At 33.7% G+C, this 69913-nt stretch overlaps 2 protein-coding genes across 15 annotated transcripts; one reads left to right on the top strand and one right to left on the bottom strand.

Annotated features, from left to right (window-relative positions):
• Positions 1 to 10429: 10429 nt before the first annotated feature.
• LOC119635668 (DNA-binding protein Ikaros) lies at positions 10430 to 40667 on the bottom strand. 9 transcript variants are annotated; one of them, XM_038030597.1, is made up of 7 exons: positions 37734 to 38078; positions 37392 to 37588; positions 12873 to 13550; positions 12569 to 12787; positions 11739 to 12495; positions 11210 to 11353; positions 10430 to 11156 (listed from the first exon to the last, which is right to left on the bottom strand). In XM_038030597.1, exons 3-7 carry the CDS (start codon positions 13544 to 13546, stop codon positions 10749 to 10751), a joined length of 2202 nt encoding a protein of 733 aa, XP_037886525.1. In that variant the 5' UTR covers positions 13547 to 13550; positions 37392 to 37588; positions 37734 to 38078; the 3' UTR covers positions 10430 to 10748. The 9 variants fall into 9 exon arrangements, with proteins under 9 accessions (XP_037886525.1, XP_037886526.1, XP_037886532.1 ...); XM_038030598.1 differs by having other exon boundaries at positions 37826 to 38078; XM_038030604.1 differs by having other exon boundaries at positions 11210 to 11350; positions 11739 to 12032; positions 12165 to 12495; positions 37392 to 38076.
• Positions 40668 to 41366: 699 nt separating this feature from the next.
• LOC119635660 (zinc finger protein 135) lies at positions 41367 to 52869 on the top strand. Of its 6 annotated transcripts, XM_038030581.1 has the most exons (13): positions 41414 to 42225; positions 45075 to 45205; positions 45309 to 45385; positions 45469 to 45558; positions 45950 to 46110; positions 46198 to 46300; positions 46392 to 46716; positions 47334 to 47498; positions 47577 to 47760; positions 47835 to 48001; positions 48081 to 48693; positions 48755 to 48801; positions 52544 to 52683. In XM_038030581.1, exons 1-12 carry the CDS (start codon positions 42097 to 42099, stop codon positions 48755 to 48757), a joined length of 2148 nt encoding a protein of 715 aa, XP_037886509.1. In that variant the 5' UTR covers positions 41414 to 42096; the 3' UTR covers positions 48758 to 48801; positions 52544 to 52683. The 6 variants fall into 6 exon arrangements, 4 of the variants coding, with proteins under 4 accessions (XP_037886506.1, XP_037886505.1, XP_037886509.1 ...); XM_038030578.1 differs by lacking the exon at positions 48755 to 48801 and having other exon boundaries at positions 41367 to 42225; positions 45481 to 45558; positions 52599 to 52869; XM_038030577.1 differs by lacking the exon at positions 48755 to 48801 and having other exon boundaries at positions 41384 to 42225; positions 52599 to 52869.
• Positions 52870 to 69913: the final 17044 nt, after the last annotated feature.

Here is a 69913-nt window from a genome sequence, read left to right as displayed (position 1 = left end):
CTATTCGAAAATACGAGACATATTTATTATTATGTCTTTTCTTGTTTTTGATAAAATCATCAATATCTCCATGTTTAGATCTGTGTTATTGTTTTCGAGACTACGATACACATGAAACTAATTGAAAAAGTTCGATTAATTCTTAAAATTAAAAAGAAAAACGTCTTCGCATCGAAATACGAAATTATGATACAACTTTGCGATGAATAAAAATATGTGCGTTTTTAAATTTGATTTACATTTTAATGTCTTTCTTCTCCGAAAATATGATATACATATGTATTCAATGAGAAATGAAAATAAAAAGGAAAGCAATATGTTTTATTAAAAAAAAAAATCAAAATATCAATTCATTTTGTAATATCCTACTAAAATAAGTATAAAATTTCTATTTAAAAAAAAAAAAAAAAAATTAAAAGCAAACATTTACATAATAATAAAAATAACAAATCTTGGTAAACAAACAACTGATAACTTTATACTTAATTCCTTAAATATTCCTATATTTATAGATTCATTTATTTATATATATGATAAAAAGAAACGCATTTAAATAAATGAATTTAAGAAAAAAAAACCTAAATAAAAAATTATTTAAAGAAATTATAAAGAATGAAAAACAATTATTAAAACAAATAATTAAAAGGAAACAAATTGTACAAATGTTATTTAAAGAAAAAAGTTATCATAAGTTTTAATATATAAAATTAACACATATTACAACAAAGCAAAAAGCAAATAATAATAAAAAAGAACTACAGATGCTTATATAAAAAAAGAGCAACAGCAACAACGGATTTTTTTTTTTTTTTTGTATTAATAATAAGTATTGTAACGTAAACGTAAGTAAAATAACAAATGATTTAAGATAACCATAAGAACACGTTACCCCGGCGACGGGCTGTGCTTGCTTTATCGTTAAATGTTGCAATGAAATAATATATAATGACATATCTATATTTTAATTTCTATAGCATATTTTTAAAAATTATTTTCTTTTTATTTTTAATATAATTTTTTTTTTTTTTTTACGTTTTTGGACGGATATTATCGAATATATTTTTTTTTAATTATTATTATTTTTTTTTTTTTGTTACTTTCTTGTTCGCATACGTTTTCTGTATCAGTGTTTAATATGTAAAGTGCCGTTCTATTTATTTATTTGTTTTTTTTTTTTTTTTGAATTTCACTTTCATTAATTTAATAATATTTTTATTATTGTATTGTTTTCACTACTTAATAATTATTTGGATATAAACATATTGCTTGGCTTTTATTGAAAAGACTGTGGTTAACAATAAATCTTTCAGTTTTCACTTTTTATACCCGACACCTAAGAATGGGACTTTTTTTTTCATTACCCAACAAAAAGTATTTGAGACTTCATATGTTAGGCCTGGTCCTGAGTGGAGATACTCACGCCCATCTACCGGGCGATTCCTTTCACGGCAATTTTGCCACTATTTGTCATATATTTATGTTAATTATTGACTACGCAATTTAATTTTTAAAAGGTTTAGAAGGAAAAGAGAACCAAAGAGAAAAAGAATTTTTAGTTTATTATGAAGTTTGCTTCAGTTTTCCCTTTGTAATAGTACATCTTTGGTCAGCTTATATCCATTTTTCGACTATAACCGCAACATTAGTTCAAAGACTTTTATGCCGTTGACCCTCTTTTCACGCCAATGACGGCTACTTTGATAACCTCAGCATGAAATGAGACACTAATTGAATCTGGCTTTATAATATGATGTTAGCATATACGATATGTAATATCAAATATGCTATGCGGTACACTACCTCGTATGCCATATATCATCATCATATATTATATATGATAGATCACATCAAACACATATGATATCATATATGACAGATAACAACGTACATCATATATGTAAATTGTAAGTTGCTTAGGCGAAAAGTAAACAGTGGAAAGCTGATTGCGTAAGGTAATACGGAAGAAGTAACGTTGCAGAGAAACACAGGGAAACAAATTGATCAGTCGGTAAATGGTACTCAGCGAGTCAAGTTCTAAGGTGCCACAACCCGATGGGCGAAGCTTTAAAATCGTACAGTCGTCAAACCTTTTTAAATACTTTTATTACATATTTATACTCAGTTAATCGTGAATTTGAATCACTTCAGATTAAGCATTAGCTTCGTATCTTTAATTCTGATCATAAAGATATCGTCATTCTTTGCATATGTGATATCATAAATATTATCTATCATTATCGATGACCTTGCACATACACATCATATTGGATGTCATGTGGATGTGGCAACTTATTTTTTAACCTCATCTGCACACATAAACTAAGGTCACATCTATTTGGAAGGTGGATATGACCATCTCCACTGGAAGTATTTCGCTAATCCATATATAGTTTATGGCATTTTTCATATAGTTCTTTAGCTGATACAAAACTCCGTGGCTGGTGAAAGATACCAAAATATTTTGTACCGGTTTTTAAATCGAATTTTCTGCAATAATTTCGATATTACTTTAATCACATCTTAGTCCTTATAGATCACTAACGTAAAAAAAGAAGCCTCGAACTAGCTAAAACTGCAGCAAAGCAAAGGTTGAAGAGATTAACCCTAGCTGCAGAAATATTCCATACTTATTGCGGATAGCTATAATATCATATCAAGGAAGCAATTGGAACAGAATTTTTGGATAACCTTTTCAGGACAAAGCTCTAAGAAAATCCGTTTTATGCGCACCGTTCAGGATGCTAGAAATGTGTAATTGGATAGATTTCTCGTATGTTTGATATAAAAGTAAGCGAAAAGCGCTATTCGCCTTTAAAGAAGTCTTCGACGCACATCACAATTAATCAAGCATTTAACGCATTTAGCACAATCCAGCATACCCAGGCTCAGAATGGTAAACCATGGTAAACAATGAGTGTTCGGATAGTTGCACTGATTGGTCTTACGCCTCCCAGATGGCGACCACTCCCTACCTCTCTCATTCTGCCCAATTTATTCTGACCATCGCCGTATTAGACATAGAGGGCGCGGCCCCGGGATGATTAATCGTATAAAAAACAAATATTGGGAATTATAAGTATACTAGTTAACCGATTACAACTTTTTTTTTTTTTAATGGCTAATCAAAAACATATATAACTGATTATGGTTTACAAAGTTGTCAGTTTTTATGAACGCAAGCTTTCAAACAGCAAAAGCTCATTTGGACAGAGGGACAAACAAGTCTAAATAAATTTTAACTCTTATGCTAATCAATATGTAAGCCGTCGTTAATGTATATTTCTTTTGGATGCGATAAGCGGGAAGACAGATCTGACAAATTTCACCTTCATCGATAATAGGTACAATACACTGCCCTTCGAAGCCCTCTATAAGGACGAAACGAGCCGCATGCTATCAATGTATATGTTGTCTCTAATGCAAATTTCGTTTGGGTGCGTTATACGAAAAAAAGACAGATCAAATATATCATATCCCCATTGGTACAATGTCCTTCGAAGCCGCCTTTAATAATGAAACGAGTCCGAGCATTTGCACAGTACTCTTAAATGAAATATGAACAAGAAATTCATCGGGACTACTTTAGCAAGCGTTAATTTAGACCTGATTTGGACCAGGTTGAAGAGAAAAAAATAATAACATATTACGGGGACATTTTATGCATAAGATATTTGCAAGAAGTTTTGTGTTTCTCCAAAACAAATTTGATTAGGGGACTTTTTCCATTTTCACGATTAGTGAGCGACGCAATACTTGAACCAATAAAATGTTTAAGTGCACTAATCGAAAGTAATGATATTTCCCGACGAATATTCTTATCCACATCTGCCGTCCTTTTTTCTCTTAAAAAAGTTCAGTGACTTTGTGCCGACAATGTTTAAATTAAATTTAAAAAAAAATAAAATAAAATAAAATAAAAAAAACACTTTGCCCCACACAGCCTTAGCTTACTTAATATTTGCTATTGTTACTTATAACGGTTTTGTTGGCATTTTCGTTAGATTTTTTAGGTTTTTTTTTTTTTGTTTTTCTTCTTCTTCTTCCTCTCTTTTATATAATAAATGTTTAAAATTATTATTGCATTTTTTTGTTGTTTTTTTTTTCTTGTCTTCGTAACTGCATAAACTTTTCACTTATATATGTATATATATGTACTCTATATGTATATATTTTAATTAATTTTTATTATTGTTGATTGCATTATTAAACTCTGAAAAACATAACAATTGTTTTAAAGCCACATTTTTAACGGCTATTTACGATGTGTAATGATGTACTAAACTTTTTATTGCTATTGTTGTTAGTTTTTCGTTTCTTTTTTTTTTTCTTTTTTGTTTTTTTTTTGTGTTACTCTTTCATAACCTAAATATCTAAAAACGTAATTTAATATTTTTTTATAATTTTATAAACTTTACGTTTTTTCTTTTTTTCTTCATTGCCTTTTTTTAAATATTATTTTAAATATACGTATAATAATTATACTAAGACTCAACAGCAGCTTTAATTATTTTAAACGCGTTTATATATTAAATGAAAATATTTTTAATAGCTTGTTATTATTTTTATTAAAACAAAAACAAAAAAAATATTTCGTTTTCTAATAAATTACCATAAACAAGATTCTTTAAAACATATTTACAAAACAAAAGAAAGTCAATTACAAACATTTGTTTTTCATAAAAGTAAAAGCAGATAAGAAAGCAAAACGGACGGTTTCTCAAGAAAATTGGTAAGAAGAAATAAAAATAAAATGACAAAGAAAAACTCTTACTCGGCTGAGGCCGAAGTATCTAATACCCACCATTTACTTTTTATGCACTTATAGTGCAAGGTATGTTAAGTTTGTGCGGCCGTATGTAACACAGGCGCACCCCTTTTCTTCTAGCAGTCCATTCAGAAAATAATTCTGAATCTATCCATCCGTCCGATAACTGTCCATGCAAATTTGCCAGAGAGATATTTTCATAACATTTGGTAAGACTACATATTTTGACCCACGGACGAATGCTATTAAAAATGTTTTAGGTCGGTCGACTCTTTCGCATCCTTTTTTGCCAGACACTTTTGGAGATATTTTCATAAAATTTAGTATAAGTACATTTTTTGACCCAAGGACGAATGCTATTGAAAATATTTTAGATCGGTCGACTTTTTTGACCAGTCGCCATATAACGCCCTATTTTAAAAACTCGTTGTACGGAAAATAAATTGTAATTATAAAAATTTTTTGACAAATCGCGCGCTATAATAGTATTTCGCCATCCTAAATTAGTATGAAAAATTTAGTTCGACTGGGGTAATTTTTTGAATCCCAACGCTTATAACTGTTCCTACGAAAAGGGTTTTTTTATGTGGTAAAAAGGTGTGATTTTCAATATTTCATGGTGAAAAATGCTTCATAAAAGCAATAAATTGACGAAACAATCAATCTTACCGAATGTGGACCACGTAGATCTATTCTTTTAATTCCAGCGTATATAATGATTCGAGGAGGAAATCCAAACACTTATATGCCAAAGAGGTCGTAAATGTTAATCTTTTATGATGAAAATTTTGTTCATGACAGCAATTTGACATAAAAACTAAGTGGACTAAATATGAACCACATGGGCCTATTTCTTGGGTCTTCATGAATAGTAAGAACTGCTTTATGATTTAAGTTGGTCCTTAATGACAAAATAACCAAAAAAATTAACGATAGGAAATTTGGATCACATACGTTTATTCTTAAGACCGTATCATATAACGGGTTATCATGAAAAGCACGCCCTTTTATGGATAGAAAATATAGTTTCTACTTTTCTCCGGCGGAAACTGAAAAACAAAAAAAATCTTTGCAAAGTCGCTGAATTTGGATCACGTCACATAAAGTTTTTGGCATCCTTCAATGTGTGGGCCTTCGTGAAAACTGTAAAATTTCGAGAAAATAATCGTTTGATCGTTTTACAAAAACAACCGAATAATTGTACTATGGAAATTGGTGTAGAGTATTTAATAGCCGGCATTGTCCGAATGGTTTTCATTTTAATTTTCATCTACCTTCCGAAAAGAAATAAATGGGAAAAATACAATCGCCGCTTTGCTACAAGTTCATGGGAACTCGTTTTTTTTGCTTAAGATTCTTATCATACACAACAAACTAAATCAAAGTTTAAAAGGTTTTCTTTTTTTTTTTGCACGGTCTTCTTTCTTGTACTTTTCCGCCCCGCACATTAAAATGCCTTACAAAACGAGCATTTTTCGCGTTGTCGTGCTAATAAAGTGCTTTTAAAGCCCATCTTAGAGCAATTAGTTTTTCTTTTTCTGTTTTTTACGGTCCTTTCAAAGGCGCTTTTTTTACGCGAAATTTGTTTACCTATTTTGAGGAAGGCACTAAACTTTTTCTTATAGATATATATTCTTTACTCAAAAACTTTGACATAAGTCTATTTTCCTGTTTCCATTTTTTGCTCTTCTTCTAAGCGATGTTCTCCTACATAAGTTATCTTTTGCGCAGTAGATGACGTCGTTTTGTCGTCGTGGAATAAATTAAATGGGATTGGGTATTTTTTCTTCACTTTTCGTATACTATGTCACTTGTAATACTTGTGTGTTGGTGCGAATGTATGCAACACCCAAAAGGACTTCAAACAGATCCATCTTTCATTATCGATCAAAAACCGCTGTTTGAATCGTTATAAGCTCGTCGGTCCCGTCCGTTTCATTTTTTGTCTACAAGTTGCAATATATGAGGTATCTCGATTAAATTTAGTACCCTGACATGTTTTGGCCCAAGGACGAAAGCTGTCGAAATTGTTTCGGGTCGGACCTCTTTTTCGACTGCTTTGCATATAACATTTTATTTTGATAAGTCGTTATACGAATAACTGAATTAAGGGAAGACGTGCAGGGTACTTAATGTTGGGCTGTGGCCTACTATAGTGTTTTTCTTTGTTCTTATGTAAGTTTCATTTTGTGCCGTAAATTAAATTACGTCGTTAAATAGATTTCGTCTATTCAATGCTTTCAGGATCCTGCTCGTGCTAATAAAAGAATATTTTTTCAAAATTCATCTTGAAAAGTTTTAAACTATTTTTTAAAGCCAAATCTTTTTCAGCTCAATTTTCTCTTTGCGCGGCTTTTTGCTTAAGCAGCAAGGAGGAAGCTCGTGAAAAGAAAGGGGTCCTCGGAAATGTTAATTCCAATGTTAAATTAATGATAGCGATGTACTGAGATTATTTGTAGTTTCTTCAGTTTTTATCTTTTTAGGTCATATTTTTTCATTTTCTTCTTAAGCAGCTAACCAGCAGTCTTTTTAGCGATATATTCGTCAAACACAGAGTATGTGTAATATCAAGTTAGGTTATAATGGAACGACTTGGCAAAATGACAAAAGTATTTTCTAAAATACGTTATTATAGCAAACATACATTATGAGGAAATCTGACAAGGACGGGTGGACGGATTGTAACTTGTATACGTACACAATTAACTGGTTAAGTTGAATCGGACTTAAGAGTATTAAATTTAAAACTTTCATTTCGATTTGGTTTTTTCGAGAATTTCAACGATAAACGGTCGAAAAAAGGATCGCCTTAGGAATTCATAATAATTAAAAATACTATTGTTTAGAATATTTACATAATATAGTATTTAGTTCAATATGGATTCCTTAATATCTACTTCTGGATATGATAAACTAGTTTATGATCGCAGCTATACATGGTGAGTATAACAGTTAGGTTAGGAAACCCCCACAGAAGATATTTTAATATAATTTTTTTTTTTTTTTTTTTAATTATTTGCTACAGAACCATAATGTCAGCTCACTTTTAGTTTTAGGCTTTTAACCTCTAAAGCTAAATAGAATATTAAAAAAAATAAAAAATAAAAAAAATTATAATAATAATAATAAAAGTAAAAAAGAAAAAAAAAAATATACATATATGTTTTCATCGCTAACAATTTACCTTATGAAACAATGTGCAAAATATATGAATTTTTGTTTTATTCATTTTAAAACATTTCATTATTCATTGTTCGTGTGTAATGCTTCTAAGGAAGTTTATAGGTATCTACGTAGCTCTTGGTTTACAAAAATATTTTGTTTTACTCTTACACAAATTTTTTTTTCCTTTTTTTCTTTTTTTTACTTTTCATAAAATTTGATCTACCTGTCTATCGTATATGTTAATTATTAGTGATTTTGCTAAAAGAAAAATTTAAAATAATAAGGAAAAATGATTTGAAGAAAGTTTTTTTCCTACTATTATCTAATTAATTAATTATTATTGCTTTTCATGTTCTTAAAAAACTTATTATAAGTTGTCTGTTGATTTAATTTTCTTCTCATTGAACCAAAGGCATAACAGCGTAAGTTGAAGTGATTCCAAAAGTTTTTTGCGATTTTTTTCAATACGAAATCTTTTTTATTAAACTCTATAATGTAACGAATCTGAAACTGTAACTTGGAGTTGGAAATTCTTTAAATATATTTTAAAAAGAATTTACTTGAGAACTTGTATAATTTTATTGGTTAAAGCAGGGCGATAGCAGGCGATTGGCTGGTTGACTCTACAACTTTTTGTATTTTTTTTCATTTCTTATTTGCTACGATTAACTCGAAGAGGATTATAAAACCAAAAAGAGTTAGAGTAGTAATTTTCACCCTTTAAGACTTATACTGTTATGCCTTTTGTTTGCAAATATTAATATTTTTAAGTTATCTATAACACGTTTGATTTAGAGATTTTTCTCTGCATTTCTTTAAGGTACATGGTTGTGATATTCTTACTAACGCGTTACTATAATTATTATTGCGCTTTGATGATGATGACATATGACCAGCTCTAGTTGTAAAATCTTTAAAGTATCAGGTTGTATAGCATATAATAGATCTGTGTGTGCCTAAACCCTTTATTATAATTCTAGTTTATAAGTATCAGCCATGGAGAGAAATGTTAACCGTAAACAAATGTGAAAGCCTTTGCCATAAATCTTCATCTTAAACTTTAAAACTTCGTTTCAAATGTCTACTGCGATAAGAAAGAACATAAGAACATTTTACCAGGAAAGGTGTATAGAAAGGGGACGTAATCAGCCTCAAAACAATAATTATTAATATTTCTATTTTTTTTTTTTTTTTTTTTTTTTTTGGAAACGAAGTCACAAGGAATGCTTTAAGAAATTTTTGCTAGATTTGAATTTAATTTTTTAAGCTCTACATCACTTGTAGTACAAGGGTGTATTAAATTTGTGCCGATTTATGCAGCACCCAGAAGGACCTGAGATAAACCCATATTTTATTATACCGATCAATTTAGGAAATGATTTTAAGTTTGGCTGTCCGCCCATGCCTCTTGTTGTCAACCTACATATTGGCGGCCCAGTAATTATGAGCAACTTTTCTCTCATATGTAGAAGTCTATTAAAGGCATTTGACTGTAATGCCATTGACCTTCAAAAGCAAGTACATAAACTTGATCCTGTGTTACTATGTCAATAATTAGGTATTTTATCTTAAGGGCAAAAGACCAACACCTGAATTATTCCAAAAGAAGGACCTCACAAGCTAAAAACACGAAGTGATAAAAAGAATGCAGAGAATTAGATTTGAAAATAAATAAAATTAATAATTAGCGACAAACAATCTTTATAGCAGGGCAAAAATAGTGCCTATAAAGGATAATAAGATAATTTTATCCATTAAAAGGTATATTCTTAATTTTGAATTCAAGAGAATCAGCAGATTTTAAACAGTCCCGAGCTATTTTTGATTTGAATTCTAACTAACGAAGAATTACTAAAAGTAATCCAATAAAAAATAGTGTTCAAAATATCGAAACAACAATTAGATCAAAAGGTTTAGAAAGTTATATTCAAATCAAGTCGTGTTTGGCAAAAGATTTGGTAAAGTATTTTTCAGGGACTGTGTTACACTGGGACGTAATTGGCAGGATATTAATACAAGAATGTAAAATTACATCAAATTTATGATTACTACAGCAAGGCAAGGATAACAAATTGGTTATCTTTTTAAGTTTCTCTCCTTAGCTTTTTTCAATTAAAACTAACCTGAATTTATCGTAAGTTTGCTTATCATTATTCTATCTTAATGATTAGTTTCTTTAATAATAATCAACACATTCGTTTATACGTATATAATTTTTGCTAACAATACCTAACCTCAATTTTCTTCCTTTTTTTTTTCTCTCTCACTTTTTATATTTTTTCCCACCAGCATTTCGTAATGCTCTTTACTCCTTTCCTTAGTAATTTATATTATTGTACTTTTTTTTGTTAATAACTGCAAAAAAAAGACGAATTTTCCTAAGGGTTAAAAAGTGCATTAGTCAATAAATTTGTTGTTAACAAATGAAATGTTAACTTATGTTTTTTTTTTTTTTTTATATATATTTCTTCTCGAGCTAAAACAAATAAAAAAAAAACACTTAATAATCTTAAATTTCATTTAAAAATGTTCATTGTTGTTGTTATTATTATTATTATTATTATTGTTTTACAAACTAAACGACTAACTATCACACTCCAATTTTGTTGTTGTTGTTAAAAAGTATTTGCTTTTTAATTTTATGCTTTGTTCGCTATGCTTAAGTATTGCTTTTATCCCCTTTTTCCATTATGCTTTTCTTATTCTTTCTATTTTTTCTTTCCCCCTAATGCTTACCCTTATTTCATTTCTGTACATATTTACCGTTGACGATATTAACGACATTATCCAAATTTTCATTTGTTATTACTATTGGTTGCTATTGATGACTTTTACTTAGCAGATGCGAATTGAATTCATAAACATTATTGCACTGCTCACCGCATATATTGCATTTCCAGGGATTGCTTTCGCAATGGCAACCCTTATGCAAAAAATATAAAGTTTCATCGGGAAATTCAATGCCGCAAAAGAGGCATGTCAGTATTTGTTTACGATTTAGAGAGCCCGTCTCTCCTTCTTGGCCGGTTGAAGTAATAGTGCCATTACAAATCGGTGTCGATGTCGAAGTGGCACTCATCGCTGCTCCATTCGCTGGTGTTAACGAACTCTGTATGACATTATTATTCTCTAAAGCTGCATTCGCGTTGCGGGTTATCCGATTATTAGCTTTAGCGCAAATACGCCGTTTAAGGTCTTCTCTTAGCAAAGATTTCAAAGGTGAAACCTAAGATGAAAGGGTTTTCTTAGACTTCTCATCTAAATTTTAAAGATCTTTACCTTAATTAGCGATGTTAACCGAGAATTTGGCGTCGAGAATTCTGATTCGCTGCTGTCGCCACCGTTCATGGACTCACCGCATGAATTGGTTTTTGTTAAACTTCGCATTGTTTCGCTACTCATGTCTTCACTGGGCGGTTCCTGCTGAAATTGAAAGGGGACTTTAGTGCTTAACATTAAGGAGAAAAAATCCAAAGGCAACGTCATGTGTGTGTATTTAATTTAGACTCCTCTAACCCGTTCACATAAATCGAATCATGGTTTAACATGCTTGCCACTTAAACCGATCTTTTAACAACGCCTATTGATAATTGATAATTTTCCTTTTATTTTGCGGATCTGTATTGCGATTAGTAATACTACCTATAATTTTCTTATATAATTTCGTCAGCATTTTTAACCCATATTTACATGAGGCTTCCTTCTTAATAGGTATCTTTGCAAGACTTTTTCTAATAGCTGTCTATCGATTGAAAGCGAAACTACTAGGTGCATTTGTGTGCGTGTCTATTTTCTGATATATACTTGCCTGTTTAATTGGTATTAGACTAATGGAGGGTGTTATGTGATTTTCATGGTGATGGGTTTTTGGCGATATTGTTGAACTCATGGCGCCACAGACGGTTCCATTACTGGTACTTGAAGGCAATGATTTGGCATTACAATCTAATGGATGCTCTTGAGGGGCTACAGTCATAGTTAACGGTACTGGCGATTGCATTACAGTATCACGTTCCTTGGTGACATCCAATGCCATAGTTGGTGTACTGCTACCATTCATATTGTTATGATTGGTGTTGTTGTGGTTGTTGTTAGTATGACCCTGCAAAGCAAAGGCACGCAAAACGCATAAGAGCACATTGTCAACGGTCGTACGAGAACGAGAGAAGGATGAACAGGACAATGAGTTAACAACAGAAACAAGAGAATCGCTAAAATTGGAATTATGCGTTACATTGAACATGGCGTTGTCCGACATGCCATTGTCGGGCAGTGTAGAGATCTCCACATGTGGCGTAAGGAAGTGCATAGGCGGTGTCGCATTCTCAACCGATCGTAACGATTCCCCACTATCGCTTTGATTAGGCATATTACTAGCAGCCGATACAATAGCAGCACCTGGATTGGCAGCGGCAGCAGCAGCGGCGGCCGCAACAGCGTTTAGACCAGCTGGTACAAAACCTGCAGCAGCCGCGGCTGCAGCCACCTGCGATGCCTGTGACTCTAAGGCAAGCAATAAAGTAGATGAGCCAGCCGGTCCAGGATTATCCAAATCAATACCATGTCTAAAATTTTGTAAAAAAAAAAAAAAAAAAAAAATTAAAAATCATATATGATTTTCGAAAAGTTGCTTTATACCTATTGAAAAAATGTATTCGCAGAGATTTCATTGAGCCTGCTCGATAACTACATAATGGGCAAGTTTTAACGAGATCATGCTGTCCCACATGTTCATTTTGAAAATGGGCACGCATTGCAATTTGTCGTTGAAAACCACGATTACATATCGGACAATGATACGGTAATGTCTTGGTGTGCGTAGTGAAATGCTCAGCCAAGTGGTCTTTGCGAAAGAATCTGAAATTTTCAAAACAGACAAAACAAAATGAAATGAATGTTAACGAGCTTAACAATGGATAAAGAGAAAGTTGAAAAAAATCACCTCTTTTGGCAGACACGGCATTCGTAAGGCTTTACACCAGTATGACGCATTTTGTGTCGTCTCATGTTCGCGCCATTCGAAAACTTCATATTGCAAACGTCGCATTCAAATACTTTACGGGAGCCGCTCGACGATGAAGAGGAAGTTGCCGCCGAACTATTGGCACTACCGTTCGCCACAGCCGTTACTACGCCCGTTGGCGGTGTAACGGTAACCAAATTCTGACGTGCCTCCATCGGCGAAACGGTTGTAGCTGGCGTTTGTAAGTTTTCAGGTTCGTTATCTTCTGCCTTAAGTCGCGGGGCATTTGACAAACATTGTACAACATGAAGAAGTAAAGATGCTCGTGATGTCGTCTCGAAATTCTCACATCGTTCACAACGGAATGTGGTAACAGATGGCGTTGTCGACCCTGTTGTCGATAAATTTGTTGGCGATATACTTATATTGGCGGTTACCGGCGTAGGTGTAAGCGTCTTTTCTCGCCCCCCGCTATCCGTTGGCGAATGTTCCTCGGCCGAACAATGATCCACTTTAAGACTACGCAAAGCCTGAGCATGAGAGGCTAAAGTGTTATGATGCAATATACTGGCGGTCGGTGACATGTCTACGATCAATCCATTATCCTTTAAGGACATTTCCAAGCTACCGGCTGAGCTCATAGTATCGGTCATATTGCTAAAATTATTAAAGAAAAAAAAAACAAAAAAAACAATAAAAACTAAAAGAAACGCAATTAAATCCATAGACAAGTTAAACAAAAGAAGAAAAAAAAAACTGAAAGCGATTCTGTAGATTGTGAAAAAAGCTGACAACTGCAACAACAACAGCAAAACGACGGCAACAAATTCTCTTTTTTTAGTAACCTGAATGCCAAACCATTGATTCTGCAATAACTAGCTGCCAAAGCAATGGTTGCGTTCTGATTACGGCCATCATCCATATGCGCACTTGGGCAATATAAATAAACACACACACATATTAACAAGTGCGCGCTCGCGCGCAGAGTCAAGCATACATAAATGGTCTCAATTTTCAGTTCACTCTATATTTTCATTGGATTTCTTAAAATGAAAAAGCAAAGCATTCAACGGCTTAAGTAAAGAGACATACGTTTTTACAGTGACACTTAAACATAGACAGGGGGAGGGGGGAAAAAAAAACTCTATGAACTACACGCATGCTTGATTTAGTTAGCATTTGGCTAATAGATCTGCTTACGTTAACTTAAGACTCCATCAATCTATCCTAAAGCCATAAACTAGTTTGTTTTTGTATTTCTTAACACTTTGCCTGTGCGCATAGGTATGCATATATAGGTATGCGTGTGTTTGTGCACTTGTCTAACCAAATGTTATGGCAAAGTTGAATGAAGTAACTTGTTGGTTAGTCAGTCAATGTGACTGGCATATATATATATATATATATATATGTGCAACAACAACGACAATAACACAAACACTAACTGACTGGTAGGCATACTTTTCTATGGGTTTAAAGAATTTCAGTTTTTCATCTAATGTGTTATTTTTTTTCTTTTTTTGGCATTAGACGATTTTTTTTTTTTTTTTTTTTGGTTTTTCGTCGCCAACGTAGCCAAATGAGTGAAGCGCACTTGTACTGTGGTTTTCCAAAAATCATTATTAATAGTCTGTTGCGAAATTTAACGTGTTTTGCAAAACTTTTAAAGCAACGCAAAAAAATGCTATTTAAGCAAACTTTAGATCACCAGCGACTTGAGGCCATCACTTAAGGCGAATGATGAATGATCTTATGTTGGGCAAGCGCCAAGAAAATTAAAGCTTACTTTGCATTCTGTAAAAAAAAAAAATAAATCAAGAATAAATACCGGGAATGATTGCTTAGTTAATCATTAAATTCGTGTCATCTGCCTTATAACGGAACCGACTTGAAACTTACGTCTAATTACCGAACCACGTTTTGGCAGCACTAGCTTTGCGTTTCTTCCGCCAATTTTTTCTTCTTCACCCTTTCAAGCTTAATTGGTGTAATTGGTTAACTCTTGTTCTCTTATTTCTGAGTTCATGGACATCGAGGAGGACATGCCATGCATACGTCGGCCGGCGTCCACCATTTTTAATTTAAAAAGGAAAAATCCAAAAAATAAAACAAAAAAAATGCAGGATGCGCTTTACTAATTTTTCCCATTTTTGTGCAGTTGTGGTAAAGCAAATTTTAAAAAAGAAATCTTCTGAGTTCTGAGTAACATTGGATGCAGTCTTTAAAGCATTCAGTCCATTTTTACTACCGTCGTGTCTGGAAGGACTTCCAAATATTTAGCGAAATTTATAGCCGATGTATTCAGTTTAACGACCAGCGGAATACTTAGCACATACATTATATAGATGAACACACGGACAGATGGACGCACTCAAATTAATAGAGATTTTGACATTAAATGTGAAAAATATACTTTATGAAGCTTGCTTCGAGATCTAGTATATGTCTCTCATCTGTGGTGATGGAAGTAAAAATTATAAGAACGACTGACGATTTTGAAGCTAACTTAACGAGACTGATGGGGAAAGAGTTGAGTTCAAGTATTTCCTATTAAATGAAAGTTCAGAATGAAGACTGTGATTTCAGCAAACGGACGTAAAGAGTACACTGATGTCACTATATATTTTATAATGTTTCCGAAGCCTATTTCCAATGTAGACACAGATGTGTCCATAATAAATGAATCTTTTCGAATTTGTTGCAGAAAGAAGTGAGGAAAGCGAAAAAGATTGTGAAGCGGTAGCCACAACGTAGTGTGTGTCTGACTAATCGGCAGGTGTTATGCCTTGACCGACGAACCACTCTCTATAGCTGCGACGAAAGCAAGCTCTAATACATTTGAGATCTGAACTCACGAACACTAATTTGGATAATCGCGATTCTTGCCTATTCGGCTACTCACGTGTGGAAATTAAGTTCATTGATAAAGAGAATTTGCCCCACGATTCCCTCTCTCTCGTTCGCTCTAAGAAACTCTAGTTTTTAACTCTATAGTGGACACAGTTTTAGTCAGAAGGCAGGAGTACAGAATTCTACGCTTAATTTATAGAAGAAAAGCAAACAAAAGTCTTCCTTACGTACAGCGTTTATTTTAAAGAGAAATTCGAAAGAGAACGAAATTTTCATTCTATGATATTGATTGGGCATGGTGGCTTGTTTCAATTTTTATTAAGGTATGTTAGGATTACCCGTAAAGGACATAGCCAAATTATTGTCGTTGCATCTGCTGCAGATTATACGCATAACATAGGGAAACAGCAAAATTTAAGAAGCATTCTTAGATTACGGTCTATTGCTGATGTGGCCTTGGACCGATGTGCTCTATTTTCAACACCAGCCTACTTGCAATAAACAGCAGAAGTTGCTGTCATCGAGGCGCTATCAATTTATAATCATAACGGTGTTCGGAAAAGTCGAAATGTAAGTTGAAAGATTTCTAGACGCTTCGTATCAAGAAATTTATATATTTACAGGATGCACTCTATTATTCTGTCTTGTCCTTGTGGAAATGGTTGGATGATTACAATCACCATTTTTCTTAATTGCAAGTTGTTTATGTGAAGCGTTGACCAACTTGGACGACAACGCTCTTCGGAATCGTTTTAAGCTTATTTGTCCGTCTGTCTGTTCGATGTGTCCCTCTATGTGTTTTGATGTGCAAGTCATACACACCGCATCCGCATTATTTATTTTCATTTATTTACTTATTTATTTACTTGCACATGCTACTCAGCTAAAATAAATTAAGAGCCGAATTCAATTGATTTTTAGACGGAAATCTTACACTAATTACTATTAAATGCTAACACAACGTATATAAAGAGAAAAAAAGAAAAGAAAAAATTAAATAATAATTCATGGATAAATGAATAAGAGAGAAGAAAAAAGAGCATGTACACAACCAGCGTAGAGGCACATCCGCTAGCGGTCCAAGATTCAAGTTGCAAGGGAACCCCTAAGCCATTGCAAACATGCAATAGCTTGGCAACCGGCAACAGTACACAAGACCAGTTAATTTTCGAATCGTAGTGAGATGTTAAGATTGTAAGTTAGTTTAAGTGCAACATAGGCAAACGGCGCATATTAAGCATTATTGTTTTGGTAGACGTTAAAGAGTCCGATATTGAGATAGACATCATTTAGGTTTCTGCAAACAACTCTGAACTTGACTAAGCTTAATGAGGGCGAAGTGCCTAGAGAAGCGATTGGGCACATTAAGGTTTATTGCACCAATTAATGTGGCCGAATCGTTAATATCATTTATTAACTTAATTACCAAGAAAATACCAAGAATAGAGCTACTTGTCTCAAGTGATTGTAAGAATAACAGCAGGCAGGGACACAAATTCCTAAGGGCAAACAGCAAGAATTTATTTTGAACGAATCCAATTGAATCTACATAGCAGCGTATAGGAAGAAGACAACCCAACAGAGGCGTACTCAAGTACTGGTCTAACTAAGCACATGTGTAACCCTTTTGTGTGTTCGGACCACCCCTTAATGAAACCGAGTGCGGACTTAGCTTTACCTAAAGAGAGCTCAATACACAAATTAAAACGTAATCTTTCGTCGAATAGAACCCCTAAACCGATGAACGAATCTGCGTTTTTCAATTTGTGTGAATCGATGAAATGCTTAGTATTGAATAACTCCTTTCTTAAGAAAGCAAGCTTCTTGCATTTTGTTAGATTTAATATCATAAAGTTTAACGAGTACTATGTAACCTAATTATTTCAGCTGATACGATTGCGATTCCAAGAAGTAGGAAGAAAACAGTTCAACATCGTTAGCGTACATTAAGTTTTGGTTGGATTTAATCACTGAGCGCAGATGGCTAAATAAAAGGGATCGCAAGTGGCTGCCTTGAAGGATACTAGACGTCATGGGAAACTCATCCGAGGCTATGAACCTTGAACTATCTGTTATGAAGATCAGAACTTGTCCATTTCATTAAGTACAAAGGGACGTCAGAAGCCTGGAGTTTTGAATACCAATAAGTTATGGTTAACTAAGGCAAACGGTTTACTAAAAGCAACTACATACGACATCCGTGCGAGAGCCACTAGACAAACCCTTGAAAACATAGTAAGTAAATTCTAAAATATCCGTAACAGTTCATCTTCCTTTCAAAAAGCCATTCTGGAATGGAGAAATATAAGATTTGATAGCAAAGTGTAAATGCTGAGAGTAACAATTCGGTCAAAAAATTTAGATAAGACGCTGAGCTCGGGAATGCCTCTAAAGTTCTCGACGTGATGCCTGCTTCCACATTTGTGAAGCGGTTTAAGGAAACCAGTCTTACAACACAAACGGAAAACATCTGATTTCAAGGACAGATTAAAAATCTTTGAAATAAGATCACATAGCTCGTCAGAGCATGATTTGAGTATACATGATGGAATGCCACCAGGCCCCGGCGCATAACAATATTTTAGAGACCTCAAACCATGTAAAACGTCGCTTTGACCAGGTTAGGAAGTGACCAAGTTAGGAGTCGAAACCGAGCTAGTGATCAGATACATATAGTTAACAGTTGAATCGGTATCAGCAGTTGAAAAATTTCATCGGAATTCTTCAGCAAATAAATTTGAAGTTTCCATATCACGAGAGGACTCAGAGCCATTGAAAGAAACCTGCGAGGAATATATGGACATTTTTCTTTTGGAGTTGACAAATTTATATAAATATGTACTATTGACAAGCGATGAGGATTTTATCAACTGAAGGTACCTGCAGCAACATTGATGGTTGCGGTTATTGAATCTATGCGTTGCAGCAGAGCAGGCGAAATAATCGTAAGCAGAAACGATTTTTATAAATTTTTTTTGAAAAGTTAATTTTTCCTATTTTTGCGATATTTAATACTCTTGTCAAACTATGGCGTGCACATGCTTCGAGGGCAATGTTGCTTGATCGGAACGAATGCAGAAAAAGCTGGGGCTTAATACATTATAGAAAGATGATCATATTATTGTTTTTATCAAGTCATTGTTTTAAAAAAGTCATTTCGAAACGACGCAGAGTATTTACTGATCGGTCTGGTTTGCTCGAGTACAGCGTTTTTGTTTACTGTGAAGCTTCGGTTTTTCTCGATGCTTAAGTAAATGAAAGTCACTTTTTTAAAAGTTAATCATTGCTTTATAAATATTTCATGTAAGTTGTACATGAATTTATGAATTGTATATAGCGACAAGAAGTCGATGACCAAACATATTCAAAACGATTATGGAGCTTGCATGAAACATATTTTTACATCCTTGTGAAACGTTTAAAAGAAATTAACGTACCGCTTTGACTCTGGTAGGGGTAATAAAAAAGCATTTGCTTTAGTAATAGTGGCACTTATCGTATCATCAACATAAACGCAAAGCAATTGCTTTACGTTCTTCGTATGAAAAAAAGGCTTTTCACACAAAATTTCGTTCATAATAATGTTCTTACGTTTTACCAAAGCGATGTAACTCAGTGAAAATCTATGACCTTCAAACTTTATAATATTAGTTAAAAAAGAATCCCTAAAGACCTAAGAAATGGCAAAAAGTTTATTTGATATAATAATGAACTCTTAAGGCCCCCATACAAATTTAGATATAGATGTAATAACATAAAGCATTAACTGAGTTAACATGAGATGAGTTATTATCTAACACTTAAGCTACCACCTACGCGTAACAAACGAAATGATGATTTCAGGTTAAACAACTAAGTGTACTGAGGTATTTCATCCACATATCATATAAATGTGCGGTCGTGGAAGTAAGAAAAAGAAGCAATAAACACACACACACACATACACATACACACACACACACATATATACTCCTATAAACAACAGAAATAAGACATAATATGTTTGCTAGGAATGAGGGCAACGATAAACGCAAACATACATATGCACATACACATAAGCATGTACATGTAGAGCAAAGCATAATTTTGTTATAAGTGGAGCAAGTAGTAGAAAATAGAAAAAATGGCCATTTTTTCTGTTTTAATTTTAAAGCTGTTTGTCTTGAATAAAGTAAGGGAATTGTGTTTATTTATTAATTTTTTTTCTTTAATTTGTATTTATTTTTTTTCTCTTTGCAAAGGCATTGAAAGCAAACTCTTTTGATATTGTGAGTTTATTTTAATATAAATAATAATAATAATAAAAAGTAAAAAAAAATATTTAGAGTGCTTGTAACCCTGAGAAGACGAAAAGGGAGATGGTGCGATAGAGAGAAAGAGAAAGAAAGAAAGAAAGAAAGAAAGAGAGAGAGAGAGAGAGAGAGTGTGAGAGAAAGGGAGTGTGCGTGTTTCTTTTCATATATATGTAAAGCTCATCTTAACCAAGTCATTAGGTCAAGTTTTTCAGGCCAACTAGGTCATTATATAGACACTAATATAGCTACTGAAATGAAATCGCATACATTTATATATATGCCCGCGTAGATCCATCAAATAGCAAACATTAACTGAGCAGCAGCTAAACCAGTAAAAACATGAAAACGAAAGAAAAAAAATGTAAAACTCATAAAGACGTCTCTTTTATATGGTAAAGTTGAACCGACGAAAACAACTTAGTGAACCATGTTATTAGGGATGGCATGTGCATCGCGACTATATTTACCTGCTTAGCTGCGTATATATAAAATCTTATATACGTCATCACATGTTTATGATAAACTAAATACGACAAGCGAAACATCATATTGTCTCGCATGCATATATAGATGTGCGCTTGCACATGCTTGCCTATGTATGAAGAGTCTGTTGCGAGGCAGCCCTGAAATTGCGTTTTCTAGCGCGCGCTATATATGCATATATATATATATACATACGTATACATATATATATATATATATATATGTATGAAAGTGTGTACAAATATGCATACAATCCGGTAAAAAATGTGTGTGAAGGTGTTCAAATTGTACTCATACTAATGTAAATATGTATGTCATACATGCGGTATATGTATGGGATTACAATCATCATCATCATCATAATCACCGCCATCATCATCGCTATTATCATTATTATTATTATTATCATCATCGTCATCATCATCATCATCATCACAATCATCATCGTTATTATCACCCTAAACATTTCGTTTACGCTCTATAGTACTAAAAATAGGGTTCACTTGTGTAAACCACTTGAGAAAAATAGACCTAATTTACAGCTCTCTACGAAATCTACTAATATACACACATATATATATATATATATATATATATATGATGCACACTAACTAACTAACTGACTAACTAACCAACTAACGCAGTGCAACACAAATATTGTTTCAATGTGCGAACATGCATGACATGCATTCATGCCAACATACATATGCCAAGAGTAAGTAGTAGAAGTGGGGCAATATATAGATTTAAAATTTCACGTATATATATATATATATATATATAAACACATATACATGCTTTTATACCAAGTAATCACATTCATGTGCATATAGATATCGATATACAAGATATTTCACACTTGAGTGTATACATACGCACAATACATGCATGCGTGGAACCATCTAAAGATTCTTTTCTAAAAGCACTCGAAACGAAACAGGTTTGAAAAATGTTTGTGCGAATTGTTAAATATTTTGAAACAAATCATTAATCAATTATTATTATGTTTTTTCTTTCACAAATTTGACAACGCCCCTACACTCTATACACATCTAAGGAGTGAGAGTCGAAAGATCGCCAAAGAGGAAAATAAATAAATTTGCGACGGAGAAATTTTTTTTTTTTATTTAAGACGAAATCAATCATTTACCATGAACTCTAACCCAACTTTGCAAGGTCATCAGTGGTTGATTATTTAAATCATACGAAATCGTTCAAATATCAGATCGTCTAAAAAGTATTACATCGTCGTTTCCTTCAGTCGGTTTATACATATAAACAATAACATTTGAGATTAACCGGCACTATGCTCACTGCTGGGGCCTATATTTTTTGAATAAATAATAGCCGGCACATAATTCTCGTGACTGACGCATAGATCATTTACGTTTATCGTTCTCGAAGGACGCTCGTCAAAATGCCGTATCATTTCACTCGCTTAGTTACTTAGTGGTTTCACCAACGCTTCCTTTTTTCACTTCGAAAGCAATGAGAAAGTCCAGATCCCAGGCCAGACAGTGCTATGGAAACTTTTCTACACTAAAAACAATAACTTGCCGGTACTTTGGTGATTTTAAACTACATCGTACGAGCATAGACACTCGGGAAGCTGAATTCTGCGCTGGCCTAAATGTGTCGTTTACACCAGATAGTACAAAAATTATTTCCCATAATCGAAAAGTCAACTTGCAAGGAATAACTGACTGTCTAGACATATTACAAGCAGCGTAAGCGTTATTGCCCCTAAAAATTGGAACACGAGAAAGTCGTTTTCCAAATGAGTACAACAAAGTTCGAATTACTACCTCAACTGACATATTTTTCAAATCTGGCCCCCACACGCACTGATTCGTTAGGAATTTGGCGAAAAAAAAATGTATTCTCTCAATCCAGGGAAGGTGCGCAAAACATGCAATTTACATAGCATAGTTAACAAGTCAACGGTAACGGGGTTCACATCTCAGTGGAGTTTGCTTTGGCCATAGGTGGAGTGAATGTTTAGTTGGTGAACGATTAACACTTGCCAATTGGCCGCACATTGACCAGGCTGCGGCCACCACCTGAGTACATCTTGCTCTCTCCTCAATTCCTTCTGGCTGTCACTACATTACACGTCCAGGAGGCATAATTCCATGAGTGATTGGTCATATTAGGAGAAAAAAAAAAAGCAGTGGCTTCAGACATCACTCGCTATAATATGGGTATCATTTTTTTTGCAATGAAGAGGACGGGACCGAGGACTTTGGAAAACGCATCCGGCGTAGCATTTTAAAACAGTATATTGCCGCTTTTAACAGGAGCTTCGCGCATTCTTACTGGTCGAACGTTTGACGCGTAAGGTAATAATTTAGTTAAATAGCAAGGTGTAAGCAGAAGTTCTGCCGACTTAAAAAAATTAGCAAGTTTCATATATAGCTGAGATGAAGAATCGTGTCTAAGAGAATTGTAAAAAGAGCATTTGGTTACACCATACAGTGCAAAGGTTCATTTAAACTTACTAATGAATAACATAAACTCAATGGAAAAAAAAAAAAAAACCAAAATTACAATTTTAAAAACTTTTCAAATAAATTTTATTTACTAGAAATACGTAACCGAAATTTGTCCATAAGCCAGGAAGCCCTGAAAATGGGTCTATTTTAAAATTCGGAAGCGTAAAGTTCGTGGGTAGATCTACGCGTACCATCCACATTGACTCCGAGATAGAATTGCTTTGACTGGAACAAGATATTCTGTGTTTAATGGAACCGGGAGAGCATAGTCTGTCTATTCGTTGTTATAGTTTGACGAAAGGATTGATAGTAATCGATACCAACAACAATTAATCACTTTGATCGGTGTTTGCCAAAGTCAACACAAGATTATCTTTTTACATGAGGTTCGCTCATCCAATTCGTAAAGCAAAACAAGGACGCGATACATTGAAAACACTTAATTGGGAAATGCTTGTCGCTGGTTAAAAAGCTGATTATGTCCTTCCGATTGCCACTTGTTTGTATCAATGCGATACGCACTAGATGGGAAACGCTTCATTTCTTGCGTAGACGTAAGGAGAGACGTAGGCTCAAAAGAGCAACAGACCAAGTCAGACAAGTGGGAAAAATGTATAACTAACGATGGGCAATACTTCAAGTGAACTAACTACATTTCGCCATTTTCACGTGGCACGTGCTTTCTGGTACGCTGAAGAAATTCATTTGCCATCTTTCATTATTGCACTCTGCAGCAGTTGTGGGTACATCAACTTTATGCAACTTTATGCAACGCCTAGTAGGACTTGAGATAGACTCACCCGTTATTAAAATGTTTAGAAAGCAACTCTAAAATCAGTTGCTGACTCGATTAAGGCTTGTGTGTACGTACCGTGCGTCTTGTTTCCTTGCGCCCAACCTACAGGAAGCAATTATTGAGATATTTTGATGGAATTTGATGCGTGGACGTATTTTGACTCAAGGTCGAACGCTTTTGAACCACCACAATGTTTTTACATGTATTTTACATGAACAGAACTATCCAAAAGACATCAAATTTTTTATAAATTCATCCAACCATTCAGACAGAGGGCATTGTTTTATACTGAAACTATAAGACAAAATTTTGTAATTAACTCTGATTTCTATAGCAGTTATACTATCAAATGAATACAATGAGATAACAATTTCGTTTTATATCATTTCTCGAGAAAGCTTAGAGATGAAAACGTGACAAGTTGGGCCTTAGTGTATGGCCCAATCTTTGGAAAAATTGGAAATAACTTTATGTCTTCAATATCGAGTATGGAATCTCGCTTTATAATATCGAGGAATCTATGCCTTTATTGAGCATTGGCAAAATAGTTGGGCCAATGTTGCTGTAGTCATGGGTACAGAAGATGATAACCTGCTCTTTGATATTAAAAGCAAGGAGTTCTTGTAATTTCTTAAAGTCATTTAGCATCTTTTAAGAATAGATGCAACAGCAGCCCGTAAACGCAACCGCAAAAGTTATAGAAAAGGCATCAATACTTGCGCAGTTGCGCAGTGCACACGCGCTTAAGGGGTTTCACTATTTCATATCTATTTCCAAATCCATCTATTGGCAGTGTATTTCAGGCAGAAACTTTATATTAGTTTGAGAATTGAAGAGCGACTACAGTAGTTGGCTAAAAATTATTAAGAATGATTAAAAGCGATTACGAAATTACAAGGAAAGACTATTTCCAGAGAATTTCCTATTGATATCTCTTTGTCCTCCTCCTACGTTAACTTTCATCCATTAGCGACAATGGTCAGAGAGAGTGCGCACGCATGATTATCGACAAATCAACAGTGGATGTAGCTATAGTTAATGCTTCCTTAAAAATCGATAAATTTTTATAGTTTGTAATAAGTAAAAACTTCTAATACAAGACGGGTTAAAACAAAAAATGCTATAGTGGGCCACGGCTGGAAATGGGTCGAAAAATGTAGCCGATCTGAAATCAAACTTCCAGTAGCGATCATCCTTGGCCCAAAAACACGTCAACGAGACAGACAGACGGACCGAAAGGCTTAAATCAATTCAGAGAGGAATTCAGTATCGATCGAGATACTAAAACGTGGGTGTATTAAAAGTTTTTCGGGATGTTGCACAAGTGATACAGGATATAAACAATTATACACCCTTTGAGGCAAATCCTTGCTGTGAACTACTTGGAACTAATACTTAAAAATCGCCAAGAATTTTATTAATTTTTGAATTCATTTATGTCAGTTAGTCTTACTCATGCCTTACGTAAGGGATAAAGGGTAAAAGGTTCAAGAAAGCATTTTCAGCCCACATTTCTTTTGTAATCATTTTATTAACTGACAATTATTCAAAAACGCCCTGAGTCAGCCTAACATAAACAGAAAAAAAGCTTAACATGTATGCAGTGCTAATATTCGAAGTCTAAGATGGGACTTGCATTAAGGGTGTGAAGCTAAATTCGAATTTAACTAGCGAGGACACCTACCATCCCGCTTAACAGAGCTCTATAAACTCCTTAACAAGGCTCTGTTTAATTTTCAGAAATAAGTTATAGTTGGATTCGGAAGTCTACTCCGCCCATATGAGAAAAGGTAAAATATTTATGTGGATATCTCACGAGTCTATATGAAAATACTTCTCAAACAAGCAAACAAATCCAAATTCTGTTTATGCGAACTATTTTTAGGAATTTTTTGAAATTTGGTTAGTTGACAAAAAATGGGTACGGAAAACCACTGAAATTTTGAACTCAAGAGCGAACGAACTAGAAAAACTCATGGGTATTTCCCTGTATCACGTGAATCTGTACGGAACTAAATGTCGAACGAGCAAAAAAAATTCAAATGTTCTGTCGGGAACTATTTTTGACAATTTTTTGAAGTTTGTGTATATTGGCAAACAACGGCTATGAAAAAACACTTAAATCGAAATTCTGGCGCGACCAAAGTAGAAAATGTCGCGTTTGCTTACGTCATGCAAATCTATATGGAAATATCTTTCCAACAAGCTAAGCGGATTCAAAATTCGGCTTTCCAGAACTATGGTTCCCAAATTTTTAAAATTCGGTATCTTAACATATACCAGCTATGGAAAAATGAACAAATTTAAGATGCTAGCGCACCTAAACCAAGAAATTCCGACGATCTTCATCTATATCACGTGAATCTGCATGGAACTACCTTTAAAACAAGCTAAACGCCTAAGAAGGAAAGAAAAAGAACGTTTTTTTTCCTGTCACGCTTAGGAGAGTGAAGATTGCAAAGCTCTGATCTGGACTATAAACTTTGCATTATGTTTCTTTCCGGATTTGACTGTAGCTCAGTGATTTAGTGAATAATAATCCACGGAACGACAGCTCAACGTATTAACGCCTGTACAAATGCCCGTACGTTGTGGTCATAGAAAATTTTGTACCAATTCTTTATACCCCAAATCACTAATGGTAGCGGTACTATTAAATTTATACAGATGTATATAACTATCAGAAGGACATTAGAAAGAGACCCACCTTTAGCACACAGATCGATTTCGAATCATTTCCCGAATCGACCTAAGCTTGTCTGTCCGTCTAACTTTCGCATACCTGTCGACGTGTTCTTGTGTTCAACACAGATATGGCAAATTGTTAGGGCATTCTGACATAAACAAAACCTAATGAAAACTAATACCACCATTTCTCATATGACGTCGCATTTACAAAAGAAACTTGAACTTTTCAAAATTGTTAAGCAAAAAGTGTTTAGGAATAGTATTTTTGAGCATTTAAATGAATGTTGAAAATTATTGAATCCTTCCTTACCGAAAGTCAGCATTCATATGGCAAAATAGTTTAGTATTTAATATTTTATGATAATTCGTTAGTAATAGTGATTTCACATAGAAATTGACCGTAGTAAATATAGACTACGTTGGTCTATTCTTTGCATTGCACACCATATGAGTCGTCTCACGAAAAATTAGTCTTTGTATGCATAAAATGTCCAATTGTTAATATTCTGAGATGAATATCATCCGTAATAGTAAGTTGACGTCGAAAATAACTTTGGGAAATTTGGAACACGTACCACGTATCACCCACCACTCTAAGATGGAAGTATACTATAAAGCATATATATATATATATATATATATATATGGTCAACGTGAAATTCTGAGTTGATTTAGCCGCGTCTGTCTGTCTGTGCGAATGTGTACGATGTGTGTGGTTTGCATTCTCCTGGTCGCAAAAATGAAAAATATCGACTTCACATTTGATAGAAACATTGGAAGACGAAGCCCGGAATGGAGTGTAATATCTGTCAAGACGCAAGTCAGTTTTTTTTAACAAAAATTTTTAGAAAGCTGAAATTTTCCACATTTACTTGATGTAATACTCTACTCTTTAGGTCCTAGAATAGAACCAATCGACCATGCCCACAAAAAGTTACAAATAATTAAATTTTATTTTTATCATTTTTTTCAGACTTTATACCCGTTTATCATAAGGCAAACAAGGTATAATGTTTAGATTTATTTTGTACTCTTCTCAAACGAAGGTATCTGCCTTATCTGCCTTAAAATGATTTAATTTTAAAATGGATATGGTAGACACAGCGATTAAGTTTTTCCTAACAACTCCGGCGATATGGGTGTCAAATAAAAGAACGTCTAGAATAGAATGCGAAAAGCATGGTGGGAGTGGTGTGCGAGATTCGACCCCTCGCCGAATATAACTTTCTTACTTGTTTTTTGCTATAACTAATCACTCAGAGGTTGCTGCCTGTTCGTGTAACACGGTGACGCTTAGAAAGAAGGGGAGGAAAGCGGAAGGAATAGGAAAGTGGTGATCGAAACCGAGTGCAGTGTGTGCGCAGTCGATAAGTACTTATGCCTTTACTCTGTAGCTCTTTTCCTCTGTACTCGCTGTAGCTACGATCAAAGAAAACTCCATCTCACTTGAGATATGAAATCGCGAACAGTGACTTGATAATCACGGTTTTTACCTATTCGGCTATTCATGTGGCAATGATATTAAATTAAACTCATTAACTTTGCCTCACAATTCTCTCATACACTCGAAGGCTTCCATCAAAAGCAAACTTTTACAAAGTAAAATTTTTGATATTTCAATACGAAAATAGATGAGGAATTTTATTAGGCGAAATGGCCGGCTCCGCTTGAATATTATACTTTTAGTTGTTGACTTTTGTTGTTGTCCTTCTCTTTTATGAAAATCATCCACATATAATATAACTTTTATCTGTCGAATTCCAGGCGTTTATTCGTTTCTATAGTAATCGGAAAATAGTCTAACCGCTGAACCTTATCCGCCGCTATTATTTGAAGTAAAACAGTTCCCGAATTTTGAAATCCAAACCTGGCCGTACATCACACTTACATGAGCCTTCAATATTTTATGGTAACTTTTTAAAAGTGCTTTATATTAGAAAGTACTCTGCTTACGTATAAAAGAGAAATCGTATAATTTGAAAGCGGCTGTTATGTGTACGAATAAGTTTTGAGGGCTTCTTTTGTAACATTCAGCGAAATTGGTACAATGTGTTTTCTTCAACGTATTGTCCATCGTTACCTGTGACTTTTCTCCATCTTTCAGGTAATTGTCCAATTCCATGTCGATAAATGTCTTGGTTTTTCGGCTACCCGAAAAAAGTTACATCTGCTGATACCAACAAGGAGGATAGGACTTTCTAGGTTAGAACTACAAACATTTCGTGGGCGAATTTTGTTATGTGGAACCGAATTTCTTGATAGTCTAATCTCACGATATCTTGACTTTTGGTACAGTGCGCCCATTTGGAGGAGCTGTTGCATCAATTATTGGGACGTAGTGCTTCTTAGGAATGGTTTCATTTAGTTGGAAAGGGAACCGCCAACGGTATTCAGTCCTATTAGGATTTTCAGTTTATTTAAGCTTTGGATGTTATAGCCCATGCACAATTCTTCGCTCGTAAGGATATAGCCGCGTTTTCTTTTGACTTTATGCGGAAAATTTCATATTTCTTTTTTTGGCACAAAACCACATCTATTCAAAGCTTCATGAAACTATGTTGTGTACGTTTTATTCTGCTCATTTATACAGTGGCTTAAAGAGGGTGCTCTGTGAACAGTGTGAAGAAATCACAGTTTCATTCTATATCCTACAGAATTAATTACAATCTCTTTTACCAAAACTGGACCGAACTAATTTGTACTGTCCTATAAAAGAAACTTGAGATTCATTAAATGCATTCAATTTGTTTACTTATTTACGTAAAAGTGAACTCCGAAAAACGAACTTCAAATTCTAAAACTATAATACTAACGAAAAGTACGATAAAATTAAAAAGAAGGAAAAAATTAAAAGCATTTTTACGTTTGCAAGAAACACATAAAAGAAAAAAAAAAAAAAAAGGAGGGAATTCGTCGTAGGCATGTGCAATCCTTTGCTTATGAACTGAAAGCCTGCAACTAACTGTACGCATGGAAGCCCGAGATATGATCCAAAAAAAAAAAAAAAAAAAAAAAAAATATAAAATATTTCGATATGCAATGGCTAGCCTTGAATTTATTCACCGGACCCGTTAACAAAATTAACATTAATGCATAAAACATGAAATCACTTGTGTCTATGCTGATTAAGTTTAATCATTTTAAGCTATCTGCAAATTCAACAGAGAACAATAAAGTTAATTTTATTTAATAAAGTCAGTGAGTTGTCTTGATTCGTTAAGCAATTTTAATATCAACATCAACTCTAAAAGGAATCCACGCTTTTGGAGATAAACTCAATTGATAATTTCAAGTGTGTATTCGTAAGGTGGTAAGATGACCATGAGGGTCTCATAGAAGGTTGCGTAAATGAATGCCAAAGACTACTCTTAAACGTATTCAATAAAAATTTAAATAACCAGGCACTGGGCACCAGACACTTACTATAAGAGAGATCTGTTCCTTCAAATTTTCTTGGTAAAAAATATAATGAAACAGAGGAAAACGCTATAGTCAGCCACAAGGTCCACTATTAAATGCCATACGCCACTTTGTTTAATACAGTTATTTGTATAACGTGGAACGTGATCGAAAAGTGATGCGATCCGAACCGGTCATGTGTACCAAATTCCATCAACATATCTCAAAATTTTGTCGTATAGTTTGAACAAACGAAAACAAGGCGAACAGACAAACTTAGAATCACTTGCTGAATCGATCGGCATAATAAAAGGCGCCTCCGTATCAACTTCTTCTGGGTTTTGCATGCATCCGCCAAAGCTTAATGTACCACCCTCTTGTACCACTAGTTTTATTGACTGCATTTTCCATATGTAAATTAAAACAAGGAATGTTAATAAATACTTTCAGATCGGAAGTTGAAATTAATTATGTCTAAGAGCGTTTCACCGATGAATAATGACTCAAACCCTTCATTTAAACCTTGAAAAATGCAATAATCATTCGCTATTATGCAATTTTGGGATTAATCAATTATTTCTGCATAAAGTTTATTATTTTTCAGGTCATCTAATGTCAAATAGGGATTATTTTACATTAACGAATCGATTCGAAATGCTTTTGCTAATAAAACGAAATTTTTGGCATTCCTTTCGTTTCTCTCAGTAGAATCTTATTCACATACTCATTTATTTATTCTTTTATTCTTTCCGCTCACAATTTCCCACACAAACATCAATATACAAAAAAACTATCAAAAACACATTTAACTAACTGCTCTATATTATTAATGAGAGGTTAATAAACTTGAAACGAAGATCAGACGAACAGGCAAATAAACAACTAATAGTATGTAAAAATATAGCTACTGCCTGTCGTCACATACAAAAAATGAAATACTTTGACAATTAAGCGCATTTTGTAGCTTTGCCGTGACCTGTTTAAAGTTTCAACAGCACCAGTCTGCTGCTTTAACCGTTTGTGTGTCTCATAAACGTTAAAACGAGCGCACAAGAAGAGCAGCACTAAAAATAGGTGAATATCACTTTTACATCGTAAATATATACATATATGCATATACATATATATATATATGTATCGATAAACACAACACAACACACGTCGCGCTAAGAACACAAATAAAAAGTAAAGAGAAAAACAACCGGATTTTCAATAATGTCCACACAATACTATCGTATTGCGGTCTTTTTTATTTATTTATATTTTCTTTTTATAGCAAATCGCCCTCACTGTCCTCCATAATGAATGAATGAACCCGAATTTCTCATTTCATAGGAAAGTACGCGGCAAAAATCAAAACAAACTTGAATAAAGCCAATGTGCGCTGCCCGAACATGTGCATAAAACCACTTTCCACGCTGTGACACACTTTGATTATACACACAAAGGCGCACGGAGGCATATTGAAGAAGCTATACATATATACGCACACGCACATCAATACACAATATATATATACAAATGCATATGCGTTCGTATGTTCCCAAACATAGAAAGTGGAACAGGAATTTCTCTCCCTATCCCCCTCCCCCTCCCTACCCAAAGAAATTGTACAACACGCTGGCATCAATGCCAAAGCTCGCTCTACATTCACACATTCCCTCATATATGTAAGTAGAAAAAATGAAGAAACACAACAGCAGAGAAATAAAAGAAGAAAAATGAACGCTAACGCTTTGCGCCGATGATTTCATAAAGCTGCATGTATTGCGAAATTGCGAACTTGCTCTGTAGTATGCGACTGCTAAGATTGCTGCTAAACGAACACATGCATACGTTTATATATATGCATGCATATTAGTTAATTAGTCCAACCATATGGACTAACAAAGTATCAGTCAACCATAAAGACGTTTAGTCACTGAGCCGGTAAGTGAGATGTCAGACGACGACGACGACGACGACAACAGTAGAAAATGAATAAAAAAACAAAAAAAAAAAAAAGAAACATAAAAAATAGAGCAAATTACTTAAATCAGCAAGCAGCAACAGTATTTGTGCTTGCTATAAATGTGCGCACTTATTACGGCCAAATTAAATAGCATTGTTTATTAGTATTCTTCTTGCTAGTGGTGAATTTATTATAAACGAAGAGCATAAAACAAATAAACGGAATATAATGAGAGCCATAGGAGAGCGTTTAAAGGAAATGAGTAAAGAATATAAAAACCTGAGAATATTTTTCAAGTTGCAGTTGGCAAACTTTGATATTTATATTTATATCCACAACCAACCACTTACAATACGTACGTACGTACGTAAACGTACGTCTCGCAATGTGTGTATTCAAAAGATTGCGAAAGTTTTTTTTTTTTTCTTCTTTTTCTGCTTAGTTTTAAATGTCAACATACATGCAAACAACCATTATGCATATAAATACAAGCAATGCCTTTATTATTATATACTATGTTTGTGAACTTGTTCCCCTTTGCAACACATATATGCCCGGACACAAACAAAAACATGTACGAAAATCTAAGTTACTGTATAAAAAAAAAAAAAAGAAGAAGAAGAAGAAGAAAAATGAAAACAAGCACTTATTCTCTCTGAAACTATTGAATGAATGCATTGCATGCTTGCACTTGCATATTTGTCAACTATGTAATTGTTGCTGTTGTTGGTTGGTTTGTTTACATCAAGTACAAGATGTATTCAATTATGCTCTTTTTTTTTTTAAGTTCTATCTCTCTTGATTTTTAAATTTTTCCTTTCGTTCCCTCTCTCGTACTTTATTTATTTACCTCTCCCTTGTAGGTGTTTGTTATGAGTGTTTATATATATGCGTGTATATATATATATATATACATATGGGAGAGTATTTAAATTTTTCTTTTTCGAGAGTATTGGAGAGGAAGGGGTTGAGTAACTTTTGTTTCGTTTGACCTAATTTTACTCTGCATCAAATATTTTATTGTTAATTTTTTTTTTTTTTCAAGTTGTTATTGCTTTTAGTTTTGCTTTTGTCCGCTGCACTTATACTGAATTACAAATGTTTAAGAAGAGAGAGAGAATATCTAAAATTCATTTTTAATAGAGTACTTTGCAAATGTGGTAGGTTATGTCCATTATATAGACAAATGCCATGCAAATAAGATAGAAAAACACTGATAATTTTTACTTAAAGCAAAAAAAAAAAAAAAAAGGAAGAAATAAATAAAAACTTTGCAAGTGATTTCCGTTGCTCTTTTTCTCCTGATGTAATTTCTAATTCTTATAATTAATTTAAAACAAACAATTTTCACCGTACACTACTCACTTATTTTATTAATATGTAATATTCAATATATCCAATAAATTCTTTGTTGTTGTTTATTTTGGTCCATATACGTGCGCATATATATATATATATATATATATATGTGCATCTAAAGAATAATGGTTTCACTTACACAACACAACGTAAGAACAAAAATGTAAAACAAACAAAAAAATAAGAGAAAAGAAACGCGTTTTTGCCCGTAACTTATGCAGGGCTTCTGTAGTTAGTGGTTAGCGTTTGGAAGTACAACTGAACTCTGGAATGCTGATGGCCATGGTGTGGCAGCAGCTGTTTGTTCACTCGCTTATGATTGTGTGCTTAATCATTACCGTATGTGTATGGTAGATTTGTTCTATCTAGTATAGTAGTATAACTATCACCACACTTATGGGCATCGCAATTCACCACAACAACCGAATTGGTTTTGCAGCAAAGTGGTCGCTTTGTCAGTTAGTCAGTCAGTTAGTCGTTGCTGTTGTCGTCATCAGTTTTTTTTTCATTTTGCATTGCTGGCATACGTTACGATAACAGCGCAACAGACGGACGTACGGACGCATTAAAATTGGGTCAACAGGTTTGGAGTGCTTAGTGCTCACCACCTTTATGATGTAGTGGTAGTGTGGTAACGGTACTAATGGTCTATTGTATCAGCCCATGCCTTTTTGCCTTTTTTTTCATTTTTGTTTCTCTTAAAAAATATCGCCATACACACACTTACATATAAATGTGTATAAACGTCCACATTTATATATATATGGATATGTATATATAGATGCATATATATATTTATATATGAACCTGTACTTGCTATAGAGTGACACTAATTTCACAAACCGCCGACGCATTGCGTTTATTGCACCACATGTGCTTTTTTTATACTTGCACGGGAAGGTTTGCTTTTGTGTGCGTATGTGTGTGTCAAAATAAAGACAAACTGCTTAAATCTTTTTGATATTTTGAGGCGATTTCGTTATATCTAAATAGGAGCATTGCATAATGATTTTTTGGTAATAAGGTTAAATTGAAAAAAAACGCCTATCTTTCCTTTCATGCCAAATAGAAATTTGAGGATAAAATCAGCTTTAGTCAAAGAAAATTGATTAAGAAATGAAACCGATCGTCCAACACGCTACGTCACTTCACCCATACAATTCTTTTTTTATTTTCGTGATGAAACGAAATGCGTACTTCATTTCCTTGTAACGATGCTCGCCCCTTATGTTGTCCCTTAAATTGGATGAGATACTCTATGGTGTATATTTGATGCGCTACTTTTTAGGTCAAGTTACTTTACTGTTACAATTACTTTCAGGATAAAATATTAAAAATTAGACCATTCCACCATATAAAGGCTTATTTTTCGTAGGTACGAGTGTATGCGAGTGGTTTTAAAAAGCTGGCCACTAGTGTAGCAAAGCGTTGCATATAATTTTCTTATAAGGGCTTTTTCAAAATAAAACGCTATATGTGGAGCGATTGTAAAAAGTCTTCGATCCAATCCAGCTTCAATATGGTCGATATATCGTACAAAATACATCAGCATACCAATTCAGAAAACGATTCTGCACCAAACTAGTATATAGTGGATCTTTATACCTGTCATATACCTCCGGACATATTTAATGTACCCTGCATCACAAACGGTAATGACGCAGTTTGCATTTTCGTATGTAGACGTCTTTTGGTTCGAGGAAGAATGCTATTGAGAATGGATTTCCCATCATATTGGGAAAAGTCTTTATATAGAAAGAATTGCAATTTTTAATATTTCTCAGCAATAGTCGGTAAAAGACATTATTTCGGATTACTTAACAAACGTGGAAAATATGAGTCGGATGGGACGATGGTTTGAAATACGTTTCAAGACTTTGTACGATAAAAAGCTCAAATTTTTCGAATTTTTTTGTAAAAACTTGGTAAATAAATTTAATATGCTACGTTTGTGTTACATATTCACTCTACGTTTGTGTTACATATTCAATCTTGCGGCCGCCTTGCCATATAAGGTCTCCTGAATATTAAACCCTTTTATAGTCACAACATATAAATTTGGATATCTTATAAAAAAAATAAGTGAAAAATAATAAGTTTTTTATCGATATATTTTACTTTACCAAATTTTGACTACGGCAGTTCATATACTATAACGTGAACCCTTTTAACTGTCTTTTAACTCTGCGAAGGAATATCTGCGTCAGATTTTAAATCAGTATCTCTTATGAGCTGTGCGACCTTTGACGTTTTAGACCAATATATTCTATCACTTACAAGCCACAGTTTTTTGACTATTACGAGCGACTTCAGCTTATATTCAACTTTAGTTACTAGTCATCCGCTAAACGCATTTAAGGAATCTCTTATACGTAGTTCCGTCGTACAAAGGCACGCACAAGTATAATCTCCGTTCATAGGCACACATTATTAACGGTAAAAATCTACCAAACAGTTCACTATATCCTACATCGCTTGTCGTGCAAGTGTGCGAATGTACGCAATGTACGCAAAACCCAGGAGGACTTAAAACTGACCACGATAAAAGATCAAAGCATGACGGGAGAAATTACTTTCCTTCTAACATGTTTAATCAAGCCCTGCTTAACTGTTCAACCGATTTTCTACCGATACTTTAACTAAGGCATTTGCTTAATTTAGTTAATCTCGCTTTACTATAGAAAATGGCAAATTCGTTATCATAAAAGACAAGGCAAAGGCGATTTGCCTTTGTAAGTAAAATAATACGGTTCCGTTTGGCTAACTCACCAAACTTAACAGCAAGATGTGCATTATAATCAAAAGCAATAACACCCATGACTCGAACAACAACTACTTGAGAGTTGTGCAAGCTGTGAATATTGTGCAAAACCAACATTAGCCAATTGAGAAATCTCCGCAAAAAAAAAAAATAGCTACAAATTTGTAAAGAAAAAAGAATAGCTGGTGGGAAGTGCGACGACGTCGGTCGATTAACTAACAGAACGGAAACACTGCGCCGTATAACATGTACACATACATAGATATTTCATAGATCTTCGTATGCGAGTGTTATGTACTCCCTCCTAATATATCTTTCAAAATTAAACCAATTGCTCTTGTTGTTGTTGTTATTTTCGTTAGCGTTAGTGCTGGTGCTGTTAATATTGCCGCTGCTGCTACTGTTGCTTTTGTTGCGACTGCTACCGTTGGTGATATTTTTGTTCCTTTTCGTTCATTGGTTTTCACAGAGAAAATCTTATTTGTAGGCTGTTGCTGCCACCGTTACTGCCTGCATTATTATTAATATGTTTTATTGTTGTTGCTATTTGTACTTCTTAGTTTCTGTGTCACAATTTCTATAAAAAAAAAATTAAAAAAAACATGCATGCACCTTAGCTTAAAGACCGTCTCTCACTTTTTATTTCCCTCTCGTAATCCCTCTGTCTAAACGTCTCTCACTCGCTCTCTCTCTCTCTCTCTTTGTTTTTCAGTTACATCTCTTTGTCTTCTTTTTGAACGCAAGCAATAACACAAAACAAAGCTTTGAAAAATCTAAGAACTTAAGAAAACTTAAGCTGCCAGCACCGTAATCTAGTTGGTGTGATGGTGTTGGCCAAGATGAATGTCTAAGCATACGAAACTAGCGGAGAGGGAGACGAACTGGCAGACAGGCAGGCAGCCAGAATACTGAATAAACAACAACCGACAGCCACCTGCAAACAAAAAAAACCAACACGAGGCTCTCGTGCAAACAACAACCACACACATATATGCACATACATACACATATGAACGCAAACACACTTAAGCACACAGAGCACAGAAATTATGTTGCGCTGCGTTTTAGTACCAATGAAAACGGCCCACAAGGTAAGTGAGCTTGTAACATAACCCAGTTAAGAAAATCGTGTATGTCGCAATACGAGGCAAATATATATAACATAAATACTAAATACCAACAACAGCAATCAACACTTTCTTAAATTTTGATAGCAATGAAGTTAAAGAACAAATAGTACTTTAGCAAATCCTCGAAAGCATAATCAAATCCTCAAATATATTGACGATAATATCTGAAGAGTTTATGCAGAGTTGTTGTTATTTCGCACTTCATATACACTTCATTCTCAATTATATATCAACTAGAGCAAGACGATGATTATAAACAAAAATAATAAGAAAAAGACAAACAAATAAAATTACCCTCAAAATATCCTTTTTGTTGTTGGTGTTGTTGTTGTTGTTTTAAGCGAACTTAACGGAACATCAACAAAGCTTTGTTTTCTTTTTCTCGTTTGTCTCGTTAAAAGATTAAAATCACCGCTAATTGTTTAACATCCGTTCATGCATGCATACGCGATTGTAACCCGAAGGATATTTTATTTAATGAATGGAGGAAGCTAAACACAGTAAAAGAAAGACACAAGAAAAAAAAAAGAACAAACACACTAACAAATAAAACAAAAAAAAATGGGAAAAAAGCCGCAATCTTTGTAAGGAGCGTTTTTGTTTTTTTTTTTGTAAATGAAACTAAACCACACGAACTAATTAGTGTAAGCGAACACAAACACGCACGCAGCCACGCACACAAAAAAACACATGCATATGCACGCATATGCATGAATGTATATACACACGTTTTTTAAACAAATTATTTATTTTATATATTTTATATAAAAGGCACGGAACACGAACGTAACGGAACAGCGAAAGAATAGAAAAATATTCCGCATCCGCAATAGTCGCTTAACGAAAATGAACTGATTGACAACGACGGTGACTAGAGTAGCAAAACGGGCCGAAATTCAACGCACACGTTCATATGTGAAACTGAAGCTGCAACTGCTCGGTTGGTTTTGGTTCCCCCTTTTTTCGTATTATTATTATTATTATTTTTTTTTTTTTTTTTTTGTTTTATTATTATTTTACTAAAAGTAACACTAACAACAATCCATAACGACACCACTCAGCACCATCGCGCTGACTTTGATTTAAAGTAATGTAGAGAACGTTTTACATGTTTATGGTGTTGGATTTCTTTATATATCAGTATTTTGTGTTTTATTCGCATGTATTGGTCTTTCCCGCATACAAACAGCATACTGCTCGCTTCGCTGCGTACTCTGTGCAGCGATTCCTCAAGGCCTCCTCCGATTTAGGCCAAAAATCTCAAGTGATCTAAACCAAGCAAGAGCTGTCGTCTGTCTGTTTGTTTATTTGTCTGCTTCATATGCCAGCCAGTCAATCAGCCAACCCAAGCTAGTCACTCATATGAAACAGACAGAAGTAAAACTAAACATCACAGAGTAGCGATAAAACAGAAATGAAGCGAAAGAGCACGTAAAACAAGTATTGAGAAATAACACTTGAACACACACACATACGCGCGCGCACACATGCCCATATGTAATAGACATACATCTATATACATATATCTATAATTGTGTACTTATATATATATATATATATATGTATATATTTGTATATTTATAAGTGCAATGTATAAAGTGCTACTTATGGCAAACAATGAAAGCTTTACTGGAAGAGACCATCACTTTAAGAATGAATGGTAATCTACTCCACAAAACAAATTCTAATAAATTATAACAAAACTTTAACATAACATTCAAGGACCCACCAAGAAAACTAACCCCGAGATAACATTTCCTTTTTAAGATTACAAATGTCCAAACGCGGGAGCCTGCGTAAATGTGCACAGTGGAGCCCGTTTTTGTACGAGTACATTTTCGGCCTACCCCTGAAATGCTGAAGTTTTATCCAACATTTCTTAATAAGAGAAACATTGGTTGTAAAGCCAAAGTGTAAAATTTTTTAAAGAATGTGGACAAAGAACTTGCAAAGCACCTTGAAGACACAAATTAGAAGATGGCAAAGGTGTTGTGTCACGGTTTAATGCAATAATCTGAGTCCACAAACTCCACAAGAAAAGTTTCGTGAACTGTTTTCTAATAAGGAAAAAGGTCTATGTCTAATCTTTTATAAAGCTTCAAATTCATATATGATAACTGACACGGGTAGAGGAGGAGGCCGAAATGCAAATGCTTACGAAACATCTCTCATGTACAAATACCTTAAACCCCAACGAGTTCAGAAAACAATTCTTGCTTGGCGAATGTCTGCCAAAGACGAGCACTATTGTAAAGTAAAGATTGGTTCCATTTAAAGGCACACTTTTGTCGGGAGAACTATTAAAGCAGGGTTAATAGCTAACCAAGAAACCATTTGTAGTCACTTCCAGATGGGTTGTTTCCACATAAAAATTACGCGCTAAGAATCTCTCATTTGCATAGCAAAAATTCGAAGATAAGTTGTCGCGTTGCTTGACGCTTTAAAAGTTTATCGTTTTGCTGATCATAGTTCCATTTACAACGACACTTTCTATTACTGCCAATATATTTCATTCTAATGCAGGACGCACCGCTTCATGAGCTTAAATCTCGATTGTCCAAGACACAGACTTCTACGCGGAATAAATCGGGAGCTCCATTTTTACAAGCATTTTCATACGCTCATTTTTGTAGTACTTAATTCAGTTTAGGCAGCTTGTATATAGTTATCTGCTTTAAAACTCTTTCGCAGAAATCCTTACTACTTATTACGCAGCCTAATCCCGTAGCTGAGCCTTTTTTAAAATGTGCTTCCTTAGCTCTGACTAGATAATTTTGCCCACCATTTAGGACACAATACTTCCACGCATTAAATCTACATTCTCAGCGGTTATTATTATTATTTTAATTTTAGACTAATGAAATGAATTCTTAGACTAAAAAAAGACATTGAGCACTAGCAACACAGGCTATCGGCTCTCTCAGCGGTTAAGCTTAACGAAATGTTTTAAAAATGTTGAGTAGTTTAAGGAATGTCAGATTTATATTCCACACAATCATTTCGTACAATTTCGTAACCCGCGCTATTTCCATTATTATTAGAGTAAAATCTATTTTCATGTAAACATCTAAAAAATATCTGCTTTAAATTCGCAATTTTTTATATTTTTTTTATTCCTTGCCCATTATTTATTCAAAATTACTTTTCAATACAAAAAAAACAGTGAAATTTCGTAACAAATACTTAGCAGTGAATTACTAAAAGAACATTGCAAAATGGCTTAGACTTGATAGCACTGTTTGCTGAGTACTGTTTAATATTGCTCTCTTCTCTCTCAATAAATAATCTATAGAACACCAGATATTTTGTATAAATGAAATTAGCACACAACACACAGCACTAAATAACTAAGCTGTGTGTAGGCGGGAAGAAAGGAAACTCTCTGATAAATACATGTATATAATTTACGTCATAACTATTTAGAATCTCTTGCTTTTCGTTTTTATACCAACGAATAACGATTAAAACGAAAATTATATCAAATCAATAAAATACTTTAATATATATAGATGTATTTCTTTTTTTATTTGCAATGCTCACATTTAAAACAACATATTTAACTTTCTTAAAAAAAATAAAAATAGTTCTTTACAAACAAATATATCACTTCATCTTTATGTTAAATATAATCTTGCAAACCGTTGAGACGGTTTAACGTTATTAACTAATGTTGCCAGTAGGTTTGGATTCATTATTATGTTAAGCATAGATAAAGAACGGAAGAAGTTATATTCAGCTTACACTGAATTTGGAATGACGAAAATACAAATAAATGTATATATATAATTAGATCAATGTGATAGAATTTGTAATTTTATATCAAAACAAAATTATATAATTATATATGAAATCATATAATTATATCGTAATATTACGAATAACAATTTTTCTTTTCGCTTATTAGCTTCTACGTTATCTTTTCGACGATAATCACATGTTTGTATAAAACAAAATTTGGTAGCCCTATCTGTCAAAAATTTGACTGCATTGAAACAACATCTTGCAAATTGAGTGATTTGATAGCACTTTTTGTAAATTTATTTCTTTTTTTAATAAAATTTTCTTGTAGCGTTAAATCTAAATTATTATGATGTTACTAATAAAGAGAGTATTAATTTTTAGTGAAGATTATAATCTTGAAAAGAAAGTTGTTTTCAATTGTGAAAATGTATACTTCGTTATTACTTCTAAATTACTTAAAGACAGAGTTGTTTTGTCAGTGCTGCATGTGGAGTTAGGTTTTTTTTATTAAGTACTCGCAAATCATTGCTGAGCGCACAACACAAACGTAGTTTTGCTTTCGTGTGAGTGGTGTGATTCTTTGTGTTAAATATATATGAAAAAACCAAAATGGCGACGTCAGTAGAGTGATGGAATTGAGGAATTTTTTCAATTGTGTTTGATTTTCTTATATATATTCACATATTAATCATATATTGGTGGTGTTTTTAAGCAATTACAACAATAAATTTAAAGACATAAACAAAACGCTGGCAATTAAATAAAACTCTTAAATGAAAAACTAATTGTGCAAAATTAAACGAAAACCCAGCAAGAATTTCGGAACGAGAGAATTTCGTTTCAGTTGAAAAAAAAAGTTACGCTAGAGGAAAAAATAAAAATGGCGCCCGCGACGTCTTGACTTTCTATTTTATGGCATTTCAACGAGTTGATTTTCTAATTTGTGTAATCATTTATTTAACAAAATGCTTTTTAAATTAGTTATTGAAATGTTTTTACCGAAATTAAATTAGGAAAAAAAAGTTAGGAAAAAGTATTCAAGAAGGAAAGGGGAGAAAAGTTTACAAAGTGTGTGAGAAAAAAAAAAATATATATATATATTGAGCAGTAATATCGGAACTAAACGTATGTAGTTGTGTGTTATATGTTGCCCCTTATTAATAATACATATATAGCATTTTGCTCGGTTTATGAACTGTAAAAGTGTGTGCGCGAGTTTGTGTGTGTGTGTGTAATATAAAAAACGAAGGCCTTGAATATGTGTGCTGCCCAAAGCAATCCAGCCCAGAGTTTCGGTGGTTACACCTGGGGTTTTGCGGATAATAGTCGAGCCGAATCAGTTTTGGAAATATCACCGAATATTAATTATACCGTCAGTAGTGAATCTGTAAGTTTTTTTTTAAACAAATCTAAGCAACAATATGTTGATATCATAAATAAAGGAGAGTACCATGAAAAAAAAAAACAAAAACATAAGTATGCATGAATTCATTAGTGTGTATGTAAACGCATACTACAAAAAAGCGACTGTACTACTGTACCGCAAACTACTACAATATGTTCATGATACAAATGATTAAACTGATAGTGTGTGTGCTTATATTTTTATACATACATACATATGTATGCGTCGCTCTCGACGTATGTTCGCATCAAAGTGTGTGTGAGATTATTGGAATACAGAAAACGCGCGCGTGATATGTGTGCGATATTTGTCAAATAAAATGTGTTGGTGGTAAAAATACATGCCTGGTCTTGTTTGTCCTAATAATTTTGTCTGACTACTTTCTTCAATGAATTTTTGCCTAAATTATAGAAAGATTAAAACAAATTATTTAAATTTTATTTAAATTAAGAGAAAACAGTAATTAATCCTTCTGCGACTCGATTTTTGGCGCCTAATGCAGATATGTATTCACACATGTGCACACACTTTCAATTATTATCAACATGACTGCAAGAGAGCATACACACACTTACGCAGGCAATATTCCAATTGCAAAAAAAAAAAAAGAAAAAAAAACTATATGGGTACAAGTTTACGCGCGCCAATTTATGTTGTTTTTCTTTCATTCCTTCAACCAACTGAAATGCACACTCAGCCACTAGTTCTCTTCTTGTTTCCATTGTTTTTATTGTTATTAAAGTGTATGTAGTTACACATGATTTTACGCATACATGCATTTATAGTTTGTTTACATTTCAAGCAATAGATAAAATTTTGGATGAAATTCATTCAGAAAAACAAATCGATTCAATTTTTTTTTCTGGTATTTCTTGACATTGGCATGAGTTCAACCTTAGTTCAAGACTATCTGGCTCACGTTCTACTCCAAAGGGTATCCAAAAGAAAAAAAAAAAGGAAAAAATTCTAAAAAGAGCTCGTTTGAAATTTATACCACATGCTCTAGGATCGCATTAATATTTGCATAGGTAAGTTCTTGTCAACCAAACTTTTGACAGCGAATTATTCTAGAAAGTGCTATATAACAATCGTGTATGAAAATAGAATTAGCAAAACTACTTCACTAAGCCAACGACCTTAAGCAGGCTAAGAGAAATCCAAATCCTACACCTCCTACTTCCATCCTGTCCCACTTAGGAAACGATGTGTACTTGCGAGTGTCTTGAATGCGCTATATGCTCGGGACTGTTTAAGTGCAGCATATCAAGTTGAGAAGTAAGAGAATAAATTTATTTTTTGTTGGATTGGATGACGGCTGCAGCGCGGGCTTCAAATAAATGTACAGGTGAAGCTGCTTATAGAGCGCAAAGAAAGCCTACATACAAGTGGAGATAAGCTGAGAGTTCCCGCTGTGGAACGCACAACTTTATTTACGATAAAATAAAGAGCCTCGTATTCGACTTGTCGAATTTGAAATAAAATAAAATATTACGGCTGCAGAAAACTCTTTTCATTTCACGTCTTACACGAATTTCAGCCACTGTTTAGCATCTTTAACTCTTCATAAAAAAAGAAAAGAAAAAGATTCATGAGTCATCTCGATTGATTGATACTGATCAACATCTGGTAAAGAGTATTAATTATTGGGAAGAATGTTTTGATTAGGTGGTAGGTTCATGAGCAGCTTCTCACACTAATTGGTCAATTTTGTACGAAATACATAAACTTCCTTTCACTTTCTATTTCATTTCCAGTGACTTAAGCGTAATCAATGCACTCAAGGTATTGTTGTTGTTGTTGAATTTGAGTACATTGTCAACAGAGACATCGAATTAGACATCTATTATCTTATTATGCGTGAGATGAAGCATAGGGATTTTAACACTGATTCAAAAATCCCAGGCCCAATGTTAAGTAGGAACTTAATGTCAATTGCAAGTATTCAAGCTTTCAAAACTGATGACTCATATAAACTCAATTGCATTCGATTGCTTCTTTCAAAACTTCCTCTATATGAAGTAAGTGAGCACGAAGTCTTCCTCCAGGATGGCAAAGTTATGGCATATGGTTAAACACATCAAAGAAACCCTTCCGTCCTTGCTAAAAGGTGTCCTTTTTGAGGAAAATTTATTTCGTTGCGTTGCGTAAGCAGTATGTCACTTGCTTTGAAGACATCAAAAGTTGTTAATGGCGGATACTATTTTGCTTTTGTATTGCAATGTTATCAATCAAATGTGTCTCTTTCCCAACTGCGTCTCCTTTGCCATTTCTTTCCAGAAAGTTCTCGCTAAAGTTTTCGGGAAGGTGAATTTCATTCGCCTAATGTCTTTTTCTTGCTAGATGACGGTAGGACAAATAACTGAAATAACTTTTTTATTTTGCTGTGACTGCTCGAAAATCACGTCACGAGATCGTTCAAACTAATCTGAAGGCGGTCGTTGTCCTTAATCGAACTACTTTAGGCCTAATTGTTTACAAATTGAGATAATCGGACCACCTTTCAAAGATTGCAGAGCTCTGCAAAATGGGGAACTTGGTGTCGCGAACTTTTCTCTTAACGTTTTATTTTTCTGAATGTCTTAAGCGGCAATGTTTAAATTCAAAGCGTTTCTTACGTAGAGTTTCACCAGCAGTAGACGTGACAACAGACTAAAAACACCTGACTGCCGGTTTATACAAGTCTTTTCGTCTCGAGCCTAGTGATGATCATGTTTACCGATATAAAATTCGAAATAAAGTCAAAAGTTCAAAAATGATAGTATTAAGTGCGTTTGTTATTTACACCGTTTGCTTGTTTCGGTTATCATATTCATTTCATGCAAATTTTGCAGATGCCCTATTTATTGTCAACAGATGGATCTTTAACGGTACAAAAAGACGTGAAGGGTGCTTTGGCTGCTAATAAAGGCGTTGTACGCCGTATGGTATTGGTGAACGATCCCTTTGCAACAGGAGCTCAGAGGTAATAATCGAATATTAGTCATTCATTCATTTCTTCCTCCCTGTAAAATATTTATTTATTTATGCATTTATTTATTTATTTTCTTTTTTTGTATTATTTTTAGAGTTATAACGGGTGCCTCGTCGTCGGTTGTCAAGAAGCCAGATCAACAAGTTTTGAGTTTAAATTGCGATAAAAACTGTAAGCTCGTCTCCTTAGAATCGCTTAAATGCGATTCCTATATTCAATTGAATATGAAATTGTTTAATTTGTAATTTTTCAAGATCTTCTTGTAGACCAAACGGATCAATCTCATTCTCTTGCCAATGGCATTGTGGATCCCAAGGCTCAGACAATATTAACAACCGCTGCAGGTGCGAAAACATATTTCAGTCCTATAGGGCCTATACATTTAACGGCCGAAGAATGTAATGAAATTTTAATGAAACGTGCTTTGGCCGCTTCACAAACACAAACAATAACAACCAATGACGGCCATACTACAACAACAGCAGCAAGTAAGGCTACATAACAGGATCCTTTAATAGCAAAAAGCGCACCGCATGCGCGGCAAACGAATGGATCATTTGTGTATCCTTAAAAAAATTAGCTGAAACGATTTTTGTTATACTCTAAAAACTTGAAACTCATATTTGTTGTTATTGTTACGTGTTAAGTTATTGCATTTTAATTATATTTCTTTCTTCATCTTAATTTTCATTTCATTAATTCAATCATTCCAATTATGGGTTTGGTGCATAATAGGTGATATATTGCCTGGCATATCAGTGCAAGTACAAAAAGTCATACAGGGTCTTGAGGACAATGATGAATCGCAAGGCGAAGCCCCTAACTTGAAGTTGGAACCGGGCACTTTAGACATGTCACCGAAAGCCGAATTACAAGAAAATATCAACTTTAGTGATGTAAGGGCATGATTATCGGTTAATTTATTTGTATGAGTAGTGAAATATCTAACTTGTTTTTTTTTTTTTTTTGCTTTTTTTTCATAGAATGATACCACTATTAAAAAGGAACGTCCTTACAGTTGCGAGGAATGTGGAAAATCATTTCTATTAAAACATCATTTAACTACACACGCTCGCGTTCATACCGGTTAGTGTTTTTGGCACAATCAATATATTTGCTTAGTTATTCTAATTTCTTTTCTCATTTTCATGCAATTTTCTATAAACATATGTAAAAGGTGAACGCCCCCACATCTGTACACATTGCGGCAAAAGTTTTGCCCACAAACATTGTCTCAATACACATTTGTTATTGCACTCCACCGATCGTCCCTATCAGTGCACCGAGTGCAAGAAGAGTTTTACGCTGAAACATCATCTGTTAACACACTCACGTGTACATTCGCGTGATCGGCCGTTTATATGTCCAGAATGCGGGCGTTCTTTCCCCCTCAAACGCCATCTGGTAACACATAGCAAATTCCACGCTGGTGAGAGGCCGTATGTATGCGAGGATTGCGGTGAAAGCTTTGCCCAAGAAAATCATCTAATTATGCATTCACGGTATAAAAACTTTTATGTCGATTTTTTATATCAAGTATATTGGGCGGGAAGGTTTGCTCTCTTATTAATGAATGAAAAATGTTCTTGTGTTTACACAGTTGTCGTGTTCGATCTGTTCATGTGTTAAAACGGAAACTGTTCGCCGCAGTAAAACAACTTAGACCGCTTGTATGCATTTTACCTTGTAGAGAAGACCACATAGACCACATAGACATTATTAAGCGATTTTTAGTAGATTTACAACATATTCCAATAGTAGTGAATAGACGGACGGTGTAGACCATCGATGAGGTGTTTAACGAAAGAGCGAAATTGCTAATCAGAATTAAAAAATTTCGGTGAAAAGCTCTCAAGCAAGCTGGAAAGCTACTCCTCGGAACCCAAACCTATCTTGTATATGACAATTTTTTCGGAACTAACACTAAACGAGGTGTGTCCTGCGAATTGTTTCAAAACTTTGCCGCGATCGGTGTCTAAAGCATCTTTACTAATCGAACCTTCCTTTATAATAACTTGGACCTTTCTTTTGTGGTGGATAAATGAAATAGTAAACCTTCCCGGCGACTGGCTTTATTAATATATTTCTTACTTAAGAAAAACGCTGTTTATATTTATAGATTCCATGGTTCAGTGAATCCGTTCGTTTGTCAGGATTGTGGTGTTACATTTCCCCGCAAGTTTCAATTAGTGAACCATGCACGCATTCACGGCAAAATACCTCACTCGTGCACAGTTTGTGGCAAAGAATTCTTACAGAAACGTACTCTAGTGTCGCACATGCGGTATGTTACGAGTTTGGAATCATTTTTGAAGACATATATTTAAATATTACTGAATTAATTTCCTTTTGTAATTAACAGTAGAGTTCATACGGGCGATCAGCCCTATCCTTGCATTAGTTGTGGCGAGGGCTTTATGACGAAGGCAGATTTGAATCATCATATACGTAGTACTCACGGTGGTGTTAATCCGAATTCCTCAAATACCGCCATAGTACCAACAAATACCATGATAAGCTCCCAACAGCCCACCCAACCAATACAGGTAGAAGAGAGAGAAGCTTTCATTTGTTTTATTTCAAATTTCAAATAAATACTTTTCAATTCATTAATCATTAGCAAATACATCAGACTCAGGCTCACACGACACAGCAGCAGCATCAACAGCAGACGCATCAATCACAAAACAATCATCCACAAACCATAACGGTTGTCAGCAATCCCAACAGTTCGGCTTTATTAACGGTAACATCAAACGATCCCAATCGACCTCAATACGGATGCCGGTAAGAAACACTATTCGCTTTTTTCATTCATAAGTGATTGCCCTTTATTGTCATCATTGCATTGTCGATATGGTTTCAGTGAATGTGGAAGTGCCTTTAACAGTCGTGAAGCCTTTGCTTTACATCAGCGTTTGCACACGGGCGATAAAAATTTGATGACCGATTTGTGTGCACTGACGGCCGCACTACCGCCACATTTCCTCAGTACGGCTAGTTTAAATCCGGGTGCTGTACCTGTTGTAGCCAATCCAAGCATTATAGCGCAAAATCAGATGCCAGTGCAAATCATATCATCGACGGGTCAGGTAATGTCACAAACAACATTGGTGCAGGCTGCTGCCACTACACATCCACAGTCAGTTGTGGCCGCTGTACCCACCGTAACGGTACAGCCTCATCATCATACCAATACCCAGCAATTGCAAAATGGTAATACTACGGCCCAACATCAACAGCCACAGCATCAACAGCAGACGCAGAATAAACCGAAATCACATTTCTGTGCCAGTTGTGGTAAAGGATTTGCGGCTAAACATGGCCTTATGCAGCATAATCGACGCCATCCGAACGGCGGTTGCACCGTACGTACACACGTTTGCGAGTGCGGTAAAGCATTCTTCCAAAAGAATCACTTAATGTTGCATCAGCGTCAGCATTTGGAAACTAAACCTGCCATTTCCCAACAACAGCAGGTGTGTTGAACAACTCAGTCAATCTTTCATACACAACACTCTCCCTCTCTATCTGTCACAGTAACTCTTGATTGAGATAGGAAACGTAAGGTTGTAGTTGTCCAACGTGTAAGTGTTTAAACAAAATAACCCATTTTTGCCGTTTACCTTTGTTTCTCTTCTTTTCTTAATTTTTAAGAATTTTTTTAATTTCCTTTCATATTTCATTGGAAAATGTATTTTATTTTGGTATCTTTCCCTTCACTTCATGTTTCTTTACAACATTACATACAATATTATTGACTATCTCAATATTTGGACAAATTTTGTATTCCTTTAATGGAATAACGGAACTTTTCAATGAATACCTCCCTTCTTTGAAAGGTAGTAGTTCGTGTATTTACAATTAATGGGATGCGTATGGGATGAATTCCGGAGTGCAAAAGATTTAAAATTTTGTTAAGACTTAGTTTCCCAAAATCGAAGTCATTGAAAGAAAATCAAACCCATCGAGTAAATAGTTGTAAGGTATGAAGTATATTTTACTTTATTTTTGCAACAATTCATTCTTCATGTTCAAATGTGAAGAGGACACAAGTAATACTATGACGGGCTCAATAGAACTGTGCTCTTTCAATTCGAAAGACCTAAAGTGAAACCACCCTCCCCCAAGTACAACTTAATTCTTCTTATTATCACTCATTTCAATCGATAACTTATCGTCACCTCTTATGGCTAAGTGTAAAGAGGGGATCCTTTTGTGGATGACCATATTCTGGAGATGATACTTTAAGTAAGATAGCTCCAATAATTATTTCCTTCTTTTTTTCATGAATATTAAATTTTACATAAAAGTCGGTAGAAACTTATTCGCCATCTTGAAAATTCGTCCATTACAGCTATCCACAAAGATACAATTGTTTGGCAAGTTTTGTCTTCTTGTCTTTGTTTATCTTGTCGGAAATTTTGATAAATTATTTGAAAAAGTGAGAAACGTTTGCAACATTTTCATTATCTCGGCTCATTCGTAATTTGTTTAGCTACGTTATTGCGCCCTCTTGACAAAACCAAACATTGGAAATTAAAAATTATTTCTTGAAAGTGGCCAAGCACCAGAGTAGAGTCTTTTTAACGATTGTTGTTAAAAACGACCTATAATCAGTACATTTGACTACCAGAGAACTTATATACCAATCAGCAATAAAAGACTTTTCGCCGTTCGCTTAACGCGGTAAAAATAACGAGTACAAGTTATTAAAGAAAGGAATAAAGTTTTTTAGTTATAATAATTTATCTAATGCAGGGTTTGATAAATTGAAATGTTTAAAGAGTTGAAGCAAGCAAAGCAAGCAAGCAGAAAAAAAAAAAACGTTGTACCTCTATGAAAATGTCTTGCCAAAGCGAGATATTCATCTACTCTTTTCTAAATAGTGGTCCCATTGCAGACGAACCGCTAATAGCCATTCTTGACTTTAATTTATAGAATCATGAAAGAAGTTCAGATATTAAGTTTTAATTATTATTTAAATACTGCCCCCCTTCGAGAATAGCGCTAGCAGTTAGAAGAAAAATGTACACAGTTTATGGTAACTCGGGCATGACTTTTCAAATGGACGTTTCATTAAAAATTTATAAATATCAGCAATACAAAAAATGCCCAATCCCCAAGATTGGTTTCTCGCAGTTTCGTTTAATGCGCAACGGAGGCCACTTTTGCTTTGATACTCTTATCCGAACTGATTCCAAAATAATTGCAATTATATAATAATGTTCTTGACTGTACGGGAAAGCTACGACAGCAGCCTAAAAAAGGAAGCCTTTTTTTTTTCAAAACAATTTTATTTGCATGGAAGTACGTAAGGTAATAGAATATTCGAGGATAAAAAAAAAGAATCACTAACAAATGGTAACACAAACACTTAACTAACAAATGGTAACAAATGGCAACAATAATCGTGAAGGGCATCTGTGTCATGCAGTGTAAGTGCCGCAAATTTCATTGTAGAAAACGAAAAAGAAGATATTATTTTATCTGCATGCATCTACAGCCAGGCAAGTACATAAGGTTTTTTTTGGATATACACACATTTTTCTGTGATGGGCGACTACTGGATTGAAGGATTTCAATTTTTGATACAAAAAAGTAAATGTTTCGTTAATAATCAATGTTTAAATTAACTGACCAAAATTATCCTTCGTACTTTCTGAATCAGTCTAAGCTTGTCTGTCCGTCCGTCCGATATCTTTTAATGTATTTTTGTGCTCAATCTACAGGACGCAATTTTTGAGATGCGTTGATACTGAGGCGCTTTAATCCAAGGACGAGCGCTCTTGAATATGGTTCAAATCGGTCGACTTTTTCCATTACCTTTCTTCATATAGTGCTCATCACAAACTTGTATCTTTCTGGCTCATAATAGTAAAATACCAAAGAATTCAGTCGCACCAAATTTGGGCGACTTAGATCTATTGCTTGGGTATCACCGCATATAACATTTCTCAGCAGATTGTTGTAAACCCGTTATATAAGGCCAAAATCTTGTTCATGACAGCAATTTGACATAAAATAATGGGGATCAAATTCGAACAACAGAGCTCTATTTTCTTGATTCCAATTCATATAAGGTATGTCATGAATAGTAAGCCCTTGAGAAAAAGATTTAGTTTTCGATATTTTTTCATGAAAATTGGTCCATAATAGCGATGTAAAAAAAGAATTATGGGTGCGGAATTTGCATCACATAGCCCAACTTTTTTAGACCTCAACATATATAGAGGTTATCATCAAAAGTGTGCCTTTGCATGATAATAACGTGCAATTTTTGGCCTATTATTACCAAAGCAAGTGAAAAGTGAACTGTGTTAAGCAAAATGCTATAGCATATCCAAAGGTTGGCCTAGCCCGACTATAATGTCTCTTACGTGTTAAATCTTAGAATTTTTATCTTAAAACTAAAATAATACGATGAAGATAAGTAGCTAAAAATCTCATGTTTTTAAAACGTGTGAAGGTAGACGCATTACTAAGTAATGTAACGTAGCATCAAATCGTATTTTTTACATTCCATCCCATTTTTGGTATGAAGATATATTAAGTTTGCGTGGATGATTGCGGTAACCGGAAGGGTGCCGACAAGTGTCTGTTTGTCAGTCCGACTGATTTTCTTCTATTCAATATATGGATCGTAATTTTTGGAGGTATTTTGATGAAGTTCGGTGCACTAACATTTTTTCACGCACGGACGAGCGCTAATGAAAATGGTTCGGATCGGATCACATTTTTTCAACCTCTTCTTCCCATAAAAAGCCTTATTTTCAAAAGTTTTTATATAATAACGAATAAGCGTAGGTGCGTGCTGTATGGTATGACAGAGCAAACGTCAAGAAAATAAATTGTTTATGATTAAGATTAGATGCTTCACTACAAATATCTCTTTTCTTGGCACAAGCACTCGCAATTTCTTCAAAAGTTACCCTAACATGTATTTGGTTGGAATTCCTTTTAGAGTTAGAAATCCCCGTATAAGACCTTAGGTTGTCAATTTCGCGTAACGACGAGACCATTTGACACATGTAGTCTCTGCGTAACACATAGAGAATTTCTGGAAGAAAGTACGCTAATCATAAGATGAATCTTTTCACTCACATTCAAAGCATCTATTAGATGAATAAAAGAAAAAATTGTTCTTTCTTCTTTCCACCGTAAACTGGCTTTCTCCTGCGACAGTTACTGTCACAATAACGAAGTACCATTAAATCCTTAATCCTTTCTTTCCCTTTGGCATTGTTGTACTGTTATTTGTTGTTGTTTTTTTTTTTTTCTCATGATTTTTTATATTAATTTAATTTTTTAACATTTTGTACGCCTAAGACATAAGGGTGTGACTATCAACAATACAAGCAGCTACACTTTCTTCTTTCGACAGAATGCGAATGCACAGCAGCAGCAGCAGCAACAGCAACAGCAGCAGCAACAACAACAACAACAACAGTTAGTCCAACAGCAGCAACAAAGTCAACAACAACAACAACAACAACAACAGCAGCAGCATCAACAGCAACAACAACAACAAATGAATACTAGAGAAGTTATGATTGGCAATCAAGCGGTACACGTGCAAGTATTGCAAGGAACAAATACCGCACAAGTTATTAAATATGAACTTAACCTACCACGTGGTGAACCAAAGCATTAAATAGAAAGTAAAGTAAAATAGGAAGAAGAAAACTAAAGAAAAAAAAAAAGCAAAGAGAATCGGAGAAAACAAAGCAGCAAAAACAAAAAAAAATTTGAGACAAAAGCGTTGTTTTTCTTTGCTTTATGCGTTTTCCCCGTTTTCTTAATTTTCCTTTTTAGTTTTTCTTTTTGTTTGTTTTTTTAATAAGCTGTGTAGTTTATAATATAAGTAGTTGTTGTTGTTTGTGTATTATCAGCAGATCTTTTTCATTTTTATTTATTTATTTTTTTGTTTTCTTTTATATTTGAAAAGAAAATTCAACAATTGAACAATTTTATTAAACAAAAAACACCCACACACGCGTCCTTAATAAAAAATTAATGATTCGTTAAAAAAAGGATATATATATATATACGTATATATATTTTTAATTTTAATAAGTTTGTGTAAATAGTTGAACACCATCACTGCACCGACAGCCACCACCACCACCACCACCACCACTACAACCACTACCGCTACAACCACGACCACGAACAACTGTAATTTGCTTAGAATTTGATTTAAAATTTCACTTGTATACACAAACAAATATACACACATAGACACGTACACTTATTTGCAATGTTTTGTCAATAATGGCGATTTTTTATTAAATAAGTACCGCGTAATCGCCGCTTTTTGCGTAATTTTTTTTTTTGTTTTTTTTTTTAAACAAATCATTTCTTTTGCAGTTTTCTTCACAGGAGAAATATTTGAGAAAAGCGAGCAGAGCAAATGTCTTTTAATAATTAGCTGATAAGGTCCGTTTCTTTTTTGCTTTTCATTCTATTATTTTATGAATTTTTCTGTGTAATTTTTTTTAGCTTTAAGTTCTCGCGTTTTACATGAAGCATACAAAACAAAAAAGAATTAAAAACAACAACAAAAATACCATTATTTCTATGAATTAATAAATATTATTGTAAATTATAAGGTTTAAAATTGTCTCCCCTTCTTCCCCGCCGGCCCCGTCATACGTCAACCTAAGATCTTTTTCCTTTCATTATAAATACATATATGTAATAATGTATACATACATATGATGAATAGTTTTTAAAATTTCCGTTTATTCATTAATTTTAACTGAAAAACAAAAAAAAACAAAAAAAAAGAAAACAAAAACAAAAAAGAGAAAATTCTTTTGTTTTTTCTAAATAGAATAAACGTAATTTTCTATTTGTTTCTATGTTTACGTTTCTGCGAAGTTTTCAAAGGTTAAGTGAAAAAAAAAAAAAAACAAAAACGAAAAAGAAAAAATAATAATTACTGATGTATTGGTTGCATCTAAAACTACCAACAATAAGTTTCGAAGTTATTATTATCAAAAGAAAAACGAAGAAATGCAAACTCAATTTTTCCCACTTAATGTATATTTCGTTTTATTTGAGGTTTATTAAAAAAAAAAAAAAAAAAGTACATTTTTTTTATCTTGTATAGAAAGATGACGAAATAGAGCAAAAGTGAAGGCAAATGTTTCCTATAAAGCGCATAAAAAAATTTTGTAAGCAATTTTCCCTGATTATTAGTACGAGAACAAAGCCCATGAGACATTTTTACTTTAATTCAGCCAAATCAAAAATTTAGTATGTATACGCATCTCCAAGAAGCGCTTGGACTAAAGGGCTAAAAACTAAATCAATTGTTTACAGATCATCATCGATTAGGTTTGATGTTAGTTGGTATCTTATAGTCATGCTTATGGTTTTCAAAAAGGGGGTTATCATCTCGGAACAGTGAATAGTGGCATCTTAAACTTATTCGAAAGCAAGAACATAGAGAATAGTAGCACAAAGCACAATGTAGTAGAAAGTTTTTACAGGCAGGTTGGAAACAGAGACAAGAATTAAAGGGTAGCATAGACAGCTATTTTCAGAATTGACGCTTATGCTAAAACTTATTGAAGCGGGTCATCATCCCTACGCTAAGTGAATTGTAACAGATTAACGTGCTAGGAGGCTTTTATAGGCGGGTTGGAAAAAAATAACCAAGAAAACTCGTAGGTTCTTCAAGGCAAACGTAAGAAATAATAGTATCGTACGTAATAATGTTTTCAGAATGTTTCTCGAATTTGCGAAAGTAATATTTACCATTATATAATGAATAATTTGAAAGAAGTCCGAGTCGATTCAATTAAGCACAGCACGCTCTGCGTTCATTTTTATTACTGGAACTTCAAAGTTTGGAAAAATTTGAAAAATTAAAACTTGAAAATGGAGGATAAATTCCCTCCCCCATTCCCCCAGTAGCGAAAATTCCAATCTCAAAAGATTCTTATCCTTTAAGTGCAATTTATTCCATTTATCACTTTGTTAGAACTTTGTAAGCATTACACCCGAAGATCTGATAATTATTTCCATTACAACTTCATTCTGGTTCGATTTATTTAAATTATGGCGTTATGAAGTGCGTCCGTTCAATCCAACAGCAAAAATTCTTTCCTTACAACGGAAATAAGGGTCATAAAAACTGTCGATGTTCCATCGGAACACATCCTTGGTGCTAATCGGGCCAATGGCAGCTTACAGGTTGAGGACAGATGGACGAATATATTCGAATTTCAAATTATTTAGATATGGCAGACAATCGTGTGCAATAGAAGGATAGGAAAGTGAACATTTTTTTATTTTATTTTGGAAATTAGGTTAACGCGCAATTTTCTGTATGGCAAGGATACATCAATCCCATAGTTTACGTTCGATCCAGCGCGGTCTTCAATATCTCGTCCTCGCTTAAATTAGTATTTGACGTATTTAGGCAGAGATGGTGACCCTGGGTCTCAAATAGATAGATCTATGTGTAGGATAACAGCGTTTTGCTAACTGAGAATACAGTATTTCGTCATTTGGCCTATTATTTCAGAGAGTGGTAAATAAGCATTTTCTGCAGATTAAAAATATCAATTCTCTCTCACATCTAGTGACGGGTTGCTCTTATTTTCGAGCTTGATTTGTGGTTGAGTAGATTTCCCAAATCTATTTTCAAATTTGCAAACTGTGGTCGTTCCTTCAAATGACGCATCTATACTCTGCTATATTTATTGCTTAAGCCATTTGTATGTACTTTTCATCAAAAATGATATAGAATTTAATTTTTGTATTCCATACCACTTATGGTAGGTACAAGAGTACATGCAGTCTGTGTAGATGTATAAAACACGTAGAAGGACTTGAGATAGAGCCATCTTTTATTATAGCGATCGATGCAGAATCGCTTTCTGAATCCATCTAAGCTTGTCTATAGATAGACCAACCGCCCACTTTGGTTTCTTGTATTCAACCTACGTAAATTTGACGGAATAATGAAATTTGGTACACTGACATATTTTGCTCCAAGGACGAATACTACTGAAAATGGTTCAAATCGAACCAATTTTTCGACCACTTCCCCTTTCACATCACATTTTGAATAGTCGTTATATTAAGAATTGTAGGGTAGTGTAGGGCACATAATGGTGGGTCCTGACTCACATAGTGTTTGTACTTGTTTTACAATTTAATTAAAAATTTTTTGAATCTTAGTGTTAGCTGACAGAGGGTTTCATTGGTCTAAACTGCAACACTACTAAACTTCAAAAGATTACTTTAAATAGGTTCAAAAGAGATATGTTTGATGGAAATACAAATCCCATAATATCACCTCTTATCAGTAATGGTAGTATTAAGACGTGACATGTGTCGAATTATTAATTCACCAATTCCTGAATGAAGTTCAAATTTTGCATTTGAAGCCTTCAAACCGATCTATTGAAATAAATTCGAAACAGATTTAGTTGTTGTAAGTCAAAATTTTAAGCTAAATTTGAATGGTTGATGTAAAAAATTTTTAAAAATTATAGGAACCTTCTTGATACTAAGATGTGAGTTTTGCAGAATACTTTTATTCCTTACGGGCTTAGTCCACTTAATCGCAACAAACCAAATGAAAACAAACAAAAGATTATGAAATTTTAATAAAAATCTTATTCAAATTTTTAAAAACTATTTTAAAACTATTACAGAACTATTATGTAAAGGAAGAGCCTTTGAAAGATTCTACATGCGCCACTGATTCATTAATAAGATTTTGTTTACAAGAAAATATTGTATTTAAAAGTTCTTGCTGCAAAATTTAAAAGCGAGAAAAATCCTCTGAAAAATAATTTATTACAAATTCTAGAAGAATTAGTTGAATAGCATTTAAAAAAACGAAAAAATATTGTATATGAAGATGGTTACAGAATTATTAGTTAAAGTTAAAAGTTTATTCAAAAATAATTTGTGAAAATTTTTCAAAATCTGTTTTAACCATCAAGAAATTGGATAAGTAATAAGTAATTCAATGTAATGAAATTTTATGTTATTTACAAAAAGAAAAAATGTTTTCCAAACCGAAAAATCTCAAAACAATATCTCTCTTACGCAGAAATAATCTATTAAATATTTATTATTATAACTATTTCCTCAATTTCCTCTTTACATGAAAAGGGGAAGAAAAGTGATGATGATTTGCTTGCTGCAAGGGCTAGACTAGATCGATGATCGAGTCGCGTTATATGTACCGTCTGAATTGTGCAGAAAAATGAGTAGATAATAACATATTGGGATTGAAAGGTAGTAAGGCACGTGGTTTGCCGTTTCTAACTCGCGCTCGCCATTGCAACAAGGCTTTGCCATTACCAGCTCGCCCGGACGTCAATTTCATACCTCTCTTAACCAGTTAATTGTGTCGACCTCCTTAACGATATGTTTCTCCACCTATCAAACACGAAGCATACGTAATATAAAATTAGGTTGTAGTGAGACGATTTGAGAAAATGATAACAATATTCTCTAAAATGCATTATTGTGGCGAATGCATGTTTATAATGATAAAATTCGATGAGGAAATTTGACAAGGACGGACGGACGGAGCATGACATATATGCCTATCATATACAGTTAACTGACAACCGCATCATATATCAAGTGGAGAAACCTTTTAGTACAGATGTAATTATTTAATTTCATCTAAATAAAAGTATTTTTCTATTCGGCCTCATCTCTTCAATAGTGCTCGCAGGATGTTTTCAAAACGATTTTTGTTTCGAACGTAGGGATATGTAATATGTATACTGGAAAATGTGCATTTAAATTGTGTGGCAAAACTATGTCGTGCGCAGAGTATGTGTAATATGAAATTAGGTTATAATGAAATAACTTGACAAAAGTAACATACATACATATTCTAAAGTACATTGTTATGTATAATACATATTTATAATGATAAAATTTTATGAAAAAGTCTGACAAGGATGCATGTAGGAATCATTACAAAAATAATTTATTAATATTTTCATGACGTATATATTCGTCATGTACTGTCAACTGATGCATAAATAGAATGATTCGTTTGAATCAATTTCGAATGAAAAAGCCTCGAAGAGCTAATGCTGTGTAAGAAAGTGATGCAATAACAAAATGCCGTCTGCCCAGAAGTGTGTTCAATAACGTACGACACTCCAATAGTAGTAGTCTTCGCTGGCAGTTAGGTCAACGGAAATGAATCACAAAGCATAGCATCATGATAAATGAAGAGAATAGGCTTGCTCACTGTCTGAGCGGCTTAGTGTATGTTTTGTGCTAAATTTCCGATCTTAAAGAAGAAATCTCTTTCTAAAGCCCACTATTTCTTTAGCTTAAGTGGGCTCCATTATTTAAATGCTTTCGCATAAAAGCAGAAAAATGATTCTTTTACGGAAGTTTATTGCAGAGCACTCCACCAACTCATGAAGATCTTTTATTAAAGATCTTTCAGTAAAGCTTAAGTGCGTAAGGACTTTTGCCATAACAAATTCAAACATTTAAAGACAAATTATTCTTTTCCTCTTTCCCGAGTTTTCAATGGTGTTTAAACAACGTTTACGTGACACGTTTCTCTTTCTAATTAAAAAAAAAAAAAAAAAAACAGTGTTTCTCTTGTTTTGGAAAAATTTATTTAAATTTTAATATAGTTTATGTAAAAAATTTTTTTTTTTTTTTCTTTGTTAGAGATAAACATTTTAATTTAAACTGTTTGGACAGAAAAGAATTCATAAAAAAAAAAAAAAAAAAATTGAGTTATAATTACTGGAAAACGACTTAGATTTTGAAATCATCGTTTTCATACATATGTATGTCTTTTAAAAAGAACACAGGAACTAAAAAAAAAAAAAAAAAAATCAATAATAAATAATTAAATAAGAAATAATAAAAGATAAAAGCAAAAAAAACTTAGTTTTATCCAAAAAAAATTATAAAAGCAAACAACAAAAAATGTTATATTTGTATAAATATATCGTAAAATATGTAATGAAAACATCAACACAACCACAAATAAGAATTTTTAGTAAAATAAATAAAACACAACTAAGCAACAAACAACACCAGCTGTAAAATCCACAAAACACATGAGCTATACGTGCCTCAAAGCACTATTAAAGTTACATAATAATAAAATACCATTTTAAATAATAGTAATAGTTATAATAATAATAAAAAATATATTAAAAATATACAGCGTTAAATTAAAAAAAAAATCCTAAAAACCTTACGCGCCCCTCCCTCCTAAAAAAAAAAAAAAAAAAAACAAGAAACCAACAAAACTATACACAAAAAAGTTGTATAATAATAATAAATAAAAATTTTAGTTTTCTAGTTATTAAGTATTTGAAAATATGAAAAAAAAAATTAAGAATCTGAAAACATTAAAATTATTAAAAAAAAAAAATGAAAAAAAAATTAACCGAATATATATTTTAATATAAGCTCAACAAAACAAAAAATATTGAAAAAATAATAATAAAGCGAAAAAAAAATCTGAATAACGCAATGAATTTTTTTTAATTTTTTCACACTTCTTCGAAAATCTACCGCAAAAAAAAAAACAAGTATGAACATTACAGTCGGGCAAGGCCGACCATTAAATACCTTACACCACATTGTCTAACACAATTCTCTTTTTTATTATTGAACACAAAAATTGTATCTTCGTTCTATATAGCGGCATACTGTTTGTATGCGTATTTATGGGGAAGCGAGCCCAAAGCGTAGTACAAGTTTAATCCTTACATAGAGTTAGATTCAAAAATATGCGTAGATGGTCCGAATTTTTGTAGAGTTCGTTTTTCTATGAAATTACCATTACAGGTCAAATTTCATCACCATATGTTAAACCTTATGACCTTTCTGCTTTGCAAAGAATGAATTTTCATGAAAATCCTTGTTAGGCTAGAATCCAAAAAATAGGCCGAGGAGATCGAAATTTGGTGCATTTGATTTTTTTATGTTTACTTAATATTATGATATAATTTTCATCGCGAGGCATTGAAAATTAGTTGTCGTTATACGAGAGAGGGTTCAAAAATTGCCACAGCCCGTCCAAGGATTTCATGCCGACTTGGAATGTCGAACTACTACTACTTAGCCACTTTTGCCAACAAATTTTTAAAATTACGATTTTTTTCATATAAGGCCTTTTCAGAATAGGGCGTTATATGGGGAGTGATCGAAAAGGTGGGCCAATCTGAACTGTTTTCATCCTAATTTCTCCTTAATTTCGTATTAGCATATCAAAACCAAATCTTTCGCTTACGCGCTGAGTATATAAAGTATAGTTTTACACCCTACACTACTTGTGTTAAAGGGCTGGCGCCTGTGTTTGTAAGACGCAGATGGCCATTAGGCAGAGTCACCTTTTATTACACCGAATGGATTATTTTCCGTAGTGGATTTAAGCATGTCTGACTGTCCGTCTGCCTGATGTCTGTCCACGTGTTTTATAGACATTTTCGGTGATCGTTATAGTTTCTTCTGCGTTGTAGGCATGTTTCTAAGACGATCGCGCCCAAAACAGCAATATATAACATCTGTGAATATAGATTTCCTTATGCTGAATTTTGAAAATCAAAAACCATTTCAATCGACGGGTGCCGTAAATATAAGGAGAAAAATGGTTACAAAAAAAAAATAAATAAATAAATAATAAAAATTTTACTTTGGTTTCAGTAGCTTTAACTTTTTGCCATTATTAAGGTTTGTCTTGTCTCCTTTGTAAGCGACAAGTGGTTGTTGATAAAGACGTCGACTTTGGCGGAGTAACGCAATCACTGGCTTTTCGCGTTTGTGTGCTTATATGTGTGTAATTAAAAGTATTTAAATGAGTCTGCTTGCAGAGCTACACCAAGGTCAAACAGTTAGGCGATTTTCTTTTTTTTTTTTTGCAAAGGCACTAATGCTTAATGTTGTGGTTCGTGTCCCTGTTGGTGTTACTAGGTAACGACTGAATGAATTACGTTATCATCTAAATTTTCGTTTTATAATCGGATTAATTAAAAAAGCTTACGAATAACTATAATTATTCCAAGAGTCCTTAAGTGAAAATTAAACTTTTTAACGAACTGCTTTTGTTTAAAGGCTTCTTGGTGAACTTCGCCGCGTTACACATTGCTCTTTATTTTCAATATTCGGCCATTCGTCTTTTGCATGTAACAAAAATTGACAACTCAAGTTAAAATGTTGTAATATATCACTTGGTGTTGGAAGTGATCGAAATTCAATTGTAGTTGTAAATGATGGAAGCTATACAGTGCGAAAAAAGATGTGCGTTGTAACGATAAAAAAAGATTCATTCGGTTAAAAATTGAAAACCTTAAGCATTAACAAGTACTTGAATACTCATAGTAAGGTAAGTGTAGAACACATTACTTCACGCTTTAATTTGATTTAAAAAATCAGTTAAAATATTATGGTTGGGCAAGGCCGCTATTGAATACCCGGCTAGCGTTCATTCATATTATTGTGGCACAAGCGTGTATTAAGTTTGTGCGAGTGTATGCAACACCCAGAAGGACTTCAAATAGATTCGCCTTTTCTTATATCTATCGATTCAGAAAGTATCTCGGTTTGCCTGTTCTTCTGTCCTTCTCTTTCTTTCTTCTGGTCAACCTATAAGTCGCCAATTTTGAGATATTTGAATGAAATTTTGGTAGACTGACCCAAGACCGAACGCTATTGAAAATGATTCAATATATTTTTCACGACCTTGAAAAGGGCCCGTAATGTTAACTGAATTGATATAAAAGTTTAGCAAATTTAATCGGTTTTCTGAAAGATTTTCTTATTCTTCATTAATTTTCGTCATAAGAAGCTACGAACTAGAGTTTCTCGTCATATCAAGGCTTCATTTTTATGAGAACTCTTATGCATAAAGTAGTGTAAAAGAATATAACTATATGATCCAAATTTGCTAGGCTTAATTTCAAGTCAATTTGGTATTATGGACAAAGTTTCATCATAAAATAGTAAAAAGTAAACGTTTTTGTTACATAAAGCGTCACTTTTCATGAGAACCGTTATACGGATTGGGTTCCAATAAATCGATATAGATAGTTCAAATTCGCTGTAATTAATTTTTATATCAAGTTTTCGGTTATGGACTAATTTTAATCCGTAAATATTACAAATTACCCCTACTTGCTATATAAAGATCTATTTTTCGCATGAATTTTTATGCTAAGGTGGAATCCAAAGTATACGATTAGATGGTCCAAATTCTATAGGGTTAGATTGTATGTTAAATTAAGAACTAATTTTAATCATGAAATATTGGAACCTTAGATAGATAAACCTATTTGTTGTATCAAGTTCATAGTTTCATAGACAAGGTTATATGGCGGGGGGTTATATGGGGGGGTCCACATTCGATTCCAATTCCTCACATCGATTGAGTGTGTCGAAATACTTTTGCTGTGAAATACTAAAAATTATAATTGCTTTTCCATATAATGATTTTTTCTAGATAAAACGTTATATGACAAGTGGTCGAAAACGTGATCTGATCCAACCGATTTGCCATAGAATTGTAGGCCAAAACACGTCAGTGTACTACATATCGTCAAGATATTCCAAAAATTTCAACCTAAAGAGAAGACAACAAGTGGACATACGGAGAGACAAGATTCTAAATACAAAGTGAATCTATTCGAACTTTTTCTGGGTGTTAGATGAATTCGCATTAATTCAATATTCCCTGTATCACAAAAGGTTTAGCGTATAATTAGTTAACTAAAAAGTAAAATATAAGCGGAACAAGAAACTTACAAAACCGGAATATGAACGTGATAGTTATTATATAGTAAAATTAATTTTTTTTTATTCCAAAATTATTAAAACGATAGCATACAGTTAAGATATAAATATAGAATAATTATTAAATCGTCGATGCCAGACACGGAACGGAAAAGTCGTTTTTAATTGATGTAAAAACAACAATAACATTTGCATACAATATGCAAGTTCTTATATAGAGAGAAAACAAGTTAAGTAGTTGCATATGCGTCGAGGTGAATTTTGGATACCCACCATCTAAGTTATACAAAAATGTATGAATTTTTTTTTTGGCCATTATAAGGCTTGGTTATAGTTAGATAAGAAATATAGATAGTTATATGAAGCAATTATAAAGATCCATATATCAAATTAAAGAGTTTTAAGAATAAATAGCAAGTCAAGGTTCGCGGGTTCAAATCTTAAGTTCAGTGGAGTTTATTTTGTTTGCAGATACGCTGGGTGCTGAGTCGATAAAGGCATAACCCACTGGGTGCATACCGACAAAGGTGCGGCCACCACTTCCCTATCTTGTCTTCCCTCTCTTTGTCTACTTCTTTTTGACCCTCGCCGCGTTACACGAATAGAGTATATGGCATGAGTGATATATATATAAAAGATTTGCTATTTTCTTTTCACTGTATGTACCATAAGACTAACTATTAAATGCGTTAGACGCTTATATAAAGCCTAGAATATTCCTACAGTATATGTATAAATTCTCGACTAACATACAAGCAATTGTTGAAATTGTCCACTGGAATGTTTGTTGTCCGCTGCTATCATCGAAATTGTGTTAAGTTCACTGAATGTTCGTAAAATGGCTAGATAACCTTGCAAAATGTTGTATTCTCAATCAATTAGACTAACGGAAATAGTTTAGCAATGTGTCTCCGACGAAATCGCAGGAATCGCAGTATATTAAGTACGCCAGACGTTTGCACTAATGCTTCGGACATCACATAAAGTTTTATATTTTTGATTAATATATATAATGGAAAGAGTTCCTCAAGTACCTAGAATAGGGGAGGCGAAACAGAGAAGTCTTTCTATCTCTCTCTCTCTCACTTTGCCCGCTTAAATCATTTTAAAATATTTTGCTAATATACCGAATTTAAGGTGACTAAAGTACACTTAGCCTAAGCTTATTTTTAATATATCATGCAAATCTCTATAGAGTATACGTAAGTTACTATCAAAACAAGTAAAGACATTATAGTGGGTGAGGGGCCACTATTGAATGCCCCATACCACCCTATAGTTATTCAAACAAAAACTTCTCAAAACAAGACTTTATATGGAAGCAAATGATCCCATCCGAACCATTTTCAATAGCGTTCGTCTTGGGGTCAAAACACGTTAGTATGCCAGACTTTATCAAAACTTTTCAAAAATTGCGATCTGTAGGCTAACTAAAAGGAAGCAAGATGGACAAATAAGCTTTGATCGACTCGGCAAGTAATTCTGAAGCGATTCAGAAAACAACCTAAAATCCATTGGTACAACAGAATGTTGGTCTTACTGTGTGTTGAATATATCTGTACAAAGTTAGTAAATCGTTATACCATAAGTTTTGCAAATTATGCAAAAGAAGGATAAAGTTGATGGTAGTCTGAGTTGCTAGAGCTAATCTTACTTTAATCCGAGAATTTATTTCTTGGCTTTAAGTAGACTCTTAACAGTAACAATAACATTATAATAAGAAAGATATCTAAGTGAAATGCAGAAAATTCAATTACAAAGCATTAAGTGTTTCTTTTTTGTTGCTTAAAAGCTTCTCATACAGATCTGCTTATAATTAGCCCACATCTTAGCCCTGGCTGCCTAATAACGTTTGCATAATCCGTCATTTATGAGTTACCCTTTGATCTTATTAGGGGCCGTCTTTATACGCTGTGCGATCAGGTTGTTCTTACGATAAGTGTATGTTATGTTTTCGGTACGTAAAAATAACTTGAAATCAAGTCTCTGCGTATTCTAAACGGGCAGATGGACATTTGTGATTTTTACTTATATCTATCTGTTACAAACGCAATAACAGAAATAATGTATTATGTACATTAGCGGTGAAAAGTAAAAATAATAATAATAATACTTAAAAAAATGTATGAAATATCAATAAATGATTACGTGCTTTAAGAACAAAATGTGGTTTGAAAAAAAATTTAATAATGAGTCATAAGCTTTTTTTTTTTATTTAATAACAATATTTATATACATTTAACAAACAAATTTCTTTAATAAGTTCTACTGTAATTTGAGATTGTTTTCTTAAAAGTTTGTCAATGCATTTCCAAAGTATGCAAAGCATGCTTAGAAGCGGTCAAGTTAATTAAGGATTCATCTATAATCTGTCATATACCAATTTCTATCTTTAACGTCCACCAAAGAAACTGGATACATATTTAGAAACTTTTTGCAGTTTAATCACTGTCCATGTAGCATGTAGTAAGGAATTTTGTTTACCGGCAAATAGGTGTTTATGTTGACGTACACACCAGCAGAGGAAAGGTCGTAGCACGTTTTGAGCTTGATATTTATGCAATTTTGTGCAGGGATTTTGACCATCATTTTGCTTCTTGATTGTAAGTTTCTGTTGTGGAAGGAGGATGCGTGACAAAGTTTTTACGTAGATTCCTACCTTGGCGGCTTAACTCTACGGTGTCGTTGGCACACAAGTTATTTAAGCGTAACTTGTGCCCTCCAGAGAGTTAGACAAACCCTATAAGGTAGGGGTCTAAACAACAATGAAGTCCAATTTTTTTTATTGTGTATGACTCAATAAACCCACTCTGGTCAGTGTTGAGGCCTATTTTCATTTCGATTTATTCCGCTTTGGAATGATGAAAAGCACAACCATCACGAATACTCCCCGAAGGGCCGTTACTAAACAGGCAGGGCTCACAAATTGATGAACTGCTGCGTTCGAAAAAGGTTGCGCTTGCTTCCACTGCGGTTTCCACAAGTGCCGGCAGTAAATCAATGATGTCACCGCTACCCGTGGGTAATCGTGACTTTTTGTGTATGCACTTTCCAGCGTAATTTAATGGCGCAGTTAGTCAAATTTCGTCAAATCCATTTAATGAAAAGCTATCACCACTACCCGTAGGTACATGTGAATTGTGAGCGGGTTCCTGATCCCCGTGGAGCTTAAGATTGGACTATTAAGCCTTTAGGCTTACTTTACCATACAATCCCGGCTAGCCAAAACCGGGCTACCCTTCATCAAGACATTTTAGCATTGGGCGTTACATTTGACATGGCGGGCGTTACCGTGCAACTTTATGTGAACATACCCACCAGTAGAGGAAATGTCGTAGCATATTTTGAGTTTGATATTTATCCAATTTTGTGAAGGAATTTCGACTACCATTTTCCTTTTTGACTGTAGGCTTCTGTTCTGGAAGGAGGAATTGAACAGATTGTTGAATATTTTCTCTCTTTAATTTCATACCATAAGTCAACCTCATATCCTTCGCCGAAGAGCCGGATACGTTAAGTACATTTTTGTACTGTGCACAACTTTTGGTACAGAGGGTAGTAAACTTGTGCTTATATAAAACTCAGATCGTCATTAAACGGACTCATTTTTTTTTACTCCGATTGTTTCACAATGATTTCCCGAAGCGATTTAAATATGTCTGTCTGTTTCACGTCTGCGCATGCGTTTTTGTGCTCAAGTTGAAATTCGTAATTTTTAGGTTATTTTGAACAAATTTAGTATAATGAGGTGTTTCATTACCTCGACGACCCCTATTGAAAATGGATTGGATTACACTATTCTCACGAATACCCGCCGTATAATTCCTGTTTTCGAAAACAAAATTTTATATTTTCAAAACTTCCCGCCAAAGTCGCAAAGGCAACAATATGTGGTATTGATGTGAACAATTTGGTATGGCCGATGTTTTCAACCCCGGGAACGCGCTATAACTTTTAATATTTTATAATGAGAAATAGTACGTGATAGCTGCATGATATAACAATCGACTGTACTAAATTTAGATCATAAGGGCCTATTTTCTTAGGGTAGAATTAAACTATTTTATAAAAGCGATTATATCGACCTTTATTCTCACAAATATCACAGTGAAGTAGCACTTTCTGATAGATGGATGATGTGTCGATCTTTCTGGATGATAGTAAATGGCCGATAACTGTTTAACACAGTTATTTCTATATCGCGACTTGAACCCGATTACTCTCGATATATAAACGACTGGATTATGCATTGCAAGCAAGATAAGCAAATTACCTGAACGAAGTTTTTATGACAGCTGAATAATCTGTCGACCTTATGAGATGATCAAAAATTGAACAAACAGGATAAACGTTCGGAAAATTGAAAAAAAAAGATATATCCGGTTAAAAGCCTGCCTTTTTTATACTTTTGACAATGTTTGTCCTGAAAGAGGTCACGATTTTAAGTAAACGAACTTCTTAACAATTATAAGAGATTTATAAAAAAAAAAAAAAAGCTTTACTGTGTCTTTGACTGAATCTATTGCAAGTATTTTTTTTAAGTAAGGTTTTTTTTTACGGCTTGCTTTTGAAACAATAATATTTTTTCTTTTTTTTAAGCTTAATCACGATCTTTTCCAAAATGAAATAATCAAAAAAAAAAGAGGTCTACCTCAACATTTTCTTTTAAAATGCTTAGTTTCTTTCCGATTACGTTTCCATAGCTTTTTGTATTCGTTTTGTTTAAATTTAAATAAAAAATCAGATCTAATGAATGGTTAACAACAAATCGAATATTGAATCAAATCATTAATAAATAAATCAAATCAATTATCATCATACAACAAATACTTTCGATAAAAATTTAAAAAATTTGTTTAAGAACTCTAACAGAAAGATTGGAATTTGCCGTAAATGAATTCTTTTTCTTTGTGAAATTTTTGTTCACACTTTAAACATGTGTTTCTCTGATAGATTATTTACGCTTAAGATGACGTCAAGACTAGTTATGTTGAAGAAAAACAAAAAGAAACAAATCATTAACCAGTCGCAAGTGCAGCGGGCACTAGAAGTTCCCAACATATGGTTGATTGGGTGTGAGATAGTGAGACCCACAAACTTGAATTGGACTTTAGCTCTCTAATTTGTTATATAACTTCTTTAAAATTTTAATACCTATTCACATGACAAAGTCGCACTAATGTTGATATCAATTCCAAATTGGTCCCTAATAGTGGCCAGTTCTCAAGATATGAAAAATTCCAAAAAGAAAAAGTTATACAATTCCAGGTTGACCTTTTTTTTTAAATCATGTTCTATTCTAATTGGGAAAAAAGTCGAAATAATTCTTTCAGAATTTAAGATCAATTTTAGTTAAGTGCAAGACGGTTCCATTTTACGCTATGACAATTATCTTTTAATTGCATTCACTAAAAAAGAGAAATTTCACCCACGTATACTAGTTATACATGTTTATTTTAGATTCACACCAGGTGGGGTTCTAGGCTAACTTAGTTTTACGATAGATCTAAGTTATCTAACTTCTATAGTTAAGATAATTGCAAGGGATCTGCCCACTAGAACATGTGCTGGACTTTAATCCGCAAAAATCGCTTAGGCGTCCTCTTAATTGTAAGGGTTTAGTGTAGGGGATTGGCCAAATGACTCTGGCACATTTGTAAATATCAAGTGTTGCTACCCAAGGTTTTATATGACGCCCAAGATAAACGGTTTTCGATTTATTCTTCCTAGACGGACAGCCTTCGAAAATGGATGCATGGTGACAGATTGTTTTTGTCGGTTTCCTCCTATTCGACGAGGAAGGAAACATATTTGCATATGTGCTTTCTTTAACTTAAGTCGAAAGTTACAAACAGTCGAAGGCATGACCGCTTGCTCGTTAATCAAGCTTCGAAGCACTCCCTCCACAAAACTCGTATAGGCTAAGCCACACGTAAGGAATTGATGCAAGTCCTATAGAGCATAGTTTTCCTGAAATGGATGCTTTTATGATTTAACAAACATTCCAAATAGATTCGGATTATCTAATACAGTTAGGGAATCAATGCATTAGATACGCATCATAAATGTGTTTGCTCAGTCAAAACTTGATTTTCTCTTTTGTGTATAAAATTTATTTATTAAGAAATCGCGCACATACGTAACGTTTGTATAATTAAGGCCCGATTGACCGGTTGATTGTATGAATACTTATACGTAAGATTCACTCACTGAATTCGAGTAATTGTCTATTTGTTTGGAAGCAAATTAGCTCGCGTACTACTAAAAATGTAAATTTTTATGCCGGTTGTATAAAACTCAATAAAATGAATGTGGAAATAAATTTGAGATACAATTTATTAAAAAAAGTAATTCTTCTTCTTTATTTTCTATTCAAGTAGATTTAATTTGAAAGCATTTTAAATGATTTCGAAAATAAATGAATGTTGCAAAAATTTTTTATTTTTTTTTGATTTAATTTTTTAATCTTTGATCCCCTTTCCAATCAGAGTTACAACTAAGCAAGTAAGAGAGTTATGTATGGGGGCATTAAGTAAAAACTTTGATTTTAATTTGAAAATATAAAAACCCAACGGCAAAGAATATCAAAATGATCTTTTCTTTTATTTGAGATATTAGGGTATGCCATTTTTATTCAAAACGAAGCACTATAGTAGGGCACAGCCCAGCGTTAAATACTCTCACTGTCCAACATTTATTCATATATCGACTTTTCAGTTTGATATGTTAGATGGAAAATGGTTGAAAAAATGGGTGCGATCCAAATCATTTTTAAGAGCGTCCGTCCCCGGGCCAAGGCATGTCGGTGTACCAAATCTCATCGAAATATGTCCAAAATTGCGGCCTATAGACTGAGCCCAAGAAAACGAACCGACAGACGGGCTTAAATTGCTTCAGAAAATGTTTGAGAAAATTATCTGGAATCGGTCGGTAGATTAA

This window comes from Glossina fuscipes, unplaced genomic scaffold (assembly GCF_014805625.2).
Source record: "Glossina fuscipes isolate IAEA_lab_2018 unplaced genomic scaffold, Yale_Gfus_2 27, whole genome shotgun sequence".
Lineage (NCBI taxonomy): Eukaryota > Metazoa > Arthropoda > Insecta > Diptera > Glossinidae > Glossina > Glossina fuscipes.
The sequence above is the reverse complement of the archived record's forward strand: the minus strand, read 5'-3'. Positions and strand labels throughout refer to the sequence as shown.

Excerpts from the sequence above, each read along its gene's own strand:
- LOC119635660 (XM_038030577.1), top strand. The coding sequence starts at position 42,097 with ATGTGTGCTGCCCAAAGCAATCCAGCCCAGAGTTTCGGTGGTTACACC. Across the intron at positions 45,386-45,468 it reads TTTAAATTGCGATAAAAACT|ATCTTCTTGTAGACCAAACG; the intron begins GTAAGCTCGTCT and ends TAATTTTTCAAG. Across the intron at positions 46,111-46,197 it reads AAAATATCAACTTTAGTGAT|AATGATACCACTATTAAAAA; the intron begins GTAAGGGCATGA and ends TTTTTTTCATAG.
- LOC119635668 (XM_038030601.1), bottom strand. The coding sequence starts at position 13,546 with ATGACCGATACTATGAGCTCAGCCGGTAGCTTGGAAATGTCCTTAAAG. Across the intron at positions 12,788-12,872 it reads TGCCGTGTCTGCCAAAAGAG|ATTCTTTCGCAAAGACCACT; the intron begins GTGATTTTTTTC and ends TGAAAATTTCAG. Across the intron at positions 12,496-12,568 it reads CGAATACATTTTTTCAATAG|ACATGGTATTGATTTGGATA; the intron begins GTATAAAGCAAC and ends ACAAAATTTTAG.